The sequence below is a fragment of the Bidens hawaiensis genome, unplaced genomic scaffold (genome assembly GCF_021521415.1).
Source record: "Bidens hawaiensis isolate Kalapana, Puna unplaced genomic scaffold, B.hawaiensis_p1.1 tig00054894_1, whole genome shotgun sequence".
In the NCBI taxonomy this organism is placed as follows: domain Eukaryota; kingdom Viridiplantae; phylum Streptophyta; class Magnoliopsida; order Asterales; family Asteraceae; genus Bidens; species Bidens hawaiensis.
In genome coordinates, this window is record NW_027506308.1 from 1 (window position 1) to 61054 (window position 61054).

Genomic DNA, 61054 nt, shown 5'->3' on the forward strand with positions numbered 1-61054 from the left:
AAAAGCATGTGAGAAAACGGGTCAACTACGAATAGTTGGTGAGTTTCACAATTTGAGTAAACCTTGATAAATCAATATCATAATATAATATTATCTGGGGACACTGTTAACCCAGTACTGTACTCATTTCGGGGGCAATGTTAACCCAGAAACACTTCTAGGGACATCTGGGGACACCGTTAACCCAGTACTGTACCCATTCCGGGGGCAACGTTAACCCAGAAACACTTTTAAGGACATCTGGGGACACTGTTAACCCAATACTGTACCCATCCCGTACGATTCCTGTACGATCATATATTTATAAACACACGCAAATCCATGCGTTCAGTATGTACTTAAACATTTTAATAGTAACATGCTTCCGCCCCGGGAAAATATTTAAAAACAATTCAGAAAAAGGGGCTCGTGAAACTCACCTTAGCACATGCAAGCAGGTAACAACAATCATTATCAGTTAACACGTCCAATCTGTAATATGATCCCTACGATCGTTACTATACACTCATTATTAATATAACTTTAACCAAGTTAACCGGTACATCTGGGGACACTGTTAACCCAGCACTGTACCCGTTCTGGGGGCAATGTTAACCCAGAAACACTTCTCCGGACTCAGATTGTGATATCGTTTAGAGTTCCATGGTCACAATTACTATTAGTTGTTTTTCTCGTTTTGCGTGCCTATCACGGTTATCCGTTTTTACGTTTCAAAAATGAGTTTGATCACACATGACCGGAAAGTAGTGGTTGACTGATAATTTAATTAAAGTTGTGAAATTTGAGCTCGGTTTAGACGCCCCGGTTGGCCGCCGGACCCGTTTCCGTCTTTGGCGTACCGGAAACCGTTAAATCGTTTAAAATTACCCAAATCATCCGAATTATTTTCGGATGATTTATTTTTACTTGTTTAACTCAGTTAAATGAAAATAGTTCATTTTTAGGGTTTTTATACACCAGTCAGTTCGTTTAAGCGAACTTTACCGGTTTACGCGTTTTAAACTTTAAAAGTTTGTTTTTGCACAAATAATTATCCGTTTAATCTCGGATCTTGAAATTTTGCACAAATCACTTTTTGACAGTGGGGATTTTTATAAAAATATTTCCAGAATTAATTTTTATATTTAAAATTTATTTATCTATTTTTAAACACCATTTAAACACTAAATATGTCGTAAATACCAAACGACCTTAGAAAAATCCCAAATTTTTCCTGGATGTCCCCTGCCATCCACATAGTTCCCTGCAACTTTTCCAGAACCAAAATCTTCTTTTACATGCCATTTTCACTAAAACCGAGCTAGAAAACCCTAGAACTCGTTTAAACCGAAAAGCCTACTTAGACTTCTCCAACTGACCTCAAATTTTGTGTGTGACTTATACATGATATATAAAGCTTATCTGGAATTTTCCAGAATTTTTCATGATATTTAACTATTTTTCACCATTTTTGGCCAAAACCGAGCATTAAATTCACCAAATATTCATCCTTTATCCAAATATTACCTGTAAAATTTCATGACCTAACTCTAAAACTACCACAATCTGTCCAAAAACTCCAAAACCGAACATAACCGAATATACCTTTCGTTTTCCGCCACTAAAAGCTACATACTCGTCTTTCCGCCTTATCTACCACTAAACACAGAACCTACAACCAACATACCACAATACCAAGCAAGTTACACTCACGATCAAGCCTCGTACACTATATTTTCGGTTATGATTCAAAAACAAAGATTTAAACCGTAAAAATTCGTTTTTGGTCCGTTTAACTCCTTTTTTGGACCAAGATTCCTTGTATAACCCGTATACATCACTTGATAATGCAAGAATCGGTTTTCATCTTTGAAACCTCATTTTCTTGCAAATAAACTCAAGAAACGAAGATGGAAACGTGATTAACTCGATTCTTTACCTTGTTTTCTTGCTAAATATCTCAGTTTTTGGATCATGAAGTTGAGAGAAGATGAAGAACTTGAAGATTTGATGCAAAAAAAAAAAGAAATGAAAGGCAAGGGGGTTCTTCCCCATTCCGATAGGAAACATAAGGGGGGTGGGGTGGGACCCACCTCTCCATTCTAGGCCACATGTTTGGATTTCGGATATCCGGATAATGTTTTGGATAATCTGGTTCAGTTCGTTTTTCGGTTAAATGTTTAATTCAGCTTAAAACGAGGCTGAAATGGTCGTTTTTTCGGCTTAAAAATGAAATTTATATAAAACCGATTTAAAAACTTTAAAAACTTAAACCATGACATTTATTAACTTAAAACATCATATTATTAATTATCGCGCATCTTTTTCGGCTTGATCGATCATCTCTTGCTCGGTTTGGTATTGAAGGTTTCGTTTAATGTCCGACGTTCCATTAAATCGAAATTCTTTTTCTGTGCCATACTTACTTATCCCGAAGCATTAATGCTTCATAGAATCACTAAATATTATAGATATCGTCTAAAATTGAACCCTCGATTCGTTCGGGTTTCAGTAACTATCGATCGATTGATCGCATATTCAATACGATGAATTATATATTCACGTACAATCAATACAGTGAACCATGTATTCTCGTATTATTACTGTGGTAATTCATGTACCCGACATTAAATATGACGTAACTATTGTCTACCGGTTAGGGTATACCGGGTTTCGTCGGAATCGTTACATTCTCCCCCCGTTAAGAAATTTCGTCCTCGAAATTTTACACGCCCACTATCTCCTTCCGAGAGAAAGGTGGGGGTTTTCCCTTCAGAATTCACCCTCGCGTCACCAGGTATAATCTGGTCCTCGCTGTGAATTCCACTTATTCTTAATCAATAAAGCTTGGTGTGTCCAAACTGTTTAGTTTTCCCGTCTACTATCTCTACGAAATTATTTATGATAACAAACATGTCTTCTATGAGTACCTCCATTACTAGTACTTTCGTTGCCTCATCGCTTAGGTACTTTTCAATCCGTATACATGGCAAAACATCATGTATAGTACTTAGCCCCTGGAGTACTTTAATCGATAACTAAATGACCAATCATGGAGATAGTCTCATGAGGTCCACTATATTAAGGAGCTATTTTCGGTTTTTGCCAAACCTCATATCACCTCTCGAAGGTGATGCCTTAAAAATGCCTTGTCACCTCTTTCCAGTGACAATGGTTTCCTTTGAATGTTGGCATAAATCCTTTGCCAATCCCGCGCTGCTTTCAACTTATCTTAAATATTATAAATCCGATTGGTTGTTTCTCGAATCAATTCAAATCTTATGGCTTGATTGACACCCATTTTCAATTTAACAAATTGGTGACAATTACTTCACCCATAGAAAGCTTCAAGCTCTCGATGTTTCCTTCCCCGCCTTCCAATATTGGAAGTAGGATGACTATTTCGATCTGAGATAATTGAAAATGGTACTCCACGACGAGATACCATTTCACCATCATGAATTTGGGCGAGAATTTATTGGGGTAATCGTCATGGATTGTGATGAAATGCGAGGATTGGTTAATCGATCCGCGATTACCCAATTTACACCATGCCTTTGATATATCTTGGGAATTTGCGTCCCGAAATCCATTGTAATTTATTCCCACTATCATTGGCGAATTTTCTGTCGTTGTGGCGTTCCCTAGGGTTTTCGGTATGCAGCCTTATCTCTTGCATAACATAAATATTCACCCACATACGTAACCATATCTTTCTCCAAACTCGGCCATTAATAAAATTCTTTCAGATATTCGTATCATCAATAGTCTAATCCGATCCCGGATGTATGGAATATTTCGATCTATGCGTTTCGTCCATGATTAATTCACGAAGGTCATGGAGGGTCGGGATCCAAACCCAATTTTTGAAATAGAGAATTTCTTCCACGCGCTGTTCGAAATTCTTCTCATTGCCGTAAAGTCCTTCCTTTTCCAAATGTTCCTCTTTCTACGCCTCACGTTGAGCGACTCGAATCAGGTCCGAAAGGTTCGACTGGACTATCATCCCTAGCGCTTTCACTCGCAATGGCTTAACCCGATCTTTCCTACTCAAGGCATCGGCTACGACGTTAGCCTTGCCGGGGTGATAACGGATGTCACAGTCATAATCGTTTAACAACTCGACCCATCTTCGTTGCCTCATATTCAGTTCTTTCTGATTGAATATGTGCTGCAAACTTTTATGATCGGTGAAGATGGTGCACTTCGTACCGTAGAGATAATGTCTCCAGATTTTAAGTGCGAAGATAACCGCTCCCAGTTCTAAGTCGTGAGTAGTGTAATTTTTCTCGTGTACTTTTAACTGTCGGGAAGCATAGGCTATAACTTTCGTTAGAGATTTGATCACTTGAGTCACTCAAGTCATATTTGTTCAAGCAATCCTCATTGAAGTCATCCTCGGAGACTTGAATTCCAGCAGATTTTTCTTCTTTCACATCTTCCTTCAACACAAACTCTCCTTTCTTGAACCTTTCACTAGGTCTAGGTGGTTTAATGCCAATGGTTTTCTAGAGTTTTGAGACCATCAAAGTCATTAGAGAATGACACAAACTCTTCAATCCTAATATCTTTCCTTTATACCTATCCTTTCACAATGATTATTTTCTCCATCTTGATGGGTTCATCATCCATACTTACTTTGTGCCTTAACTGTCTCCTCTCATATTCTTCAAGTTTTCAACTTCTCCAACGCCAAACAGTTCTTGATTGGTGAACACAAGGTATACAGGTATGAATTAATAATTGTTAACAGTTTATGTGGTCTTTTTCTTGTTGTTCTTTGTCCTTTTCAAGACTTCTTTGCTTGGAGGTCCCACACCATTATAAGTAACTTTTGACATATTGGATCCTTCACATGTGTCAAAAGACACATGTTCTCTTCTCATTTGTTTATAATGTCTTCTCATCTTTGGTGTAATATTTGTTAACGGTGGGAGTTTGCTTGGTGGACTTGACTTGCCACTTTCGACAGAGATTTGATCACTTGAGTCACTCAAGTCATATTTGTTCAAGCAATCCTCATTTAAGTCATCCTCGGAGACTTGAATTCCAACAGATTTTTCTTCTTTCACATCTTCCTTCAACACAAACTCTCCTTTCTTGAACCTTTCAATAGGTCTAGGTGGTTCAATGTCAATGGTTTTCTAGAGTTTTGAGACCATCAAAGTCATTAGAGAATGACACAAACTCTTCAATCCTAATATCTTTCATTTCTACCTATCCTTTCACAATGATTATTTTCTCCATCTTGATGGGTTCATCATCCATACTTACTTTGTGCGTTAACTGTCTCCTCTCATATTCTTCATGTGTTTCAACTTCTCCAATGCCAAACGGTTCTTGATTGGTGAAAACAGGGTACACATGTATGAATTAATCACTGTTAACAGTTTTTGTGGTCTTTTTCTTGTTGTTGTTCTTTGTCCTTTTTCAAGACTTCTTTGTTTAGAGGTCCCACACCATTATAAGTAACTTTTGACATATTGGATCCTTCATATGTGTCAAAAGACACATGTTCTCTTTTCATTTGTTTATAATGTCTTCTCATCTTTGGTGTAATCATTGGTAACGGTGGGAGTTTGCTTGGTGGACTTAACTTGCCACTTTCGATAGAGAATATGATCACTTGAGTCACTCAAGTCATATTTGTTCAAGCAATCCTCATTGAAGTCATCCTCGGAGACTTGAATTCCAACAGATTTTTCTTCTTTCACATCTTCCTTCAACACAAACTCTCCTTTCTTGAACCTTTCAATAGGTCTAGGTGGTTCAATGTCAATGGTTTTCTAGAGTTTTGAGACCATCAAAGTCATTAGAGAATGACACAAACTCTTCAATCCTAATATCTTTCCTTTCTACCTATCCTTTCACAATGATTATTTTCTCCATCTTGATGGGTTCATCATCCATACTTACTTTGTGCCTTAACTGTCTCCTCTCATATTCTTCAAGTTTTTCAACTTCTCCAACGCCAAACAGTTCTTGATTGGTGAACACAAGGTATACACGTATGAATTAATCATTGTTAACAGTTTCTGTGGTCTTTTTGTTGTTGTTCTTTATCCTTTTCAAGACTTCTTTGCTTGGAGGTCCCACACCATTATAAGTAACTTTTGACATATTGGATCCTTCACATGTGTCAAAAGACACATGTTCTCTTCTCATTTGTTTATAATGTCTTCTCATATTTGGTGTAATATTTGGTAACGGTGGGAGTTTGCTTGGTGGACTTGACTTGCCACTTTCGATAGAGATTTGATCACTTGAGTCACTCAAGTCATATTTGTTCAAGCAATCCTCAATGAAGTCATACTCGGAGACTTGAATTCCAACAGATTTTTCTTCTTTCACATCTTCCTTCAACACAAACTCTCCTTTATTGAACCTCTCAATAGGTCTAGGTGGTTCAATGTCAATGGTTTTCTAGAGTTTTGAGACCATCAAAGTCATTAGAGAATGACACAAACTCTTCAATCCTAATATCTTTCATTTCTACGTATCCTTTCACAATGATTATTTTCTCCATCTTGATGGGTTCATCATCCATACTTACTTTGTGCCTTAACTGTCTCCTCTCATATTCTTCAAGTGTTTCAACTTCTCCAATGCCAAACAGTTCTTGATTGGTGAAAACAGGGTACACAGGTATGAATTAATCACTGTTAACAGTTTTTGTGGTCTTTTTCTTGTTGTTGTTCTTTGTCCTTTTTCAAGACTTCTTTGCTTAGAGGTCCCACACCATTATAAGTAACTTTTGACATATTGGATCCTTCATATGTGTCAAAAGACACATGTTCTCTTTTCATTTGTTTATAATGTCTTCTCATCTTTGGTGTAATCTTTGGTAACGGTGGCAGTTTGCTTGGTGGACTTGACTTGCCACTTTCGTTAGAGATTTGATCACTTGAGTCACTCAAGTCATATTTGTTCAAGCAATCCTCATTGAAGTCATCCTCGGAGACTTGAATTCCAACAGATTTTTCTTCTTTCACATCTTCCTTCAACACAAACTCTACTTTCTTGAACCTTACACTAGGTCTAGGTGGTTCAATGCCAATGGTTTTCTAGAGTTTTGAGACCATCAAAGTCATTAGATAATGACACAAACTCTTCAATCCTAATATCTTTCATTTCTACCTATCCTTTCACAATGATTATTTTCTCCATCTTGATGGGTTCATCATCCATACTTACTTTGTGTCTTAACTGTCTCCTCTCATATTATTCAAGTGTTTCAACTTCTCCAATGCCAAACAGTTCTTGATTGGTGAAAACAGGGTACACAGGTATGAAATAATCACTGTTAACAGTTTTTGTGGTATTTTTCTTGTTGTTGTTCTTTGTACTTTTTCAAGACTTCTTTGCTTGGAGGTTGTTGGGTCAAAAGTTTGACCCAAATGAGAAGATTTGACCTAATTGAAGAATATTGAAGATTGGAATCTTCTCAACCTCCTCAGAAACTGCTAAGTATTGAATCCGGGTACACCTTGGACCTTCGAGTAAGCTTTTACTTTGTTTGTCTTTGTGCTAGGTTTCAAGCAAGTCCCCGAGTGACTCACCTAGCTGCGGTTAAGCGAATTCTTCAGTGTCTGAGGGGAAATCCAGACATCGGGTTATGGTACCCCAAGGACGATAACTTTGAGCTTACTGCCTTTTCAAACTCGGACTACGGAGGTTGAAAGATCAACTTCAAATCAACCACGGCAGAGTGTCATTTTTTAGGAAATCGGCTTGTTTCCTGGCAGTGCAAGAAGCAGACAACGATCTCCACTTCAACCACCGAAGCTGAGTATGTTGCAGGCTCGAGTTGCTGTTCCCAGGTTCTATGGATACAACAACATCTTCGCGACTTTGATTGATAACTCTGCTACAATATCTATCACAAAGAATCCCGTACAACATTCTAAAACTAAACATATCGAAATTCGATATCATTTTATACGGGACTGCTTTGAGAAGAAATTAATCGACCTTGAGAAAGTACATACTGACTTTCAGAAAGCCGATCTATTTACCAAAGCTTTTGACAAAACGCGTTTTCAATTTTTGCTTGGTTTAAATGGATTGAAGACCCTCGCTGATATCCTAAAACAAGGATGATTATCTTTCTTTTCTGTTAATTTTTATTTTAAAATTTATTTTGGTTTTAGGTTTTAGGGGGTGAAACGTTAGAAAATACAAAAATATTATATTTTTAGTTTGTATAGATAAAACCCAAAAACATTAGAAATTTTAAAATCCAAAAAAAGATTTGAAAATTTGAAAAGTCAAAAAGATTGTGTTTTTCAGTTTATACAGAAAAATCCGAAAATACAAAAAGATTGTGAAATTTTTATGTTTATAAGAAATTTAAAAAGACAAAAAGATTGTGTTTTTAATGTATGTATAGAGAAAAACCAAAAAGATTTTTGCATACGTTCGCTGAAAAGTATGTCAATTACCCAAATTTGAATGACATGTACTTGTATATGTTTGGTCCTGATACTTACTTGTAAATGATCGAGTTAGCCATTCACCTGATAATGGAAACTAGTTGGGGCGTTCGTTATACGTTTTAGTTCATTTTTCTCGCTGAAAATTATGTCGGTTATTTAAGTTTGTGAAGCATGCTTGCGTGTTTTGGTCCTATTATTCACTTGTGAATTGATAGGTTAGCCATTTATTTATAGATTTAATGTAACTGGGGCGATTAAATTTATCTTAATTTTTGTTTTATGCTCCTCAAAATTTTGAGTTTTTGAAGCAAAAAGAGAAAATGATAGTACATTGACTATCTTGACCCCAAATCCAGCAAGAAGTAAGCTTAAAAGACTGTGTGCTTAATTGTATTGGTGCATTGGTAGGTCTTAAAACAAACAAGTAGAGTAAAGTATGTGATATAAACATAAAGAAATGCCAAATAGAAAGAGGTGTTAGTCTCTAACAAAAATCTCGGTAAGGATGGCAGAAATGTAATAACCTGTCATACTCAAGCCTTATATTTGTTTGATCACCCAAAAATAAAATAAAGCAAATAACAAGCGTTGAGATTCTGGACACTGTGAGTCTTTATGCGGCTTAATCATCTGGGTATTCATATGCATGGATATTTCACTCGTTACGTTCAGGAGATGCCCATGTTGTGGAGGGTACTACGTACTATTGAAAGGATCATTGATGAAGAAGGTCTCAAGTTCGGCTTATCAGAGTCGTCATATCTTTACACCCTGGTCACTCACAGATTCAAGCGTTTCGTTTTGAAATCCAAGCCTCATCAACCTAGTCCCATCCATAAGGCCACCCAAAATGGGTCCTTCTGGAAAAACCAATTTTTCTTTGTAAAGAGGGACTCCATCCCTGTTGGGTCTGATTTACCCAGGAGGTGGATTAAGGAGGGTAGGATCTTGTATTCTTAGGTAACACAGAGAGAATACTTGATTCTTCAACTAATGACTTATTCTTTCTTTTAAAGTTGATAAATTTGCATTGTTGGCCAAGCTTCCTGGAGTCGAAGGAAGAGTTAAGAAGTTCCTTGCACTGGATCCAGAGGTCAGAACATTCCAAGCTAATTTTACCAAATCTTTTCAAGAGATAATTTCGAAATCAATTAGCAACATGTCAATTAATACTAGTGACATTATTTAATATCAACTGAAAGTAATAGAAAACTTATCTATAAATTGTGTTTTGTAGGTGATCAGAAATCCGGTACGTATGCTTCTCAATTCTCCCTTAAAGACATTGATTGTCTGATTGTTAAGAAAAAGATTCCAAAGTCCACTCCGATTCATGAGCCACGCCCCATCACTACTTGAGCCAAGTCAGGAGCTTCCAAGAGGAAGAAAACCATCGAGTTAGAAGACCCGTTTGAAGCTGGAAAGGATCTTGTCACCACCGTAAGGATCCTTTATCCTCCTTAATTGTTGTTGTATATCGAAAATCCTTTTGATCTTATTCTGTTGTAAGTTACAGGCCTGGGACTTCGCTAGGATCTACCATGATAAGTTAGTCAAGGACTATGAGGAGACCCTGTCTGGAATGACGGCCATGGCTGCCGCAAAGGATAAAGCGCTTGCCAAGATGACCAAGGAAAAGAAGCAAGCTGAGGAACATGCATCCTCAGTCGAAGCTCAACTGCAGGAAGAGGTGACCCGCGCCACTAATGAAGCGAAGATCTGGGCTACCAAGTCGGTCCTCCAAGCTAGGATCAAAATTATGTCTGAGGCTAATGATCTTTCCTTCAACAAATCAGAATGGGACTTGGCAAAGTGGAAACAATCCTTGGCAGCGTTAGTCGGTGGTGAAGATGAGACTGGTGAAAGCGTGGAGACACCGGCTGGTGGTCAGGGGCGGAGATGATGGATGTAGGGAAGGATGCAGCGTGTGAAGAGAAGGCTGGCAAAGTGGGCAATGAAGGATAAAAAAGACAAGGCCCTAGCCCACTTTTTATTTTTTTTTATGTTTTTATGGATATTTGTTGGTTGTGTACTTAAGACAATAGTAATTAAGATAAAGGATATATGATCCTTAAGACAATTGTGAGGGCTAGCAAAGGCGGAGGGATCCTCTTTTATGGGGATGAGCCTTTGATGACCCTTTTCTTTATTTTTCATGCACTTGAAAACTATTAGTAACACCTTCTTAACCCGAGTGGATGTTCCATCTTTTCGTATGGTGAAATCCGGGTTAAGGATTTTGGTAAGTCCAGGTGACTTATTAATAATAATAACTTAAAACTTTTGACTACTTGCGTGTTGTTTATTGTTCAGAAAGCAGATCTGTTATAGTTTTAGTTTTATTAAGTTTTGAGAAAAGTTTCAAGGTTAAATTATCCTTGTAAAAACATATTAAGAATCTTGGATCCTTACATCCATAAAGTTATAAAGATTAAAACAGAATAAATATAAATTGATAAGTAGATATCATACCATAAGGTCTGAATAGACCTAATTACCACAAGTGTTGATATTTCCATGATCCTTGTAGTTAGATTTAGGATACCTAGATAATGGTATACAAGTAAGAAGGATTGATTCATATTAACTGAGATTAAACCCAACAAACCGGCGACAAGAAGGATTGATTCATATTAACTGAGATTAAACCCAACAAACCGGCGACAAGCCCAAAAATAAACTGGGGACAAGCCTGTGTATCTAGGGACAAGCATGTGTATCCGAGGACAAGCCCGTGTATCTGGGGACAAACCAGAAAACTAGGGACAAGCCCAAAGATACAGATGTTAACTGGGGACTCGCCCAAACCAGGATTTAGCCCAAGCGTGAGTGAGGTGAAAACGCCAAAACCTTTGGTAAGGTACGTCTACCATAATTCGTAGGATCCTCCATATAGCCGAAAGAAATGAAATTGTCAGCCACTAAGCGTGTAATGGTCCCACTGCCCCGAACTATACTTTGGATAATGCGCGCTACATGAGAGAGTGTAGAAACTCTAATTCTTGAGAAAGGTGAAAACCTTTAAACTTTGGAAGATATGACCATCGGGGGTCACACCATAATCGTGGCCTGGCCAAGGAAATAGCAATGTACCTTGAGCATGAGGGAGAGGTGGACGACCTCTTAGTCATTGACCCTCTTATTGAAATCTGCATTGTTCCTTAAAGCTTGGAAAAGATAAATGTTAAGAATATAATATTCTTTATTTAGTAATGTAAATATGAAATAACTAAATGATAGAATAAAATTTTACCAACTTGAGGATCCTTAATCCTTTAAGGATCCATGATCCTAGATAGACAAAGTACTTCGTAAGATGGATAGCATTCCATGCTCTTGGTAGTCAGTCACCTTCCTTGGTAAATAGATGATATTCCTCCTTGCATGCCTCTTATTCGATATGGTAGGGGTTTTCCCACTTAGGTGCTAGCTTTCCATCTGCCGGATTAGTTATATTTTGGAAAGCTTTCCTCAAGACTAGATCTCCTTCTTGGAATCTCTTGATCCTGATATTTCTGTTGTATGCCCCAGCTATCCTTTGTTGGTATGTTGCCATTCTGATCTTTGCTAAGTCTCTGAGCTCATCAACAGTATCTAGATCTTAGATAAGTTGTTGATCATTAGCCTGAGGATCACACATGCTTGTTCTAGCAGTAGGAACCACTATTTCTGTAGGGATCACAGCTTCTGATCCAAACACCAACGAGAAGGGTGTTTGACCTGTTGCATTCTCTGGTGTTGTTTTATCAGCCCAAAGGACATAAGGAAGCTCCTCAGCCCACTTGCCTTTCTTGGATCCTAGTTTCTTCTTCAAGTTGTTGATGATAATCTTGTTGCTTGATTCTGTTTGACCATTGGCTTGAAGGTGAACTGGTGTAGAAGTGATCATCTTGATACCCCAACTATCACAAAAGTTAGTGGCTCTTTTCCCGGTAAACTGGGAACCATTATCATATAATTTCTAAAGGAATACCATATCTAGTAATAATGTTTCCTTTAATGAAGGATATCGCCTCTTTTTTGCGAACTTGTACAAAAGAATCTGCTTCTATCCAAATTGAAGAAGATTATGAACCAAATTTGTAACCAAATTTGTAAAGTGAGGTATAGTGCTTGTATGACAATAACGATTATGAAACGAATGTAAACAATAACACAGGGATTTGTTGCGAGGAAAAGACCTTGATCTTGGTCGGATCGCTGGCACAAAACCCCGGGTGATGACAAATCGTCTATCAATAGTTTATTAATCAAAAAGGGTGTTACAAAGGTTGGAGATTATGATCAGTGTGTACAGAAGTTGCTAAGTGTGTGTGAATATTGCTATGATGATCTCTGAGTATTGCCTAACGAACATGAAGTGTTTTCCTAACTGATCATAAGCTCGATTATATACAAAATAAAAGCTAACAATAAGTCCTATTATTTCGCCACTTCTCCATGACCCGTTGCAGGTTGTTGACCACATGCATAACCTCATGGACTTGCGGATAAATAGGTGGATAAGTCTCATAGCTGTTATATCTGTTAGTCACAACGCCGATCAAATATAACAATCATTAGTAAACATATAATACCGAGGATCCTTGATCCTGCAGAACCTGGAACATATCCCAAGGATACTTGATCCAGAAGCTGCATAAGGATAACGTATCTTCAGCATGAAAATCTATGCCCTAACAGTTAATATATGTATGTTTTGAAGCATCCCGTGTGTTCTTTACTTGCTTAATCGTTTGTCTATAATCATATTGTGTTATATTCCGCAATAACATTGATATTGTTGATATCTCATTGAAAGATTCGTTCTAAGGACTTACATGAGGGGTTTTAAAGTGAAACTCACAGTCGAAGCTTTTTGTCCAAACTCTCGTGTCCTATATTAGTACACGTTTGTTAAAAATTAAAAATTTGGTATGTATTTAACTTGTTAATAACCTTTATGTTTTTAATCTTAATCTAATGACCACACAAGAATACAAGCACATAATTCTTATCTATCAATTAAAAAGTATGTACAGCACGGGTTTCGTTAACAATGTCTTAATAGTTATTATATTATGCAATTAATGAAATAAATAATTGAATATTAAAATAAAATAAATTATTAAGTTTTAGTTTTTGGAAAGTTCATAAGAAATTATAATTATAAATTTATAATTTACTTTAGTCGGTTTTGCAGGTTTGAGTTTATAAACGAACTGGTCAAATTTTCGTATAAAACCTTATTTTTAATTCTTTGAAAACACTTTTTATATAAATATTAGTTAGGTTTTAGGAGTTATTTTACGCAAATACTTTGTTTTTCATTTTAGTTATTATTTTCTTAAAATAGCAACTTTTAACGTTTTCGTGTCGGTTTTTACGACACTAACCGTTTAGGTTCAAGTTTTGCTATCTTGTCATCTTTTCATACATTAACTTATGTTATGTATGAGTATTTTACAATTTTAGGGGATGTTCTAAAACAGTCCCTAATTGTCTTGTCAGTTCACATTTAAAAGCCGATTTTTCGACCGTTAAAGTTACCGACAAGCAAAATAGCCAAATAAATCCACACCAAACATCTTATGAACCAAATATGTATATTATAACATAATATTTATCATTATTTCCATATTTGATCACCTAATACCAAATTGCATATTTTAATCAATTAAGTCCTTAATCTCATATCTTAAGTTCACTAATCATGACAATATAAAGTTTATAAATTTAATATGAACAAAATATCATCATATCATTTAATAATCCAGATTCTCATCATCATCAATGTCATCACAACATGCCAAACTTGGCCTTTTCAAAGATATCCTATATTCCTTTAGAATGTTCTAACATGAATGCCTAATCATGTGTGACAATTTTAAATTAATTCATCAAACATCTTATTCAAGTACATTAATGTCCATATATCATGTATTTATCAAATCAAGATCATCAATTATGTATAAGTTCAAGCATCTCATCATTAACCAATCAAATAAGATTTTCTATGTGTTCAATAAATAAAGTTTCTAGTTATAGTGACTTTTCCAAATTAAATGATTTTATCTAATCCAAACTTTCAAATATAATCATGTATGATTTTTATTTATCTCATTCAACTAGTTTGACAAAGTTCCATGCAACCTATTGTGCTATTTAATTTTAGATTTTTCTATTATCCAAGTCACAAAGTTTCTATTTCTAGTAAGTAGTCATCATTAAATTCCAGATGATGTATTATTTCATAATCTAAGTTAATAATCAACAATCAATCAAGTTCATTTATGTTGAACATCTATATCAAGATCAAAACTCAACTATGTATTCGACAAAGTTTCCTTTATTAGAAATCAACAATTCTCTACAATCTAACTTAAACATTGTCTTTAAACTAACAAGTTATGAAATCTCTAGCATATAACCTATCATCAACATCAATTTCAAGTTCCAATAAACATCAATAGTCATCAAATCATCCAAGTATTCAAGTAAATCCCTAAGTTTGCAAAATTTCCAATCTATGAATAATCTCTTGTCTAATTCTATTTTAATCTAGGAGTTTAATCATTATCAATAGATTAGTCATCTCATTGATCATCATTTACATAAAAATCCTTTCTAACATCAAACCCACTTATCAAATTTATCCATGTTTCTCCCCAAATTATCCAATTATACAATTAACAACAAATGAAATCTCTAATCATCTTTAACAATCAAGGGTGATCTTCAATATGAGCATATGCATGGATGTGAGTGTTCAACACTCCCACAAACACATGCATACATATACACGGCTATATCCACATACACGTGCATCCACAAATTTTCAAACTCTAAGATCAATATTAACCTAAATACATATAATCTCATATATTCAAAGTTAGATAATCAACATCTAATTATAACTTACTTGAAATTTGATGAACTTAAGAAGATGAAAATGGATGATCTTGTGTGTGTGTGGGTGGGTGTTCTTTCTACTTGAATCTTGGTTCATATTTGCTTAATCAATTATTGATCTTGTGTTCTTGATCTTATGATTGTGATTTGAATTTGATTATAGTGTGATGGTGGGTGGGTGTGTGCCATGTATATAAGGAGAGAAAGAAAGAGTGTAGAGTAGTGAGTTGGGAGGTAGGATTGAAGTGTGGATTATGATCAAGTTATCCAACACATCAAGATACGATTAGGTTGTAATCCACAGAAGATTTAGTTGTTACGAGGTGATTAGAGGAAAAGAGAGGTGAGGGGTGATGTGACAAAGGGGGCCGGCCAAAAGGGGGGTTGAAGGTGAAGAGTTATAATATGCAATCTTTTGTGATTTGGTTTAACGTATTGCGAGTTTTAGATAATCAATCGGATCCCGTTTTGAATTATTTTTGTCAGACTTTGAACGAAATCAAATTCCTGACGTAGACTAAAGAAACTATTTTTTTGAAAATAGTCGATGTCGGGTCCTTGCAGTTTCTTGTACTGACTTTCGGTTGTTTATTTTCCGATTTTTGTGATTCAAATCTTCTAAAATTATGTTTATACATTGTCTCTAATATTCTAACATATATTTTGAATTTTTGAGGTTGTTTAGTCATATTAGGAATTTATTTCTTTCTGGCCCGCCACCAGATATCATTCCCACGTAGTGTTTGTTACGTGTTGAAATTTGGACTTTTTGTTGATTTTGCATAATCTTGGATCTTAATAAGGAAAATTTTATTCATATAACAACAGTTTATTGCTAATTACTGTTACATTAGTTGAAAATTTTTGCCAAGTGTTACATTCCTTACCAAGACGTGATTTTCCTGGGCGGGCAACTCATCGGGTGAAAACAAAAATGTTAGTTCCTAGATAGGCAATCCATTAGGGGCAGAGCGAACAATATCTTGATGCAGCTGTCGCGGATTTTTACAAATTTATAATATAAACATTATATATATCATGTGTATATACAAATTCTTTAACTTTCATTACTAGCATTAAGAACAGTCAGGTTTTTGAAGCCCAACATGTTTGAGTTAAAGTTGTAAGTTTGGTTATGATGGATTCAAATAATAAAGTATATTGCTACGAACTCAAACATCCACCATAACATTTTTATGAAAGTTCATTGTTAAGAATTTTAAGTGTATTTACTATCTTTTCGGTTTATTTAATTTTTGTTAAAAGCTAAAAACACTTTAGAAAATATAAGTGTATCGTTTATTTTAAAGTTATTGTAAAGTCTATGATACAACGGTTGTGTGTTATCAATGTTTGATTTGTTTACTGTATATCGGTATCGGTTAATTATTAAATATTGTAATTTTATGAATTAGATCAAAAGGATGGGTACAATTAAAATGCAAAGTACAACAAAAATAAGAAGGATGAGAAAAAATCTAATTAATTGATCATAGATTTGGATGGTGGAGATTAATTTAAGAAGAAAAGTTAATTAGAAGGGCATTAAGGTATAACTCACTTATGCTGATTTTCTCTCTCTCCACATGAAAGGCATATGTCAATTCACTAACCATTTTAATATGTACATAACTTTTTCATATGACATTTAAAAAAAAATTCACCATAATAACTGTTAGGGCATGAATTTTATACTGAGGATCCATTATCCATGACTGTCTTATTGATAAGTTATCCTGGAGTTATGTCTCAAGTTACAAAGGATTGAGGATCGTCGATATTATTTGTTTACTAATGATTGTACTTGAATGGTGATGTGTTAGCTAGTTATAACGACTATATGACTGAGTCTACCTCAAAGTTTGCTACTGGAAGCTCCCAACACGTGGACAATGAACGTTGAAAGAGTTGTGGAAGAGTGGCCGATTAATAGGGAATATTGTTAGTTAATATTTACTTTATAATATCGAGATAACGATCAATTAGATATCACTTGAATTCTCACACACTAGAGCAGAACTCATAATTCTCTCTACACACTAGCATTCATTGTAATATTGATCGTTATCTCCAAAACACTTGTAACCTTTTTGTGATTAATGAATTGGTGATTGATGAGTTGTCATCACCCGGGGTTTTTTTCCTTTGATCTAAACAAGATCAAGGGGTTTTTCCTCGCAACAAATCACGGTGTTCATCTCAATTTCGTTCATACAATCGTTATTATCATCATAGAACTATACCTCACAACTACGGATTTGGATACATTATCCTTAGAAGATTTTTGACCAAAACAATTTGGCGCCCACCATGGGTCAATTGGTGTTATAATCCATATTATTCCTATCAATTTTCAATTTGTCATACCCATATCACATTCAATGGCCTCTCAATCAACCTCTGCTTCATCAACCATGCCATCTTCGGTTCCTCTCTCATCAAGAACCTTGCCGCCGATGCCTCCACCAATCACGGGAGCACCACGGGCTACTGCTGCTGGGAACAAGACACGACTACCAGTCTTCCAGAGCTCGAAAACTACCGCTGCCACTTCGGTAGTTAATACGAACAATATATTTCTAATATGTTTTCAAAGGTTAAAGCATACATGGAGCAATAGAACAAGACTAACCAGAGGATCCTTCGGGAAATAGAAAATCTCAAGAGAACTAAGAGGTCGACAGAGGATCAAACTCCTCTAGTGCCTAGGATGCTGGATTTCACTATTCCAAGATCCTTGGCTCAACATGCGCAAGGATCATCCATCCTTCAACCGGGGTCCATGGGTCAGCTAGCTCAAGGATCCTTAACTTTTCAGCAAGGATCATCCATCCTTCAACCGGGGTCCATGGGTCAATTAGCTCAAGGATCCTCAACTTTTCAGCGAGGATCATCCATCCTTCAATCGGGGTCCATGGGTCAGTTAGCTCAAGGATCCTCAACTTTCCAACAATGATCATCCATCCTTCAACCGGGATCCTATGGGTCATATCTTCAAGGATCTCTCAACTCTCAACCATTGGGATCCTTTGTCCACAATCAAGGATCCTTCTTCCAGGATCAAGGATCCTCAAGGGTTCAACATCAACTATCCTCTGAGGTCCATGAAGGAGATATAATCCCTATGCAGACCATAGCTTCGGGTGGACTGACTCCTGTAGCAGACGCTTCTTACCTCAGCCACTCTTCTGGAATGCCAACCTTTACACAACAAAGAGGTAACACGTATAATCCTATATCCTTAAATGCTAACCATGGTTCCATGCAGGACGCAGGTATCAACCAAGCTATGGCTAAGGAACTGCAAAAACTCAAGTATATGATATCCAGCATACCAGGGGTGATCCGTCCAATTCCTGAGATACCGGAAGAAAGCCACAAGTTATCCAGATTTTCTCCACTAATTTGTGATGCGGAGATCCCGAAACGCTTTCAAACCCCCAACATGAAGGTGTATGACGGAACCACTGATCCTGAGGAGCATGTAGCCCAATACAGGGAAATGATGAAAATTAATCCAATCCCTGAGAGGCTCAAGGAGGCTTGTCTATGCAAAGGTTTTGGAGCCACACTATCAGGATCTGCTTTGAAATGGCTACTAAGTCTTCCTCCCTTTTCTGTTACTTCTTTCTCACACTTAGTTAACTTGTTCAACAGTCAATTTTCCTGTAGCAGGAAATTTGAGAGGTTAACTAGTGATTTATACCGCGTTATCCAACCCAGTGATGAATCCCTTAGGGATTTGGTTACAAGGTTTGGCAGTGAAGCTCTAGAAATCCCAAATCTTGACATGACTACTAATGTTGAAGCATTCAAGATGGGAATTCAGAAGGGATCCCCCTTCTATAATGATCTTGTGATAACTCCTTACAGAACTTTAGATGAAGTAAGGAACAGAACACTGAGGTTCATACGGCTGGAGGACGACAAAAAGATCCAGGAACGGTTAGGGGCTCAAATGAAGCAAGAATCCCCTGACAAGAATAAAGGATCCTCATACAGAAACAACAATTCGAAGCCATACTTCAAATTCAACAATCAAAATGTTCGAGCTGTTGAAGAAGATGATGATGATGATGATGATGATGATGATGATGATGAGGATTACCCCAGCATTTCAGAATATTGCTTCTCCGTAGACACCAATGGCTTGATTTGTGCCATGAAGGATCTAGGGGAGAAGGCAAGGTGGCCCCGAAAGAACGAGAAGTCAACCACCTTCAGAGACAAATCCAAATGGTGTGCTTTCCATGAGGATTTTGGCCACATGACAGACTATTGCATCGGTTTGAGGAGGGAAATCGGATACCTCCTAAGCAAGGGCCACTTTAAGGAACTATTGGGAAGAAAGAAATCCAGGATCCTGAAGAGGCTCCCCAAAAAAGCAACTCCTCCCCCACCAGATGCTCAAGTGATCAACTTCATTTCTAGTGGCTCAGACATATGTGGAACTTCTTTCTCAGCAGCTAAGAGGCTGGCCAAGGAGACTAAGTTGGATAACGGGGAACGACCGGTTATATCCACCACTTTGACAACAGACAAAAGGATATTCTTTGATGAAGAATATAAATCAAGCATCCACGATCTTCATCATGACGGTTTGATTGTTACTTTGTTTATTGCTAACCATTATGTACGCAGGATCCTTGTCGATGGTGGAAGCTCGGTCAACATCATCCAACACGATGTCCTTCAGAAGATGAACATCCCAGATTCAAAAATCATCCTGAGGACGTCGATGTTAGTCGCCTTCAGTGGAGAGACCAAGAAGACATTGGGGGACATCAAACTCCCAATATACATTGAAGGGTTAAATTCTTATAAAAAATTTTGTGTTATAGATAACCTTTCTTGTTGCAATGTTATTTTAGACAGGCCTTGGCTACATGGGATGAAGGCAGTGGCCTCTACTTACCATCAATGCATCAAACTACCAACTCCTTGGGGAGTAGTAAGGATAGATGGTGACCAAGTCGAAGCCAATAACTACTACTCTTCATCAATGAAGCCAGCAGCTAAACAAACGATAGCATAGCAACCACAGCAACATCCTAGGGACGTGCTGGAAGCTAGTGAGAAGGACTTAAAGGAAGTATCCTTGGACCCTGAGGATCCAGATATGAAAGTGTTCCTAGGATCCAGTATCCCTAGTGAGATCGAGGAGGATATAATATCCTTCCTAAAACGAAGAAAGTCTACGTTTGCCTTCAAACATTCAGACATGACAGGTATTTCTAAGGAGGAAATTACACACAAGTTAGGCCTTGATTTATCTATTAAACCCGTCCATCAGAAGCAAAGGAAATTCGCTCCTAAGAGGAATACGATCATACAAGAAGAAGTCGAAAAACTTCTTAAGGCCGGTATGATCAGAGAGGTTAAGTATCCTCGATGGTTAGCTAATGTGGTTGTTGTTTCTAAAAAGAATGGAAAGTGGAGGGTGTGTGTCGATTTTACTGATTTAAACAAGGCATACCCCAAGGATCCTTTCCCGTTACCACATATAGATTCCATGGTGGATGCAACGGTAGGACATGAGATGCTGACCTTTATGGATGCTTCCTCCGAATTTCAACAAATTCAAATGGAACCATCTGATCAAGAGGATACAACATTCATGCCTCCTACCGGCATATACTGTTACATTTGCTATGCCATTCGGACTAAGAAATGCAGGGGCAACATACCAAAGATTGGTGAATATGATGTTCAAGGATCAATTAGGCAAAACTATGGAAGTCTATATAGATGACATGGTGGTGAACTCAAAGAGAGCTGAGGATCACCTCAGAGATCTTGAAGAAGCATTCAATATCCTCGACCAGTATAACATGAAACTGAACCCGTCAAAATGCCACTTTGGTGTTAAGACGGGAAAATTTCTAGGATACATGGTGACTAAAAGAGGGATAGAAGCAAGCCCCGAGCAGATAGAAGCGATCATCGATCTAAAATCCCTTGTGAAAGCTAAGGATGTCCAGAGGCTGAAGGGAAGAATAGCTGCCCTCAACAGATTCATTTCCAGATCCTTAGAGAAGTGCAAAGACTTCTATGACATCCTTAGGAAAAACAAGAAGTTCTAATGGACAGAGAAGCAAGAAGTTGCCCTAAAAGCCTTAAAGGATTACATATCCTCAGCACCAGCTCTGATGAAGCCGGTGGATGGAGAATCCTTATAGCTGTACCTAGTTATCTCAAGAAATGTTGTAAGTGTTGTTCTTGTGAAGGATCATGAAGGTGAACAACATCTCGTTTATTATGTAAGTAAAAGTCTTTCAGATGCAGAAGCCATGTATTCTCATTTAGAAAAATTAATCCTTGCTTTGATTATGGCTTCTACTAAATTTAGACATTACTTTGAAACACATACTATTATTTTGAGAACTAATTATCCTGTTAAGAATGTGCTTAGAATACCAGAATTGTCAGGAAGAATGGCCAAGTGGGCTGTGAAGCTGAGTGCATATGATATTCAGTATGAGCCTAGAACAGCCATCAAATCGCAAGCACTAGCAGACTTTGTGGCTGATTTCAGCCGTAATATGCAAAAGGAAACTAATCTAGAGGTCCAGCAACTAGAAGAAACCAAGGATCCTTGGATCCTCTTCACATATGGAGCATCCAACATAAGAGGGACAAGATTAGGTATCTTACTGAAATCGCCACATGGGGACATATTACCCCAGTCTATAGCCTGTAATTTCCAAGTGACGAACAATGAGACAGAATATGAAGCTCTGATCGCAGGTTTACAATTAGCTAAGTGCATGAGGATCAAGTATCTTCAAGTATATATAGATTCATTGTTGATTGCTAACCACTTTAATGGCTCATATGCTGTTAAAGAAGAAAAACTAATTAAATATCTAGATGTTGTGAAGGAATTAGCAAAATCCTTCGAATTGGTTAGCATTGTACAATACCAAGGGAAGAGAATGCTGCGGAAGATGCCTTGGCAAATTTTGCCTCATCTTTGAAGATTCCAAAAGACATGAAGATCCCAATCATTCATATACTCTCGCCAGCAATAGGAGAACAAGAAGTTGGAGAGATAACAACTGACAAACACATTGTACTCTGGGATCCATTATCCTCAAATAGTCAAGGATCCTGGATCCTACCGATCAAAAAATACATTCAAACTGGAGAGATTCCAGCTACGGAGAATCCTAAATCTTTCAAACTCAAGGTATCATAATACATTTTATTATATGATATGTTATACAGGAAATCTCTTGCAGGTCCATACTTGAGGTGTATCGAGGATCCTGAAATTCAAGAGGTACTCAAAGACTTTCACGAAGGAGATTGTGGTAATCACACTGGAGGTAGAGCTCTGTTTTCTAGGATTCTAAGAACAGGATACTTCTGGCCAACAATGAAAAGAGACGCTATGGAGTACTCAAAGAAGTGTGATGCTTGTCAAAGACATGCAAACATCCTTCATCAACCAGCAGAACCTATGCATCCTATATCCTCAACATGGCCTTTCATGAAATGGGGCATGGATATTGTGGGTATGCTACCTAAGGCGCCAGGAGGAAAAGTATTCATGCTTGCAATGACTGACTACTTTTCAAAGTGGATAGAGGCAGAAGCTTTTTTTCAAGTCCGCGAAAAGAGGTGATATCCTTCATTAAAAGAAATATTATTACTAGATTTGGCATTCCTTCAGAAATTATTTGTGACAATGGTTCCCAGTTTATTGGAAAAAGAACCACTAACTTTTTGACAGTTGGGCATCAAGATGATTACCTCTACTCCAGTGCATCCTCAAGCTAATGGCCAAGAAGAATCAAGTAACAAGATAATCATCAACAATTTGAAGAAGAAATTAGGATCCAAGAAAGGCAAGTGGGCTGAAGAGCTACCTTATGTTCTTTGGGCCGACAGGACAACACCCAAGAATGCAACAGGCCAAACACCCTTCTCATTGGTGTTTGGGTCAGAAGCAGTAATCCCTATAGAGATTGTGGTTCCTACAGCCAGAACAAGCATCCGTGATCCTGAAGCCAATGATGGAATCCTTCTCGAAGACTTGGATACTGTTGAAGAACTCAGAAACCTAGCCAAGATCAGAATGGCGGCATATCAACAAAGGGTAGCTAGGGCATACAACAAAAGCATAAGGATCAGAAGATTTCATGAAAGAGATATGGTCTTGAGGAAAGCCTTCCAAAATACAACCAACCCAGCGATGGAGAGTTAGCTCCTAAGTGGGAAGGTCCCTATTTGATTAAATCAGAAGCTGGGAAACGGGCATATCATTTGCTCACTCTGGAAGGCGACAGGTTACCAAGAGCATGGAATGCTATCCACCTCAAGAATTACTTTTTCTGATCAAGATCAAGTATCCTCTAAGGATAGAGTATCCTTAAAGGATCAAGGATCCTAAAATCGGTAATATCTATCTAATCACTTATTCATTTTAAAATTTTATTTAAGGATAACATATTCTTAATATTTGTATTTTCCAAGTTTTAAGTAAAAATGCAGGATATTAATAAGGTATTCAATGATCAAGAGGTTGGCCACCTCTCATTTACATTCAAGGTACTAAACTATTTCCCTTGGCCTAGCCCACAATTGGATATGACCCCTGATGGTCATATCCTCCAAGGTTTAAAGGGTTTCACCTTTCTCACGAACTAGAGTTTCTACACTCTCGCCTGTAGCGCACGCTATCCAATGTATAGTCCGGGGCAGCGGGACCAGTACACGCTTAGTGGCTGACAATTTCGTTGTTTTCAGCTATATAGAGGATCCTACGATTTATGGTAGACGTACCATACCACCGTTTTATAACATTTTCATGTTATCTCACGTTTGGGCTAAATCCCGGTTTGGGCGAGTCCCCAGTTAACATCCGTATCTTTGGGCCAGTCCCCAGTTTGGGCTTGTCCCCAGTTTTTGGGCTTGTCCCCAGTTTGGGCTTGTCCCCAGTTTTTGGGCTTGTCCCAAGTTTGGGCTTGTCCCCAGTACACGGGCTTGTCCCCAGTTCACGGGCTTGTCCCCAGTTGCACGGGCTTGTCCCCAGCTTATTATTTGGGCTTGTCCCCAGCTTAACGGTTTTAACCGCAATTAATATTATAAGTTCTTTGCAACAGATATTCTAAGTACAATAACAAGAATCAAGACTTATGGATTTAAAATCCTTAGCTTATTTCTACAAGGATCACAGAAGGTTTTATGACTATGGTAACTTAGGTCTACTTAGACCTTATGGTATGATTTCTATTTGCCCATTTACATTTGTTTAACTAAGATACTTATAAATATTTCTGGTTTGAAGATTTCAAATCTTTGAATTTTTTCTAAGGATATTCTATCCTAAAATTTTTCTTTTAATTACTTTCTTAAGGATATTCTATCCTAAAATGTTTTCTCAAGATTGTTTCTTAAACTTTCAATAAAACAAAGATTATATCAAATAAGGTTTCAAAATAATAAATAACAAAGCGAATAGTCAAAGGATTTAGATTATTATTAATATAAGTCACCTGGACTTATCCAAAATTCTTAACCCGGATTTCACCATACAAAAGATGGACCATCCATCCGGGTTAAGGCAAGTTGTTACTAATTATTAAACTAAGTGCAGGAAAATAGAAGTCCGGCACCAAAGGTTTCATCCCCACAAACAGAGGATCCATCCACCTTCGGTACCCCTGAAGATTGTCTTGAAGATCACTGATCCTTAAACCCTAATCACTACTGTCTATTACAAACCATAACCATTGTTCATAAATACATCATTAAACAAAATAAAGAAAACGGGCTCGGGCCTTGTCTTCTGTATCCTTCATCGCCCATTTACATGGCTGCCTCACCCTCCACGGTTGCCTTCTTTCCTTCGTCAGTCTCCACAGCATCCTTAGCCCCGCTAGTTATAGCCTCGTCTCCCTCTGTAATCTCCACCTCCTCTGCACCACCAAGAGCCGCCTGAGCAGTCTTCCAATTCTTCACATCCCATGCCGCCTTGTCAAAAGCAGGATCACTGGCCTCCGTTGCCATCTTAATCCTTGCCTGCAGCACCGACCAGGCAGCCCACATTTTTGCTTCTTCAGTATCCTGCTTCACCTATCCGTGGCGTTGGACTTCTGCTGAGGATATTTGATCCTCCAGTCGCTTCTTGAGTTGAGCCATGGCTTTGTCCTTGGCAACCGCTGCACTTCCCATTCCCAAGAGACTCTCGCTCATCTGGTTCACAATATTTTCATAGTGGTCTTTGCAACAATTCACAGCATGTAACCAAGAATTGAGTGACAGTTAGAAGGATATTGGATCCTCAAATACAAGACATCGGGATACAAGATACAGTGAGGATTATGTCGAAGTGGGTTTCGGGCTCGGAGGACCTCTTTCTTTTGGAAGCAGCTGACTTAACTCTAGTAGTCGTGGTCTTTGGCTCAGATGTGGATGCTGCTTTCAAAGCCACTTTTTTTTGTGCTCAAGGGAGTAATCATGCTGTCAATATCCTCCAAGGAGAATTTGCTAGTAGATTTCTGAGATTATTGGGCACCTACACAAGTCAAACAACAGATAAGTATTCTAACTATTCTTAATTATTTCTATTTATTATACTAATCTTACTTGACATGTTTGAGTCTGAGGAGATGTCGTAAAAAGCTTCAACGAATCTCTCTTGAAAAGTCCGAATTTCGCTATCCAATGCAAGGAATCTTTTAGCTCTCTCTTCTGTTCCAGGTAGCTTGGCTAAAGAAGCAAAATTCTCAACTGCAAACAAGAAAAAAGACAGGAAGTTAGATCGATTATCATAGTTGGTTCCTCTATTTAAGGATCCGGGATCCTACCCTTTTTAACCCAAACCAGAGGTAAATCAGTTCCCTCGGGTATGGAATTTCGGTCCACAAAGAAAAATTGTTTCTCCAGAAGGAGTCATTTAAGGTTACTTTCGAGACTGGGTTGGGTTGACGAGGTTTGCACTTCAGCAAAAAGCGATTTGAACCATGGGTCGTCATGGTATAAAGATAAGACAGCTCTTGGAGGCCAAAATCGATCTTTTCTTCCTCGATGATCCTTTCGATGGTACCTAGAACTCTCCAGATCGTAGGCTAGCTTGAATGTACGACATACCGGTAGATTCAAATAAGCTATGTGTGAAAGGAGGAAACGGATATGTGTAACCTATGAGAAAAGGGCAGGCCGGAAAGCACGCCTAGGTATGGGAATAAACGTCACATCTGACAGTGGAATCATACGGTCGGAAGATAGTTTCCGGTGGAAATAATGACTGAAATTCATCAACCTCGGGGTCAGTAAGCTTACAGATCTCAGTGGAAGGATTGGTAATAAGGTATTGGGGTTGCATCTCCGTTAGTTCGGAACCGTCGGAGGACTGATCAGAGTGTTTGGAGGGAGAAGAAGAAGAAGCGACAGACATGTTTATTAGAATAATAAAAGAGTAAAGAGAGAAAAGAAGGATACTTGCTAAACGACCGGATATGTGATTATAAATGGATTATCGGGATCACATATATAGGCGGTTATGATTAATTTTGAGGGTTTGATAATAATGACCCCTGGCATATGTCTAATCGTTTAATCTTTTTGCAGGGATTTCAAATTTCAAAATGCCAGCTGTAAAGCATAAACACCCGCCATTTTGGGGGCAATTGTTAGGGCATGAATTTTATGCTGAGGATCCATTATCCTTGACTGTCTTATGGATAAGTTATCCTAGAGATATGTCTCAAGTTACAAAGGATTGAGGATCCTTGGTATTATTTGTTTACTAATGATTTTATTTTAATGGTGATGTGTTAGCTAGTTATAACGACTATATGACTGAGTCTACCTCAAAGTTTGCTACTGGAAGCTCCCAGCACGTGGTCAATGAACGTTGAAAGAGTTGTAGAAGAGTGGCCGATTAATAGGGAATATTGTTAGTTAATATTTACTTTATAATATCGAGATAACGATTAATTATATATCACTTGTATTCTCACACACTAGAGCAGAACTCATAATTCTCTCTACACACTAGCATTCATTGTAATATTTGTCCTAATCTCCAAAACACTTGTAACCTTTTTGTGATTAATAAATTGTTGATTGACGAGTTGTCATCACCCGGGGTTTTTTTCCTTTGATCTAAACAAGATCTTGGGGTTTTTCCTCGCAACAAATCACGGTGTTCATCTCAATTTCGTTCATACAATCGTTATTATCATCATAGCACTATACCTCACAACTACGGATTTAGATACATTATCCTTAGCAGATTTTTGTCCAAAACAATAACAATTTTTTATTTTTAATATGATTATCATATTGTTATATGAAAATAAATAAAAAATAGTTGGGTTTTTATATTGTGTTATTTGGTTGTTTGTTATGTTTTTAATTGGGTTTTTTTATACATTGTGTTTTAGATTTTGGTCATCAAGTCTGTACCCTGGGCTTCCATTGTTTGTACCTTTGCGCCATTGATTTTATCTTGCCATGTGTCGTTATGTCTTGCTACGTGTCTATCCACCTTCACACATCATTGCCATATTCGACATCACCTTTATCTCATCTCCAGAAGTGAACCCACCGCCATTTTCGACAACTCTCTCTCTCTTTCTCTTTCTCTCTTTCCCTCTCTCCCTCATAAGAAATTGTTTCTACTTCACCTTCACCTATTGTTGTTGGGTTCAATTTTGGAACCCTAGGTAGAGTTGGTGTGGAGGTGGCAGTAGTTGGGTGGGACGAATTTTGTAGTCACCAGCTATTGTTACCGGGTTAGATTTCGTAACCCTAGGTGGTGGTGGTTTGGTGGTCGTTGTTAAGGCCTCGGCTCCTGAGATCGGAAAACCCTAATCGATTCAGCCGTGGGTTGCCACCACAGACAATGGACGATCTAGCTGATCTGGTCTGGTAATAAATCTTTCTATGTTATGAATATCATTGTTGTAATTGGGGAAAAATAGGTCTAGGTATACATGTGCATAAATCAGTTTTGACTTGCTAATACAAACTAATTCATGTGCATAATATTTGTTTTTTTAAGTTTCCCTGATCCTTTTGGAATTTTCAAATACTACAAAGGCTCATTATTGTGGATGTTTAATACTTTCTAGCTAAGTTATCGTTTATAACTTATATGTGTTCTTTTAGTTTTATATAACAATATTTTTTTTCATTTTTATATAGCTAGATTTTTTATGTCACTACTATGTAATTTGGTTTTGGTTTTAGGTGTTGTCTTCATGATTTCGTTAATTGTTCATTTATAATTTTCATGCAGATGAAGGGAATGATGGTCAAGGTGAAACCATGGTAGCAACTAAAGCGGTGGTGGACATGGTGACTGTGTTGGTTATGAGGTAACAGTAGGAAAATGGGGTAAGGGGTTGGTTTTTGTAGTGTGGGGTGTGGGAAATGTAGGATGTTGAGCCGGTGAATGGTCCAAGATTGAGTGTTGGTCCGTGGGTGGCGATAGGGGACAGTTGGTATAGGTCCAAGGAGGAGTAATCAATAGATGTGGAATTGGTTTTCGATGCCAAAGGGAATGGGACTCATCTGAAACCACATGCCTTGACATGATAATTTTCCCCATTTCCAGTTCAACACAACGATTTTCCCAGAAATTTGCCAGATAATCAAGAAAACAAACAGAAAATATATGACAAGAGTTCTTTTTATTACAAACATGGTAACTTGTGCTCCAGGCTTAGGGTTAGTTTGGTCATTTTATATTTTGATGGAAGTCAAACTTATTAGTTGTTCATTAATAGTTTGTTAATGATCTTAGTTGTTGTGCAGGTTGATAATCTGAATACATTTATAGTCACACAAGCTTCAGCAAAGGAACATGTTTGGCCACTTAGATTTATGCAAAACAGGTAAGAAACTTATTTTATATTGTACTATGTGTAATTGTGGGTATAAATGATTCGGTTTGGCTATTAGCCTCAACCGAACCAACCAATCGGTTCGGTTTATTCACTAATTTGTCAGTTTTTTGTTTGGTTTGGTTAACCAAAATCAATAAATGCTACAAACATATATAAATACAAATGGTTTGGTTAATTTCGGTTAATCGGTGGTACAATAAAAAGATAACTATTTTTGTTACTTTCGGTTCGGTTTTGCCGGTTTTGGTTAACAGTTTGGGTATTGTTAACCCCTATATGTAATAAGAATATTTAAATTAAAATATTTGCATTTGAAAATATATGATTATAAAAAAAAGGCATCAAACTACACCCGTCAACAGTTGCTCATGGGTAGACCAAACTGGCAATGGTATGGTATAGCCGAGAATAAGACCTTCAACCACCCGGGAAGTATTCTTATGTGATAAATCAAAATAACATTTTTTGCCATGCCATTGGCATTACAGTCTGGTGATGTTTAATGACAAATATGGATTATTTGCAGGAAAAGGAGAGTTGAAGTATGAGTAATAAATCAAATTGGTAAAGATTATCTTGGATACAGAAGACGGTAAATATAACAGAGAAGGTAATGGTTGAAGGCTTACACACACTGATATTATATGATTATATGAACACCAGCTATGTCTTATAAAAAAAGATTGAAGGCGTATGAGCTAATAATGGAGGTGAGGGTATGGCAAGATGAGATGAAAAAGGAAAGGCTTATCCCACGATTTATGCACTAATTGTTTCACCCCCACGTGTGTTATAAACCTAGGGTATGTTTGGTTGGAGATAATGGAATGAAGGGGAATGGAATGGGAGAAGGAATGGAATCAACAAGGGAATGAAATGGATCATTACAATTCATTTGTCTTATTTGGTTGACCTATGGGAATGAAATGAATCATTAGTTAATGTTATTTGGTATCCAAAAAAATTATAGGAATGAAATATAAATAATAAAAACACTTTTTTCTCAGAGTAAGTTATTTTACAAAAAAAAAATGGTGGTGGCGACGGTGGTGGTAGTGGCGGTCAGGCGTCAAGGGCGGTGGTTATGGTGGTGGTGGTGGTGGTGGGAGGGGTGGCGGTGGTCTAGCGATGGTAGCATTGGTAGTGATGGCGATGGTAGGGTGGTGGCGACGGTGGTTGAGGTCAGGTGGTGGTGGCGGTGGTCAAGCGATGGTAGCATTGGTAGTGATGGCGATGGTAGGGTGGTGGCGACGGTGGTTGAGGTAAGGTGGTGGTGGCGGTGATAGTAAGGCGGCGACGGTGACAATGGTTGTGGTGGTTACTGTGACAATGTTGTGGCGGCGGCGTGTGGTGGCGGTGGTAGCGCTAGTGGTAAGGTGGTGGTGGTGGCGACGACGGTGGTGGTGACGACAGTGGTGGTGGTGGTGGTGGCGCCGGAGGTTGTGGCGGAGGTGGTGGTGGATACGGCGAAGGTGGCGGCAGGTGGTGGTGGCTATGTTAGTGGTGGTGGTGATGTTAAGAAAGTATGGTGAATGAGGATGGAATGAAAAAAAAAAGGGGGGTGGGAATGAATGGTTTTGATGAAATGGGATTCCATATGTAATGGATGATTCCATTTCATTTCCTCTATGATTACTGCATACCAAACGCTACCTTAGTGTAGCATCCAAGATCAGTGAAACAAGATCATAATGGGTTTTTCAACACCGTAACATGGTCAGCATGCTGTGGCAGCAAGAAAACAAAGTTCTCCTATTGGTAGTACTAGCAAGTCTTAGATAATAGACTTAAAAAAAATTTATATTTAATAATTGACACTTTTGTAATTGATAGCTGCAAATATTTTGTAAAAATACCAACGATGATGTATGGCCCAAAAGGTTGTTATGTAGAAACTTTAATTATGCACGCCGATGACCTGTAACTACCTTCGTTAATGGTTATCGACACCAGTCGCATCGCGACGGGTCACTTTACTAGTTAAAGATAAAAATAAATACAAAGATTATATCATTATGTCTTTACGCTCAACATTTGTCTTTCTACTTATCATTTTGTTTTAGTCATTCTGTAATACGTTCATTGTCTTTTGTTCGAGATTGACATGTGGTATTCACTTAATTTGAGAAAAATAGTATTATGTTCGTTGTGTATTACGTTCAAGTCATTGTGTAATATGTAGTTTCCATTCTGTTTTACGTTTCAGGTCATTGTGTTATATGTATTCACCATGGTGTCTTACGTTTCAGTTCATTGTGTTATATGTATTCATAATTGTGTTTTACGTTTCATGTTATTGTGTAACATGTATTCATCATTGTGTTATATGTATTAGATAATTTGTTGGTATTATTCATTATATTTACATATTATTATATAACGGTGTTATTAGTATTAAAAAATTTCAATGATAAGTTGAATGACACTATTACAAAAAAAAATACAATGACAACCAGAAAAACACAATGACGTAAAAAGACACAATGGTAAACAAAAAGACGCAATAACGTAATTTTTGTTTTAATTTTATAACAAAATTATACTCATATTAAAGATAAAACATGTTTGTTATTATAGTGAATTTTTTATTTTTTTAAATATCATATGAAAAAAGTTTTAAAATGATGGGATAATTAACATATGACTTGTATGTGGAGAGAGAAAATGTGTATTATTACTTTTATATCATTTTTCCTTTGATCCGCACTTGACACGTGTCAATTAATCATGGCTTCTCACATTTCTCATTTTTATTGGTCTTTGTAGAATAACTCAACCTTACAAAATAGCCAAATATGTTTTACATTGATAAATATCATAAAAACGAATACCGGTATCAATAATATCGATACCCCGATGTTGTTCAGCCAATATCAATTTGGTTTGTTATGGTACCAGTAGTGTGTCAACACTCGATATAGTTTACTATATCAAAATGTTTAATATTGAATATAACTTCCTTTTTAATAAAATTTACATTCCTCTTTAATAAAATTTCACATGACTTAAACGTGTTAGGCAACAAAATGGGATTTAACTAACATGATTGTTTTACCGGTTAACAAACATCCCAAAACCAAACCAGTGGATCATTCGTTCTTAATGTGTGCTTTACTAGTTATGATCTCTCTCTCTCTCATATTTATATTCTTTTAACGGTCAACAAGCATAGAATGTCGAGGTATCTCGTATAGGGTGACCCAATGGTTAAAGGCCACTGTTAGCTGGCCCGATCTAGCCGTATGAAGCCCTTAAGCGCCTCCAGTTATCTCCATTTCGGCCACCGCCAGATGGCTCAACCCAGCCGTACGAAGCCCTTAAGCACCTCCAAGTTATCTCCAGTCCCGGGGAAAACCCATTCGCCCGAAGGCCCGCTGGTGGTAAAACCCGGATGCCCTTATGATTGAATTGGAGATTATAAAGATCTCAATCTTCCTTCACTGAGCCACACATGTCCCCCAAAATTTTATAAGTAAAAATTAAACTTAGATCTCCATTAAAAAATTCAAATTTTTTACCAGTACACCACATTGAAAATGACCCCTCTCTCTCGGTATTAATTTGGATGAATTAATGTAACTATCAAATATAAATTGTTATAATAAAAAATAAAATAGTAAGAATCAGGTGGCGACGTGTTTTTGAACATCTCTTTGTTCTTATTGGTGGAGCTACGTCACCTGTATTACAACGCCTCGAATGGTTCCTACCGAATTAAATATTTTGAATCACACGCACTACATCTAGAACATTACCATTGAAAGCTTGAAACTAAACCATTTATGTCTGGCTTTGAATTATACACGACATCTGAATTATATATAATCTAATAAAACATTTGTTAGTACATTAATTAATAATAAGGTAAATTTGAGAACTGCAGTCAACTGTATTCGTTTTTCAGTTACTTCAAAAATATGATATTTTACACATGTGTTAGTTGATGATGATAAGGTGCGTGCTAATATTAAATAATATTGTTAGATACCTGAATAGCAATTATAAAATTTTAAATCTTATGAATAACTTATTCAGTTACGTACATCTTGTAAATAAATGTTGAAATGGGTAGGTCTATCATGAGCCCAACACAAAATTTGCAAAGGGTTGAGTTTAGTATAAGTGATAATCAGTTCTATTTCGGATCAAATATTCAAACACCTTAAATAAATGGGTCATGTTTAGTTCAATATTTCATAAATGACTCGTTCATTATTGTTATGTTTTATGTTCTAATATGAATTGATTGTGTCTTTACTCCAACATTTAAAAGATACAGAACATGGCATCAAGTTTTTGTAATTTAAATGCATCTAAATATAAACGTTTTAGACTCTAAATATACAAAAAGAAAAAAAATAATATTAATAATAAATAAAACTTTAGGTCAAACTGGTTGCATTCATGTTAATTGATGAAAACTCATGTCATCTTAAGAGCACCAACAATGCTAGATCTTTACAAACTGCCACATAATTCAAGCTTCTCAAAAAGTCTCTTATTTTTTTCATAACATAAAACCTTCACAAACTCATTAAAAATGTAAAAAAAATTATATATATAATATGTATGTAAGTATGTGTTGTGAGGAAGTCGGCCCCACCCTCATCGTCTGCCCCACAATTTGTAGAGATGAATGCGCCCTGGCCAGACCACTTCCTTGTGTATATTAATTTTAACGCTTCAGGTCAGACTCAACTATAAACACCATTAACAAGAAAATTCATCACTACGAAAAAACCCATTTAAATAATTGATAACTTTAAGTTTTAATCACCGCATGTCATTGGATAAGATATTTTTTTTGGTAATATATGAATCCACTCTATTGTTTAAATATATAGATTAAAAAGGAAAAATGAGAAGAAGCAACAATATTTTATTCCCGGCAAATTAATTTTGTATTAAATAAATAAAATGAAATGTCCATATAATAATAATTCAATAGCACGTAGATTAGAATTAGAGAGACAAGTAAAGTAATAAATAAAGGTTTGTTGTCTAGACCGCCATCTGTGCAGCTTCGTTGATCAAAATCTGTGTGTCGTCCGTCGGCGTTACAACCCAACGACTTCAACTCCTCTTTAACATAATTAATTAATATTCAACAGCTAGGGTTCCTGCTCCATTTCGGTGAAATTAATGGTGGAGGTTGAGATCAAGAGCAAGAAACTTGTCAATGGCGGCGAGATTAATAATAGTAATAATCTATGGCGGTGGACAGTTGTTGTTGGAGCTTTGATTGCGGTTTTACTTGCTGCTTCCTGGCCGCATTCTCGCAACTTCTCATTCATCCGATCACCGTGCCGCTGCTCTGAGGTTCATTCTCCTTCTCTTTGTTGCTTTACATGTCAATTACTTTTGAGTTTTCATAGAGTTTGAATGTTATCTGTATGCAATCTCATTTGTGTTTGTTATTGAATTTTGTAATCTGTTCTGCTATTGAATGTTGTTAGAAATTGTGCCCTAGGTTAGGATCTGTATGCAATATCATTAAGATGTAGTTGCAAGTCGTCAATCGGATGATTTTTTATGTAGTTTCTGGTGAATTTTGCTAATTTACAACTGAAATTAGCTTCTTAGTTTATAATATAAGCATTACTGCATACTAATTCGTTTTAATCTCACTTGTTCATTCAATCATGTGATTTCTGATTCAGTTTCTGGTGAATTTTGCTAATTTAAAGTTGAAATTAGCTTCTGATTTTATAGTTTGGATAAGCATTACTGAATACTAGTTTCGTTTTATTTCCACTTGTTCATTGAGCAGGGTTCTCATAAGTATACAGGCATTGTTGAGGATTGTTGTTGTGATTATGAGACAGTTGATAGTGTTAATGGAGCAGTTTTACATCCCTTGTTACAAGAACTTGTTACAACCCCTTTCTTCAGATACTTCAAGGTATTTTCTTTGCATTGATACTGTTAAGTGTTCTTAAAATACAGTTCACATGTAGTTATGTGATGATCTTGATGAGGTTTCATCTCTGACAGGTTAAGTTATGGTGTGATTGTCCCTTTTGGCCTGATGATGGAATGTGCAGACTGCGTGATTGCAGTGTATGTGAATGTCCAGAAAATGAGTTTCCAGAACCATTTAAGAAACCGCACGGTCTTCCAAAAGAAGATCTTGTATGTCAAGAGGGAAAACCGGAGGCTGTTGTCGACCGTACTCTAGATGCTAAGGCATTTAGAGGATGGGCGGTTGTAGATAATCCATGGACTAATGATGATGAAACTGATAATGGTCATTTTCTATATTGTGTTCATATTTTAGTAGTTTTGTCTTTTGTTGCTATTGAGAACTCCATATTGATTAAAGTTTTGTAATATGCAGGTGAAATGACATATGTAAATTTGCAATTGAATCCTGAACGTTACACAGGTTACACAGGCCCATCAGCTAGAAGAATATGGGATGCTATATATTCAGAAAATTGTCCAAAATGTAAGTCTATGGTTTCCATGTGGCTCATATTTCCACGTTTTGGTTCCAGTTAACCATTTATGGAGTTACAGTTATATGTGATAAATATCTTTTGGATTAGTTTGAACTTGTAGTATATCTATTTCTTGAAAAAGAATCATTTAATGATTATATAATAAGTAAATGAATTTCTTGGAATCAACTTTTCTGTGCAGATTCATCTGGAGAAAGTTGCCAAGAGAAGAAAGTGCTATACAAGTTAATATCTGGTCTTCATTCCTCAATTTCTGTTCACATAGCTACTGATTATCTCCTTGATGAAAATACCAATCAGGTTTGTGACCCGTAATGCTAATATTATATTTTCCCATATCCAGGTTTAAAAGGTGCGTCTCATGTACATTTACGTCCAAAATTGGTCAAAATTAGGGTCTGTAGGAGGTATTTATGTAAAAACAACCAAAGGGATGAAGAAGTTATAAAAGGTTTACTTGACAAATAAGCTGATATATAAAACGGATGAGAGAGATGCAACTTCTGGTTGTACATGAAGCTTATTTGGTTGTACATAGATACTTCACTTTTTTTAAACCAATATAATAAGTCGGGAATATGACACTTAGAAGTTATAATCTATGAATCCAAAAAATAAATGTTTTGAACTATTGAATCATCAACTAGCAAGAATATATGGATTTCATTCATTGAATGTTGGAATTGTATATGTCTTAATAAAACTCACCAATTTACTAATTATTGTTGGCTGCAATTCAGTGGGGTGCAAATCTTCAATTAATGTATGACCGTGTCTTGAAACATCCTGAGCGTGTTCAAAACCTGTACTTCACTTTCCTCTTTGTTCTTAGAGCCGTTACAAAGGTGATCACTCTTTGATAATCTTTATCCTCGTATGAGCTTCATTAAAGTTTCTTCCACTTGTATTTTCTCACATTTGATGTTTTGTGTTTCTTATATTAATTACAGGCAGCCACTTATTTGGAGCAGGCTGAGTATGACTCAGGAAACCATTTGGAGGATCTGAAAGCACATTCCTTGATCCGACAGTTAGTTCACAATCCTAAATTACAAGCTGCGTGCCCGCTTCCGTTTGATGAGGCTAAATTGTGGCAAGGTCAAAGTGGGCCCGAGTTGCGACAACAGACTCAGAAACAGTTTAGAAACATCAGGTTTAATTTTACACGCTTTGTTACATCTAGCCCTAAAATATGTCTGCAATTTGCTAGCTTGGTGGGAAGTTCGTTTATTTAGTAAACGAATGAACGTGAACAAAAGTTTTCGTTCGTTTAGATAAACGAACGAACATGAAAACATATCTTATGTTCGGTCATTTAGTAGACAAAAACGAACATGAACAAGAGTTTTTGTTCATTTAGTTGAACGGATGAACATTACATGTTAGATGAACACGTCTCGTTCGGTTCATTTATGTTCGTGAACGTTTGCTTATGTGCGTTAATATTCATTTAAGTATTTTGGGTTCATTGCAACTTAGTCTAGTTTTAAAATTTTAATAACTTTTTAGGCCCAACAAATTGTTTTTTAACGTTTACTTTTATTTGGTTTTAGCTAAGTTATGTTTATTCATTTGTGTTCAATTATGTTTGTTCGTTTATGTTCATGAACCGTTCGTTTATACCGTTAACAACAACAATCATACCCAGTATTTCCCACAAATAGCCTATAAGCTATCAGTAGGGTCTGGGGAGGGTGATATGTAGACAAGCCTTACCTCTATCCCTTAGGATAGAGAGGTTGCTTCCGGCGAGACCCCCAACTCGAAAGTAAATAGATAGACAACTACAATAAAATAAAACTATATAGAATAAAAAAATAGCAGTATATAATTAATAAACTAAAACAATATGATATTAGTAAGTTTCGAGCAACATTTCATTATAGGTAGACTAAAACAAAACCAATGTAATATTACGCAAATAATAATAAGTAATAATAATAATAATAATAATAATAATAAAATAATAATAACAACAACAACAACATCAATAATAATAATAAAGGGTTATAACAAGAATCAGCCCCTCCTCCTAAAGGTCATTAACCTTAATTCTACGAACACAAATGTTAAAAAACGAACATAAATGGTTACAAACACACTCATTTCCTTCATGAACGATCAAACCTTGTTTGTTAATTTTTTGTATTTGGTCGTTTGCTCAGTTAAAGTTAAACGTCGTTCGATTCGTATACAACCCTACTTTTGAGTCGGTGGGTTGGGTAACTGGTCAAATCAGTCTCTTTTTCGTGATTCAGGTTTGACTGGGTTGACCCGTACCACTTTCTTTTATTCTAAAGTTAATACGCTATTTCAATCGTACTTGTATCAAATGAGTTGCTTTTATTCATTTAAGTTGACTAGGTTGTTTTTATCTACATTAAACTATTTCATACTTCATGTTACAAACCTAGTGAGTGATTTGAGATTTTTAATGTTTAAACTTTCAATGTATTTTATGTAATATATCACTTGTATATATTTTATTTTATTATACTATAGTTTTCTTATTTTTAACCGAAACATGTATACATTGCAGTGCCCTTATGGATTGTGTCGGGTGTGAAAAGTGTCGTTTATGGGGAAAGCTTCAGGTTCTTGGTCTCGGAACTGCACTCAAAATCTTATTCTCTGTTGACGGTCAAACAGACCGAGATCAGCCTGTGAGTATCACATACCTACTCGTTTGTATAATAACTTATAAGCCTTATTATTTCCTGCTTGATATTTATATATAATTTTGTTTTACTGGATTACAGCTGCAGTTGCAAAGGAATGAAGTAATAGCACTGATGAATCTGCTCAATCGGCTCTCGGAATCGCTTAAATCAGTCACTGATATGGCTTCTTCTGCTGCTATGGACAGTGTGGTTTTACAAAATTCTCCCGAAGCAGTCGGGTTGATTCAGAGACTCCGGGAATCATGGACGACCCAGTGGTAACCTTCTTTGGTAGACTTGTGGGCTGGCTCGGTCTGAACTGCTGAGCTGTGAACTAGTTTTATGGTCTTAATCGGTTGCTTGTTTTTTTAGGTGGAAGAATGTGCCGCACTCACTACTGTCGTGAACTAGGTATGGGAAAGATTAAGGAGAGATATATAGATACAGTGTCAATACATGTAATGGCGATATGGATTTTCATGTTTCTAAAACTAACTGTGGATTTGTAAGTTGTACCTTAATTTTTTTCTTACATGTGGGAGAAGAAAAATAGGAAGTTTTGTATCTTGTTATATTGTTTGAAAGTGGTGGTGTTGCCCACCAGACGAGCCGACCAACAGGTAAGTTAAAATTGACCATTTTGCCTGTGTGTCATTGTCATTAGCCAACGTAAAAGCAGTCAAGTCTTAAGAATCTAGCATGTCCATAATGGTGACTTGACTATATTGACACTGTCAACGGGGTCTTGATTTGCTCATGATACATGTTTGGCCTAGACTATCGGATTTGATTCAAGGATAGATCTATAGGGCATTCATTGGTTGGTGGTGATACCAATATACTAATAAAACAAAAACTGAATCAAGGAAAATGTTGGAACCCTGATTAAATTGTGAATGATTAAGCGAGGATTCGTGCGTTGTACTAGAGAAGAATGGTGATTTGAGAGTGATTGTTATTATTGTGGCTAATCAACAAGCAGGTTACAAGAATAGCAATAGTTAATAGAAACTTATGAGAGTGGCCTCTCCAATCTGCCCATTACGCATACATGCCCCATCCCTAATATGGGGCAGACGTGCACAAAAAAAACCGGTTCCGGAACCGAACCGGTGGAACCGACTCGGAACCGGTTCCAGTTCTTACCCGATGGACCAAATACCCGGTTTGGGTATTTTTCTACCCGAAAATCATACCCGGTTCCCCTATTTGTATTTCCCAATCGGTTCCTACCCGGTTCCTAATTGTACCCGGTCCGGTTCCTACCCGAAAAAACCGGTTCCGGTGGTTTTTTTTTTTTTAAAGTCAAACACAGGTCAAACTAGCCGTTGGAACCGGTTCCAACGGTAATATAGCCGTTGGAACCGGTTCTAACGGTAATATAGCCGTTGGAACCGGTTTTTGAGACACAAAAGAGCCGTTGTAACCGGTTCCAACGGTAATATAGCAGTTGGAACCGGTTCTTGTAGCCCAAAACCTATATATAAGTTGTTTTCCATTACTTGTTTCACCACCAAACTCAAAAACAAACTAAAATACTTCTCCTCTAGCAAACCCGACCATCCAACTAAATATTATTATGGCACACAAAAAAAAACAACAAGAAGGCTAAGAAGAGTGTTTTTATTGAACCTGTTCCTCCTATGGAGAACCCAAATGTTCTTGCGGTCGTCACCCATAACCGCAACCAAGACATATGGAAGAATTGGGAGTTGGTTGTGAATGTCGAAGGTTATCAAAAGGCTCGTTGCAAACTATGTGCAACACAATTAAAGCAATGTTTTCGTAATGTCGAGTTGGACCCTGCTTTAAGAAACTTCGAGCAATATTTGCAACGAGCTATCTCTTGTAAGTCGGTCATGAGACACAAATCGTAATGAACCCAAACATCGGGGCATCTTGTTGTTTCGATCACCATAACAACGTCGTCATTAGTTGCCATTTGTTGTCGGTTTAAGCTTAATTGTGTTTTGGAGTGTGTTTTATAGTTTTGGAAGTGGTTTAACAAGTACACACCGTACCCTGCTATTTATAGAATGAAAATAACCTAATTATAGTAAAAAAAAACCGGTTCCAACGGTCAAAAACGGCTATATAGCCGTTGGAACCGGTTTCTAACGGCTAGATTATTTGAATTTAAAAAAAAAAACGGTGGAACCGGTTTTTACGTAATAACCGGTCCCGGTTCCTACCCTACCCGGTTCCTAAAAGTTGGCATTTCGGGGCATCGGTTCGGGTCGGGAACCGAACAACTGGAACCGGTTCCTAACTGGAACCGGTTCCTAACTGGAACCGGTGCCATTTCCTACCTGGTGAGAAAAAAAAACGGTTCTGAACCGGTTCGGTTTTTTCAACTGTACCCGATTTGTGCACGTCTAGTATGGGGTCCAAGGGGACTCCCTTTATCCAGCGGTTCTTCCCTTGTTTTGTCAGTGTTGCAGGGGATGTCCTATTACCCGCTGGGCCTTAACCTGCTCCTCTGAAGCTTGTCTATCTAGGTTCTTTCCTCTGCCAGGTTAATGGTGATCTTTCATTCTTGTTGACTTGGACCTTTGTCCTATTATGCCTTCTTCCTTCTTGGCTTGGGCCCATCTATTGGGCTGGTGGCATATTAGTTGTTTGTTTGCATCGCAACTAATAGAAAAAAACGACTACTAGACTAGACTAGTGGTTGAGTGCTCCTTGTTGTTCGGATCTTGACCGGGTCCGGGCTTCCCAAGCTCTATGCTGTTGGGGAACTCCGCAAGGGTCTTACCACCTTCTTTATTTACTATATTTGATTTGGAGTACTTTGGGATTATATTCCGCGCCGAGGATTTGTGCTTGTGTGGGAGGAGCCCGACAGGGTCCCCCCACTGACTTGGCCCGGGCCTAAGTGAAAGTGAAGTAGTGGGCCTACCCATCCCAACCAGGGGTATGCTGGGATTCGCGAAGAGCAGCACTTCCTTCTTATCGAAAAAAGGGGGATTTCTCATATTTAGAATCTTTCTGCGGTGTGCTCCGTTTACTATTCTTTCGTACTTTTTTCTCTTTACCACGCGATAGGTCAGCGAAGCGTGAGCGTGCGCGGAGAAGGGGCCATAACCCAGTTCCAAGAGCCTAATTCATAGGTAGGCTCTTCAAGTCCCCCAGTCTATTATCCTTGTTATTTATGACAAGGATAATGGACTTAGTCTGATCCAAACCTTCATTCTCAACCCCATATTCATGATGCCTATTTTCTTTATGGCCCATTACACATGCCTTTTTGACTTCTCTTTCAAGCAAATTAGGATAATTTTGTCCCCCCTTTTTACAAGTATTGTTCTTCCTCATATATGGGGGAGGAGGAGGTCCCCTTTACATTTTCTATTCCTTAATTATCCTAGATGAGTAGTTCCTTTAGTCCGGTTTCTTCCCTTTTCTCCTAAGTCCCCGTCTTTCGGCCTTTTATTCTTTGGCCATTGGCTGGGCTTAGGAAGCATACTTGCCTTGAGCCTCTCACCTGGTCAGGGTACAGTGATCTTGAAAAGGTCTCCTGATGTAATCCCTTATTGACTAAATCTGTCACACCCTCAAAATCCACTAACGGAGTTTTACCGTCCGAGGGTGTGAACTAACAGGATCGGAATCATTAGTTATAATCAAACCATAAAAACGTTTAAATGAAAATAAGTGCGGAAGCGTAAAAACCAAAAGACAAAAGTTGTGTCACGCAGGACGACTTAAAACCCAAGTAATAATAGTTAAAAACATGTTTGCATATCAGAATGTTCAAAAACCATGCATGATCCTATACCGCGCGCCCGCCTCGGCTACCTGAGAATAACATACTAAAAGTGTCAACACGAGGTTGGTGAGTTCACAAGTTTATATAAAATAAAGCGTTTAGCGTTTGCGTTCAGCGTTTTGCGTTTAGCGTTTTGCGTTCAGCGTTTTGCGTTACCAGATAGTGTTATGTCAATTATATATCTATAGGTAGCTAGCCTATAAAACAAGTATTACTAAGTGTTCGACACCGAAGCTGACTGTTTATCATTTGCCTTGCCACCAGGTCTATCCCGACCATGGTATGTGTTTAGCCAAGATTACACCCACTCGACCTCCAGTCGAGTTTAGCGTTGGGTGGGGTTTGTCAAACCCAGTAGTACTACTCAACAATGACTCGCTATTATCCAATATTAAACGGTTCGATGTGAATGAAGGACTTTAGTTATTGCGTTTGCCACTTAGTCTTTACAAGTGATATATAATCTATATTAACAAAATCTTAAATGTGTTTTCGGAGTATGTTATCTCCCCAAGTGAAAAGCGTTTGAAAACAGTTTAAAGGGGTAAGTGAAACTCACTGTTTGCGAAGAATTTCCAAAATAAATCACCAAGTGATGCGCGTCACAGAAAACTCTCTCTAGCGTTCTAAAACAACAAAGAGATTTTCTAAGTGTCGGAACTATTAACGAGTATCTAGACCCGGCACGTAGTACCTATGCAAATATCACGTTTTGTGTTTCGTTTGTGAATCGTGTGTGACTTAACAAGTACATTTGTGATACGATACATGTGTGAACAATTATTTACGTGTCATGTATTAATAATGTACATCACTAGCAACTATTCCCCACAGGGGAAATTTGGTCAAAACACCACAATTATTTAGCAAGTATTCCCCGCAGGGGCAATTTGGTCAAAACATAACAATTAACTAGCAATTATCATGTTTCATGCATTTTCACAAAATTCAGCAGCTAGTTTTACCGAGACAGAAATTCTACTTGAAAGATTATACTATACCACCGATCATAGCATCTCAATTAATTCATCAAAAATCATCACAAAAGCATACATTTATTAGGTTTCCAGAACATATTTTATTTTATTTTTATTCCACATATGTTTCTCACAATGATCAAAACATTACAGCAAACTCATAACAGTCAAATTCATGCGCAACAGAATGTTATTTGAAATTCCCGTTAAACTAAAAATTCAACAAATGCAAGACCACTTGGGTTAGGTTCCTAACTCAAAAAGTCAACTTCCAGAAGTGGAACCAACCCAATTGGTCTCGTAGTTCATGAGATATAACATTTACAAAACAACCTAACAGCAGGTCTAACAACTCAGCTTTGCACAACGTTTTTGTAAAATCATAAATGTTAACTTTTACACTTCCAAAAATTGCAAATTTATATTCTTTAGAAACTAGACTCAACCTAGTTTACTGTAGTATCAATAATCTCAACCAATTTTCACATTTACACCCCGTTACAGTCAATTGAACATCAACAACATAATCTGTCCAGAAACTGTTTGCAACAAAACTCAACCTATTAACTATCTATGGACCAAAATCCGTTCATATGACCTTATAGACACCATAATCATTATCCATGCACATCAAATACACATTACATCCATGATTAGGGTTTTACTTGAACTCAAAATCAAGAAACAAACGATTAACATGCAATAACACCAATACTAGCTATCAATTCAACAATCAATACATCTTTCAATCAAAACAAGACATATGAACATCATGTATATAATTTCCAGATTCTAGGGTTTATAATTATACCTTCCAAAGCACAAAAAATAAGCAAGGGGAAGGTAGAAGATGACTAGAATCGGGTGTAGGATGCTTCAATTGTGAAACCCAAGATCAAAAACCAAGCAATATGTGTGTGTGTGTGAGCCGATCGTGAAGAGGGGGGGGGGGTAGCTGCCGTCGGTTTTGGGGAGGGAGAGAAGGAGGTTAGGGTTTAGGTTAATATTAATAATAATAATATAATACACTTTGGTCCCTTAACTTCCAAATGTTACCTTTCTAGCTTAATTATCTAGTTCTAGCACATTAAGTTAATGTTTATAAGAATGTTATCACATAACACATAAGTCTAACACATAATTATCACATAATTATTGTTTTGACGTTTTTTGTTTATTCACCAATTGTTTGCGTCAACTCGTTTGCGTTTCGGTGCAATTCCCGAAAGACTACACATGTAGTAAGTGTTAAGCGTCATTTAAACCCTAGTTTAAATGTAATGAGGTGTGCGTTATAGATTCAATGATCTTAAGTTTGAATTGACGGAGTTGAGTTAACGGAGTTAACCTGAAATTGACGATTGTCACAAAATCCTTCTCCTCTCTTCTTTTTGTTGGCCCCCATAGGCTTTCTTTACTAGCCTTATGCTAACCTCGTCCGTCTGGGCCACCTTATAAGCCCAAACCCGAGGTAGGCTATTCAAGTCTCCCAGCCATTGCGCTCGTTATTTATGACGACTGTAATGGACTTATATCAGTTCTCCGCTAAACTTTTAATTCGGCCTCCACGGTGCTTTCTTTATCCTCTGGAAGTGTCAATTTATGTCGTTTTCTCTAATGGTCCGACTTTCGTGTTATCTCAAACCGCTCAACACTTCTCTATGTACACTTTAAAGACATTTGTCCATCTTCGGACTTTCTTCACAAGGTTAGTGCTGCTATCCTTTGTCGATGTCATCATTATCTCAACGATTGCTAGAGTGAAAATGTTAATCTTAGGCTTGTTTCCAGGGTAGCTTCCTCAAGTATTCCCTGTTTATTATCCTTATAACCTATGATAAAGGTAATGGACTAAACCACGACCCGACTCATCCTTATCTTTCTTTGATTTATATTATCTAATCCCCTTTTATCTTTTCAGCCCCTTACTGGCCTGGCCCCCTCTATATAATAAAGGATGAGTAAGCCATAAACACAATGGGTTGATTCCATTTTGACTCATCAAATTTGGACCCAGTAAGTTTGAGATGGCGAAGTCATGGGATGAGATAAGGACCAAGCATTATAAGCTCATCCCCACACAATGGGCCCAGTCCTTTAATTGTCTTGTCAAGTTCCCCAGTCCCTTATGCTAATTATTTATGATTGGGATAATGGACTTTGAACCCAGTTTCTTTATCATAACCAAGAAAAAGGTTAAGTTTTCTCTCTTGAGCAGCTATGTTGGTTGTACGTAATCTCTTTCTTCTTATTGAATAACCTTCCCAAAGGTGTTAGCAGCCAATTAACAGGCTCTAATAATGATCTTGCTATTCTTGCTTTACTAGTATTGGACATAAAAATGAAGACACAAACAATTTGTATACGTATGGATTATAAGGTTTCCAACCTGTGAGGTGGATGTAGTTGGTTAGCTATCAATTTGTAGTCGGGCTTTCCTTTCACTCGTTATGAAGAAGATTCGATTGTCTTTCCCCCTTAGGGGGGCGTATATGTAAGGTGTCTCATTTAGTGGGAAATATATAAGTTGTGAGCCTCATACAAGAGGCCATATCCCACTTGGGGGGGTGTCACACCTCGACCAAAGGCGGCGGAACATGCCGGGGTGCAACCGATTGCCCAAATACACAAGACACTATTTAAAGTGACAATATTTAATTAACTCATTTTATTTCAACGTATCAATAAACAACACATCTCGTCCACACAAACAAGTTGAATACAAGTAGCAATTTTATTGTTCGTTTTACTAATATCCTAATAGTCTTGGTAACGTTGTCGTCAAGTCCTCAAGTCAAAAAAAGTCAAACCTGTAACATTTCATAAAATAAAGTTTGTCAACACAAAGGTTGGTGAGCAATTCATAAGTTTGAGCATATAAGTACATAGTAATAAAAAGCCATAAAACTTGTATACGAAACAATAAATAAAAGCTATAAACTTGGATAAATAGTTATCGCTAAACAAGTTAGCGACACCAGCTATAAGGGGATGCAAATAGTCTAGGATTTTATAGTTATCTTTAATTGCATTACGTTAACGACACCTTGCCATGAGGGGTTGCCAAATGGTCTAGGATTTATAGTTCCACCATCCAAAAGCGATAAACATATAGACATTTAAGCATAGAACACCAAATCGAGCAATTATTCAAGTAAAGTATACAATCACGTTTGTGGGTTTAAAGAATCAAGTAGATAAAGCATTTAGTTTGATAAGTATGAAATGTCACCCCCAAAACGAAAGATGGAAAAAGGGGTATGAAAGTACTCACCTCGATTGATGAATCGGGAAATAATAAATGGTCGACATATAGAAAACTTGTAAACGAAATGAACGAATCCGACTTGACAGCTAATTGAAAACGAATAAATAAAATATATTAATGAACTTGAAATTTAGTTGAAACTACATTTGAAACATTAAATAAGAATGTTCGGTTGTTAATCGGGTTACAGGTTAGTTTGTTAACGATTAGGGACTCGTACTTAAATGATAATTAATATGAAAATAATATTATTTTATTGGGCTTTTAAATAACTAAACCAATATTAAGTAGAAACAAGACGAGCTTAATTTAAGAGTTAGGTTTTATAAAAATGAATAGATAATAAGGTTTATAAATTTTAAATGTTAAAGATAGAAATGATAATAATGATTTTGACGTATGTTAAATATATATATATATATATATATAGAGAGAGAGAGAGAGAGAGATATATATAAAATAATGTTGATGATATATAAATATACTACAACTCAATGATTGTTGTTAAAACTAATAATAGTTATAATAATAACAAATACAATAATAATTACTTTTGTTGTTGATTACATTATTAATAGATTTTATGAATTTTACTATTAATAATTATTTTTATAGAAGTAATTATATGTGTCATATTAATAATAACTAATACTTGTCACATTTTAATAATAGTTGTATGAGTGATAAGAAATATAATTCGAGTGACGATGACGGTAAATGGCAAACTAGGCCCGACATGGGTTTCGGTTTAATAAAACAAGTGGATAGAATTAACAATGATAGGTTTTAATAATATTACCTAATAATCATAATAATAACTATCTTATTAATGATAATAATAATAACAATAAGAATAATAATAAGTTTTATCATGATTTATAATATTAATAATAATGATGCCGAAAATACACTCGAAAGTCGGTCCAAGGAGGAAACGAACTTGTGACTCGATTTCCGATTATGATTTAGACACAAAAACTATTAAAACTCTAAATCTCACGCTTACCATACGATGTTTGGCCGAGAAACAATTGTCGCAGCCGAGCCGTGGTCGTCGGAGGTGAAGGCTGTCGAAGACATGGTGGGTCACCACTACCATGCTTCATAACATGTCGCCGAATTCCGTTCCGGCCGCCGGAGGCCCGCCGAAAATGCGTATAAGAGAGAGAGAGAGACGCAAGAGAGAGAGAGACCAGAGAGAGATAGAGAGACGGAGAGAGTGCACGGCGGAGCTCCGGGCCGCCGGAAAATCAAGGGGAGAAAGGGGAGTTGTCGGCGTCGGGTTTACGGACCAAAGGAAAGGAGAGAAGTGGTGGTGGTGCGAGTTTGGGTGGGGGTACGGTGGTGGTTAGGTCGCCGGAGCCGGCTGCCGGGAAAAGTGATAAGAGATGGGGGCTGGGAGCTTCGGTGGTGTGCGGTGAGAGGTGGTGGCCGGAAGCTTCTTCGCCGGAAATCGGCTTCCCCGGAAAATTGGTTGGGGGGGTGTGGCGGCTGGTGGTTATAATGAAAATATGGTTAGGGTTTTTAATTTATATATGGTATATAGATATTACATTTTGGCCCCTCAAGTTTTAATTGTTTTACAAAAGGGGTATAAAACTTAATAAAAGTTAATATAGGTTCAAAAATGGCAAAGATTACCCCTTACAACTTATAAACTAAATTTTTTATGTTAAATGAACAACGATATGTACACGCCTACATGACGGGTTCGAAATATAACTTATTAAAATAAAGCGTGAAAGAAAATCGAAATCCGAATTTGACGAATGTCACACTATCCCCAACTTTTTTGTAAATTTCGTCCCGAAATTAAAATAACTCTAAGAAAAAGTAATTATTAACGAATATTGTCTTTAGTAAGATAATTGCGTGAACAAATTTTAAGCAAAAGAATAACGTCAATTCCTTGCATGACTCGAAAAACGCTACAAATAAGAAACATAATAAAGGCACTTATGTCCCCGCTGTGTAGCTTAGTTGGTTAAGGGGGCGTAAGACTTGGAACAATAATAAAGGCACTTATATATAGGATGTACCAGCGGCGTATCCACCATGTCTTTATCACGATTCGCATTTCTATCGTTTTTCTGCCATCATTTTCGGGTCTGAGTTATTGCACACAAGGGTACTAGCTATGACTTCTATACGGGGATTTTGATAATTAAGTGTGCACCCAAAACTATTTAGATCGTCGTATGGTCCACATGGTTCGTCCATTGTGTGGTTTAAGAGACATATTTATTTTGAAATATTTAACATAGATGTGTAAATAAATTTGTTTGATTTTACCAATATTGACAAAACAGTACTAGCGGTTGAGAATTTCGGGATTGACTTTTTAGTAAGTAGGAAAATGAGATACATAAATGAAACAGTTTAAAGTCTTAGGATATAAACCAAGGCGGAAATAACAATTCGGCTTAAATTAAGTAAAGAAGATCAAATAAAAATTTAGGGTAAACAATATAAAATAAGATTCGAAGCCAAAAATCATCAAGATAGTTACCAAAATCTATAAATCGAGGCACAAAATAACACCGATAGATGAAATCCGATAAGTGAAGAATGAGAAGTCCAATAAATGAACCCATAAAGTTGAGGTAAACAATGATACAATTAATAATAACGTCGTACGATGTGTTTCACACGTCAACAAACTTGAGGTTAAAAGAAATTGAGAATTCGATTGCGTGAAATCACGAGAATGAGGTGAGTTTCTTTGGGGTGACGCATACATGTATCAATATAAATAAAATAGCATCTAGTATACAATTAATAATAACGTCGTACGATGTGTTTCACACGTCAACAAACTTGAGGTTAAAAGAAATTGAGAATTCGATTGCGTGAAATCACGAGAATGAGGTGAGTTTCTTTGGGGTGACGCATACATGTATCAATATAAATAAAATAGCATCTAGTTAACAACCAAAACCATCGATGAAATGTGATAAAACGTGAATACAGCCACTATTGTGAAACCATTTATATAATCGTCATTATAATAACGGTTTCTAACAGCGCCAAAACTTGTAGACAACCACACATAGGCCGTTAATAGATTAGATGAAATGATATAGAATAATGCATAGAATCGTGTTTACATAAATGCTCCAATATAAATAACATAGTCATGAAAATATCGTTTAAAAGATAAACGAGATTTTTGGCGAAGTTAAAGTTTTGAAAGTATTACGCAAATTGTTATTGAATAGTTTGCATTCGGTCACGAAAATCAAAACACAAAAGTGAAATCTCATGTGCATAATATTGTCATCGAACATTTCATCAAATGAAAATAAAATCGTAATAATTGTGAGACTCAAATTATGTCGAAATATGTAAATCGGTAGCGTATAAAAGACTAAAACTGAGAATGAGGTCTTACGTAAGGCCATTTTATTGTTTCTAAGAAATCTACATAATAACAAAGCATCGCGGTAACGCATTTCTAGGGAAAATATTTAAATCATTATTGAATGTAAATCTTGTAACCCAAATTGTTAAAGGAGTTCGTATACATAAAGTTATTGTGATAAAAATAAATTATATAAAGTGATGATGCTTGCGATAGTAAGAGGTGATAGTCGCGTAAATCGTTATTGAACAAAATTCAGGTCATAATATGAAGCATAAAGTATTTATAAACGCGTCCCAAAAGATTTGTAAAGCCATGGTCATTGAGTTTTATGCAAGATGGTGAAAGTTAAAATTTGTTAATAAACAAATCCCGCATTCGACATTCAAAACGAAACCTTGAATTTATACAGTCTTTATGGGGTTTATCACCTTAGATGACGACATTTATACCCTTGAAAACATTTTTATATTTGTTTAATAATTTTTGAAAACAATTCTCATAATAAAATTTTGTTGTCATGACAATATTTATTTTCTACAAAGATGATTTAATAAATATGAGCAAAATACGTAAATCGTTAACCTTGAAAGAGTTTATAATTTAAAAGTGATTATTTGAACATATGAGGTTGTTATAAATACGCTAGTTGTATATATATATATATAAATTTTTAGGGAAAAATGAAGCTTGCATGCGTAGAGAGGGGTTTCAGGCTTCGTATGGTGAATGGTTTGGAAATGTAATAGTAAGTGGGAGTGTTTAGGTCGGCTTGGGTAGTTGAGTTTTCTTGAGTGGAGTCGATGGGGTTTGTTGAGTTTAGGTCGTTTGAGCGGGTTAGGCTTAGATGATTTGTGTGAGTAGTGGTTTGGCTAATAGGTAAGGTTTTTGCTTATTTGAGATCGGGTTAAGTTGACAAGTTGGATAATTTGATCTTGACTAATTTGGGTTGAGATTCAGTTTATACATGTATTTGGTAAGGAGTGTTTGGGTTACTATTTTGACATCAACTCTATGGTTGGATGGAAACAGTGTGGCGATATGGTTTGGTGAATTGACATAGTATGGGTCGAAGAATTTGGATCATAGTTGGGTAAGCTTTGGTTTGTATATGTTCAAGGCATTCATGAGTGTGTTTGTCGGTGTCTTTGAAGTATTAGGATGGTGAGTTTGATAGGTTTTCGTGGCGTAAAGCTGTCGGTATTTAAGGATTTTTGTTGGGTTAATGTTGTACATCTTGGATTTTGCATGGGGTTTGAGTAGTGAGGGTATAACGTTGATGTGTTAGGTTTCATTCATATTGAGGAAATATTTGAGTGCACGGGAAAATTTTGAAATATAAGGATGGTTTGATTTAGGATGGTAGTATGATATTAGATACGTGTGTTTGGAAGCTCGTGGTTGCGTATTGGGAAATTTTTTGACAAGTAATAAGTATTAATTTTGAAAATATCATATTTTATAAATAATGTTTGAAGCATCCATGAAGATTTTGATAATTAAAATTACATGTTAATATATATATAACTATATATTATATAAATAGAGTTTTTGAGATCCGAGCGTGTGAATTGCACAAATTTTATTTTTAAAGATTACAATAAAAAAATTTATTTATTGCTTATGAGGAAATTTAAAATACGTAAATTAAATGTTAAAATTTGTTATGAGGTTTCAATATTAAATGATGAATGTCGTCTTTGGGAAAACGAAGTTGCGAAATGAAATTTTTTTTACCAAGTTCGTTACCTAATGTCTTGTGACGAAAATATCATAGTAAGTTAAATGACCGGCATTGTAAATCGAGAAATCACAAGTAACGATTTTTGTCTTTTAAGTAAAATTTCTATGAAGTTTTGCATGAGAGTTTCAAGAAGATTACAAGCTATAAGTTTGTGACTTTCTTGGAAGATCATGGAAAAACTATCATAAGAATTTTAAAACGCGGAAAATCGTATGATTTAAATTTTTATTTGTGAAAATTTATAATTAATCAAAGATTGCCTGATGAAAGTTGTTATGAAAATAAAATTGGGTAGTGAAAATTTTACCACGTGTATTATATAATATAGTATAATTAAAATGTCGTGCGATGTTTAAATAATTAAAATTTTTGAAGTGATCGTCCAAAATAAACGGAACAATTATAAAAATAAAATTTTATAAAATTTTGTACGAGGACTTTAAAGACAAATTAAAGTTTATACAATAGAAAATTTTACTTGAAAAGTTGAGGTGGAATTTATCATAAAACCTTCTTAATATGATAAAATTTATATAATAAGATCTTTGTATGTAAATAGACTTAATAAAAATAAATGGCATATTAAAATCATTACGAACAGATCGAACCAGCTATATATATATACATACATATATTTTTAACTTATATCAAAGAGATCATAATGAACGAAACTTGTAATAAAATCATTGTGAAATCAAAATGAGAAAATTGGTGTAAAACTTTACCATATAAAATCTAGATATAAAAGAATTATTAACAATAAAAAAATTATAACATTTATAAATGAAGGCTTGTGAAAAGGATTTATAACAAAATAAAGGGAAAACGGTTTAAATTCTCAAAATGTAATAATAATGTTTTTAGATTTAAAGGCGAAAAATCGTGCATGAACCACCATGACTTGATATTCCGACACTAAAAACCTTTATTACAAAAATACCATGTTGGAGTCTTAACGTGTGCACGTACCACCGCGTCTTTTTCATGACTTCGACTCAAATAACGATTGTAGCAAAAATAATAAATCAGAATACAACGTCATGTCAAAACACTAGTCCACGAAATCACCGTAGTTCTATTGTTTTAACACCGAAAATTAGGATGGCGGGCGGAACGCTCGCATTCGACAACTTAAAATGGTCATCTCATATGAGAAAATCTTTAAGGAGATTTGAAACAACGGGATCCAAGTTAAGCTTGTGATCCATAAAACACAATAAAAACTAATGTTTTTGCGTTTTAAGGTAAGGATACCTTGGAGTACTATGAAAGTGTGTGTATGTGAATATTTATGATTTGATAAAATAAATAAGTATATAGATAAACAAGTGTAATGAACAATCAAGTAGGGTAAACACGTATAGGCAACACACATAAGGACCCTAAAGTAAAGACTATACTAGGTCGTTACGTCTAACCACCTATCTTATAGTCTTGCAGCTCTGATACCAATATGTCACACCCCGACCAAAGGCAGCGGAACATGCCGGGATGCAAACGATGCCCAAATACACAAGACACTATTTAAAGTGATAATATTTAATTAACTCATTTTATTTCAACGTATCAATAAACAACACATCTCGTCCACACAAACAAGTTGAATACAAGTAACAATTTTATTGTTCGTTTTACTAATATCCTAATAGTCTTGGTAACGTTGTCGTCAAGTCCTCAAGTCAACAAAAGTCAAACCTGTAACATTTCATAAAATAAAGTTTGTCAACACTAAGGTTGGTGAGCAATTCATAAGTTTGAGCATATAAGTACATAGTAATAAAAAGCCATAAAACTTGTATACGAAACAATAAATAAAAGCTATAAACTTGGATAAATAGTTATCGCTAAACAAGTTAGCGACGCCTAGCTATAAGGGGATGCCAAATAGTCTAGGATTTTATAGTTATCGTTAATTGCATTACGTTAACGACACCTTGCCATGAGGGGTTGCCAAATGGTCTAGGATTTATAGTTCCACCATCCAAAAGCGATAAACATATAGACATTTAAGCATAAAACACCAAATCGAGCAATTATTCAAGTAAAGTATACAATCACGTTTGTGGGTTTAAAGATTCAAGTAAATAAAGCATTTAGTTTGATAAGTATGAAATGTCACCCCAAAACGAAAGATGGAAAAAGGGGTATGAAAGTACTCTCCTCGATTGATGAATCGGGAAATAATAAATGATCGACATATAGAAAGCTTGTAAACGAAATGAACGAATCCGACTTGAAAGCTAATTGAAAACGAATAAATAAAATATATTAATGAACTTGAACTTTAGTTGAAACTACATTTGAAACATTAAATAAGAATGTTCGGTTGTTAATCGGGTTACCGGTTAGTTTGTTAACGATTAAGGACTCGTACTTAAATGATAATTAATATGAAAATAATATTATTTTATTGAGCTTTTAAATAACTAAACCAATATTAAATAGAAACAAGACGAGCTTAATTTAAGAGTTAGGTTTTATAAAAATGAATAGATAATAAGGTTTATAATAATATTATAAATGTTAAAGATAGAAATGATAATAATGATTTTGAAGTATGTTAAATATATATATATATATATATATATAGAGAGAGAGAGAGAGAGATAGAGAGAGAGATAATATAATGTTGATGATATATAAATATACTACAACTCAAGGATTAATGTTAAAACTAATAATAGTAATAATAATAACAAATACAATAATAATTACTTTTGTTGTTGATTACATTATTAATAGATTTTATGAATTTTACTATTAATAATTATTTTTATAGAAGTAATTATATGTGTCATATTAATAATAACTAATACTTGTCACATTTTAATAATAGTTGTATCAGTGATAAGAAATATAATTCGAGTGACGATGACGGTAAATGGCAAACTAGGCCCGACATGGGTTTCGGTTTAATAAAACAAGTGGATAGAATTAACAATGATAGGTTTTAATAATATTACCTAATAATCATAATAATAACTATCTTATTAATGATAATAATAACAATAATAATAATAATAAGTTTTATCATGATTTATGATATTAATAATAATGATGCCGAAAGTACACTCTAAAGTAGGTCCAAGGAGGAAACGAACTTGTGACTCGATTTCCGATTATGATTTAGACACAAAAACTATTAAAACTCTAAATCTCACGCTTACCATACGATGTTTGGCCGAGAAACAATTGTCGGGGCCGAGTCGGGGTCGTCGGAGGTGAAGGTTGTCGAAGACGTGGTGGGTCACCACTACCATGCTTCATAACATGTCGCCGGATTCCATTCCGGCCGTCGGTGGCGCGCCGGAAAAGCGTATAAGAGAGAGAGAGAAAAGAGGCAGATAGAGAGAGAGACGCGCGAGAGAGAGAGACCAGAGAGAGATAGAGAGACGGCGAGAGTGCACGGCGGAGCTCAGGGCCGCCGGAAAATCGAGGGGAGAAAGGGGAGCTGCCGGCGTCGGGTTTACGGACCAAAGGAAAGGAGAGAAGTGGTGGTGGTACGGGTTAGGGTGGGGGTACGGTGGTGGTTAGGTCGCCGGAGCCAGCTGCCGGGAAAAGTGATAAGAGATGGGGGCTGGGAGCTTCGGTGGTGTGCGGGAAATTATGATTGTTAAGCCTCATGGATGGGACTATTTTCAACGGGGGTAATTATAAGTATTGAGCCTCATGGATAAGGCTAATTTTGTATATAGATCCAAGCCCCTCAGCCAGGCCTTCCTTTCACACTTCTGAAGGAGCATTGATGTCATTCCCATCAATTGGGAATTATAAGTTATGTGCCTCTTAAATAGGGCTTTATCCCATTTGGGGGAATTATAAGTATGGTGCCTTTTTTAGAGGGCTTTATCCCATCTGGGGGAGTTATAAGTATGATGCCTCTTTTAGAGGGCTTTATCACATCTGGGAGAATTATAAATATATTGCCTCTTTTAGATGGCTTTATCTCATCTGGGGGAATTATAAGTATAATGCCTCTTTTAAAGGGCTTTATCCCATCTGAGGGAATTATAAGTGTAATGCCTTTTTTAGATGGCTTTATCCCATATGGGGGAATTGTAAGTATAATACCTCTTTTAAAGGGCTTTATCCCATCTGGGGGAATTATAAGTGTGGTCAACCAATTATATTTGTTAATCAAAAATATAAAAAGCATAATTAGTTTTAATACATGTCAGAAGTCTTACACATGAAGATGATGGAATGGGCTACTAGTAGGGGTCATTCCCTTCTTATAAAAGATAATAGGGATATGAAAGTTTCTTTTCCACGGAAAATTTTTGGAATGTGAAGTGTTACCACATGAGGCTTTTTTCCTTTCACAACGACTTTGTCACTCTTTATAAGGGAATTCTTCTTCTTCAAAATGACACTTGAAATATGAGATGGTGCAGTAAAAAGCTTCGTTCCTATTGGAAGGGACTTTTCCGCTACCTCATTCATTGGAAGGGAATTATTTTTCCTTGGAAGTCTCTCTAAAATGGTGATCTCTTTATGAGTTACGTCTTCATGCATAGAAGCTGATGAACGGGGTCCCTCTTGTCGTATTAAAGAAACTTCAATGACGAAGACCCACGACACAATGATGCAATGTCAAATTAGTCCCCCAGCTTCATGTTGGTGTAGGGGGGGGGGGTTTCCTTCTGAATGGAATTGACCTTTCACATATGTCGTCCCCTTCAAACATTCAATCCCTTGGAAGGGGAATTATTCTCTTTCAAAAAAAAAATTTGTAATGCAAAAATTTGTTGTAGAATGCTCTTCTTCCTCACATGAGGGAAAAACTTTTCAAATACTTCCTTAATTGGAAAGTGATTACTCTTCTTGAGAAAGAAAATCTGGAAGAGGTTGTTTTCTTTTGCAGGGAACCATTGCCCAAATGATACTTTCTTTTCTGGAGGGAATGTTTAAATACCTCCTTCCTTGGAAAGGAAATCTTCTTCTTTGGAAAAGATTCTTGTAATATGGCAAGGGGCTTCCATAGGGATTGTCTGGGAGGAGTGTTTGTAATGAAGGGATTGTTTTGGGAGGATCATCATTATATACGGATTGTCTTGAAAGGAGGTTTCCTTCTTCGAAGGAGGATCTGTTATGACTTGCCATTCTTGAAAGGGGTTTTGGTATGAAGGATTGTTTAGTAAGGGACCTTTTTCTAAAGGAATTATATTACACCGGGAGGGGGGTGTTTCTGTGAGGTTATTTAGTAAGGGAGTTAGTTCTGGAGAAATTGCTCAGTGGGGGGGTTTCATTTTGAGGAGATGGTCCCGCAAGGGACCTTGCTTTTGGGGGGGAATTATTTTGCAAGGGGCTTCCTTACAAAGGAATCATTAAGTAGAGATCCTTTCAAATTCTAGGCACTTGGGTGGGAAGTTCCCCTCTTTAGGGGGGACCCGCAGTACCCCAGAGAAATTCTTCCTTAAAAACAGTTTCGAATATGTACCCAATTGTTCTTCAACATCTCAAGATTTCCTGCACAACAAACTCAAGAATTGTCTCCCATGCGGGAGGTCTAAGTATGCACTATAGGTTGTATGATATGCAAAACTTTTTACGATTTTAATAAAGATTGTTAATTCAAACATTGTTTCTTATTATGTCGTACCATGGTCTGGTAGTAGTTTATAATAATTTTTCTCTTAGAGGAAGCACCTTGAGGAATGACCTCTCAAATACATAGTCTCTTACGATGAACTTTTCCCTTTATAATAAAGAACATTTCCGAACATGTAATAGTTTCTAAACACATGAGTCTACGGAAGGGGGGCATTTCCTTCCTAAACATAGGTATATTTTCCATTCTTATTTCTTATGAATATTGGGAATATAAAAGCAAGTTAGTCACCTACCTCTTTGACTTACGTGCATTTGAAAGAAGTGACCATGTTTTCAACTCTAGAAAGTACATCTACTTTATGTCCCTTATTTTCCTTGTTTCTAAACCAAACCAGAGTTTATAATAGTACAAAGTACAATATATGATGTAAATATATCATCATATATAATGATGATTGACCTACCTTTCAATTGCTTTATGCTAATGTTGTGCATTCACCAGTCCTTTTCTTGTTTTTACTATTAAACAAATAACATAACTTTCTACTCACCATAAATAAACAATTGTTTTTATGTAGACCATGCAATACTCTCTGTTTAAAGTTTATTCTTAAATATCATTACTCATAATTATCTTTACTTTGTTTTATCCCTTTTGCTTTTTACAAAACAATATTTTTGCCAACAAAAGAGTCATGGTTATCTAAATGTGTGAGTGGCCATTTGACTCACCATTTTACCACATAGTTCGGGACTTTTTGTACCAAATTCCATATTTACCTGACACGTGTCTCCGGCGTCACCGCAAAAAAAACTTTCGAAGATACCGGCAAGGTTTTGTCATCCCTTTGGATGGAGTCCCACGAGAAGACTTGCCTGGGCAGACTAAATAGACTTGAACGTGAGTGGACGGGGGCTCCAAAACTGAGCTGAAAGGACTCAAATTATATGAGAAGAAGGGGCTCAAAGTTGTGCTCGCTCCCTGATTTTGCCCATCGGACATTTGTAGATCTAAATATTGTGTAGCCGTTTGCCATTTTCTTCTCGCTTTTGCTCTTCGATGCATGGTCTCCGGAGAGTATTTCAAAATTCTTGTTTTTTTAGACTCGCCGGAGAATATTTCAAGATTTTTTGACTTCACGGAATATTTTGAAAAGTCGGAGAAAGATTCCGGCAACGGAAAAACGCCGAAGAATCTGAACTGGGTTGACACTTGTTTAATGAAACAGTGGACAGACAACAAGAACCTTTTGCCGGCGAGACAACGGCGACGGCAGTGTATTTGATGGTGGTCGTCGCCCGAGCCGGAAGGAAACAATAGTGGTATTCCTTTCAGGATTTGATCATCCATTCTTCCAAGATTTTGGTGAGACATTCAATCAAGAAGGCCCCACGGATGCCGCCAATGTTGGAACCCTGATTGAATCGTGAATGATTAAGCGAGGATTCGTGCGTTGTTCTAGAGAAGAATGGTGATTTGAGAGTGATTGTTATTATTATGGCTAATCAACAAGCAAGTTACAAGAATTGCAATAGTTAATAGAAACTTATGAGAGTGGTCTCTCCAATCTGCCCATTACACATACATGCCCCATCCCTTATATGGGGTCCAAGGGGACTCCCTTTATCCAACGGTTCTTTCTTTGTTTTGTCAGAGTTGCAGGGGACGTCCTATTACCCGCTGGGCCTTATCCTGCTCCTCTGAAGATTGTCTGTCTAGGTTCTTTCCTCTGCCAGGTTAATAGTGACATTTCCTTCTTGTTGACGACCTCTGTCCTATTATGCCTTCTTCCTTCTTGGCTTGGGCCCATCTATTGGGCTGGTGGCATATTAGTTGTTTAGTGAGCCATAACCCAGTTCCAAGAGCCCAATTCATAGGTAGGCTCTTCAGAAAACAATGTCGGAGGATTCAGTCAGGATTCAGTCGAAGTTATAAACACAACTGTTGATTATAAGTGATAAAATAGAAAGTAGGCTTTCCATTTTCTCCGACACGCTTTTGACTCTTGTATTATGATTTGCGCTTCAATGAATGGCTTGGAGGTGGCTGGTACCCCAAACTTCATAAAGAGTTGTACGATTTGGTAACATTAGGCGGAGCCAAATTAACTTAGAGAAAACTGGCTTACGGGGTTGTAGTCTGAAGCAACAGATGAAAATTCTAGTTTGTGTGAGCCTGCTAGTGACCCATCGGTTGTTAGGACGATTTCCTTTTAACCCTTCACTAAAGCCGCTCTCACTTGTGTGAGCGTCCACCCTAGTTTTCTACACCAATAATTGATTATCAACTATTAATCTTAAACAGGTGAATTCAACGAACCCTTAATTATATAAAGGGGAAAGTGAATACGGTGCTATCATACGTGTAAGTTTAGACGCAAAAATAATCAAAACTGCGTAGTTTTGATTAAACACAGTCAAAATTTAATATTTTTTTCCCTAATCCCTACCATCGATCATTTATTTCTCAACAACCTAATCTTCAAGACTTCAACCCACTATCTCCAAAGGCTTCAATATGAAATTAATGTAATCCTTAATCAAAACTATATTTTAACTTGTAACATCCATGCCTTTTTCTTTACTTTGCTTTAACATAGAATCTCTTTTGTAAACTAAATACCCTTTTGCATCAATATCATCAAATTAAGTTTGTTTTAAAAGGTTACTTCTCTTATGAAACTTCTAGATCAGTTTAATTGTGTATGTGTTGTATCCACACAAAAGTTATAATATTTTTATTCAATTGATGTACAGCTCATTATTAATATTATGAGTAAATATATATATATTCAATTGATGTACGCAATAAGAGATTCAATTGGGAATTAGTATATGCTGAAAACAATAGGGAGAATACAAACTAATTTTTAAAAATTGATTGATTGCTAACAACCAATTGCAATACGAGTACAAAAAACTTGAAAAAGTCTTAGGCCCTGTTTGTTTTTATCTCTTTTCTCTGAATAGAGGAAAACGTCTGATTCGGTCAGACGTAATCAGACGTGGGGCTGTTTTTTTTTTTTTCTGGCATTAAGAGGTTCAGCGTCTTAATAGCATCTGAACCAGTAAGAGCTTTTAGTGGGTCTGAAAACCTCTTAACCCAAAAAAAAACATATGTTTGTCACCGGCCTCCATTAACTTCTAACCCGGAGACTAGGCTCCATCTCCGACGGCTAGAGGTTCGTCTCTAGCCTCCACCTCTTAATGATTCAGATTTCAGACATTTGAACCACCTCTTAACATTCAGATGTGGTATTCAGATTCAGACTTAAATCTCTAAAAAAAACAAACGGGGCCTTAGATCGAATCATCAAAGCCTTTGGAGAAGGTGGGTCGGAGATTAGGCTGTTGAGAAATAGATAATCGATGGTAGGGATTAAGGAAAAAATAAATAAATTTTGACTGTTTTTAATCAAAATTATGTAGTTTTGATTATTTTTGCGTCTAAGCTTACACGTATTTTCCCTATATAAAATTACATGACAAACTATTCAATCCAAATCCAGTTCAAACAGTTGTACCAGTTTTAGGCCTGGCTTTCAAAACACTTAAGTTGACTATTTGACCTAAGTAATGTATTGATGTTTTCACAAATGCCAAGGTCTGATTTGTAAGCCTTAGGAAACTTGCAGGTCCCTTTCTAATTGTTGTCTCTATTAAAAGTTCTACCCCAAACAAAACCCTAGCCGTCGATTGCATTGCAGGTAATTAGTTGGTTGATCTTTGAAATTACGATCGTAATAATCACACTTATTTCTTGTTAGTAATCGATGGATCCGCAACCTGAACCAGTTACTTACATATGTGGAGGTACCTTTTTATTATTATTATTATTTGCAATTTATGATTTGTGAGAATTATGTTTCTAAATGTTTGATTTTATTATGCTGTAGATTGTGGCCACGAGAATACTTTGAAGGTGGGTGATGTCATCCAATGCCGAGAATGCGGTTACCGTATCCTTTACAAGAAGCGAACTCGTCGAAGTAATCATCTCTCCATAATCTCTCTCTCTCTCTCTTTATATATATATGTATACTAGGCTTGTTTGATCACAAGCTGCTTGCACCCCTAGCTTTCATTTTTTTTAA

At 36.5% G+C, this 61054-nt stretch overlaps 1 protein-coding gene across 1 annotated transcript; it reads left to right on the forward strand.

Moving 5' to 3' along the window:
* Positions 1-34309: 34309 nt before the first annotated feature.
* LOC143617454 (endoplasmic reticulum oxidoreductin-1-like) lies at positions 34310-38886 on the forward strand. Its single transcript, XM_077090006.1, has 11 exons — positions 34310-34486; positions 34543-34558; positions 34906-35069; positions 35162-35414; positions 35505-35615; positions 35810-35928; positions 36369-36473; positions 36579-36781; positions 38168-38291; positions 38388-38566; positions 38661-38886. The coding sequence occupies exons 1-11, from the start codon at positions 34310-34312 to the stop codon at positions 38692-38694; spliced, it is 1485 nt and encodes a 494-aa protein (XP_076946121.1). The 3' UTR covers positions 38695-38886.
* Positions 38887-61054: the final 22168 nt, after the last annotated feature.

Bases quoted from the DNA above. Each gene is read 5' to 3' on its own strand.
- LOC143617454 (XM_077090006.1), top strand. From the start codon at position 34,310: ATGGTGGAGGTTGAGATCAAGAGCAAGAAACTTGTCAATGGCGGCGAG. The intron at 35,415-35,504 runs GTCATTTTCTAT...TGTAATATGCAG, and splicing joins TGATGATGAAACTGATAATG to GTGAAATGACATATGTAAAT. The intron at 35,616-35,809 runs GTAAGTCTATGG...TTTTCTGTGCAG, and splicing joins TTCAGAAAATTGTCCAAAAT to ATTCATCTGGAGAAAGTTGC.